This window comes from Lepisosteus oculatus, chromosome 15, assembly GCF_040954835.1.
Source record: "Lepisosteus oculatus isolate fLepOcu1 chromosome 15, fLepOcu1.hap2, whole genome shotgun sequence".
Taxonomy (NCBI): domain Eukaryota; kingdom Metazoa; phylum Chordata; class Actinopteri; order Semionotiformes; family Lepisosteidae; genus Lepisosteus; species Lepisosteus oculatus.
The window spans coordinates 3354982-3427070 of record NC_090710.1 but is presented as its reverse complement, the minus strand read 5'-3'; positions in this window follow the sequence as shown (position 1 = coordinate 3427070).

Genomic DNA, 72089 nt, shown 5'->3' with positions numbered 1-72089 from the left:
TATTTGTAAAATAACATTCCAGTTCAGCCTCTTCCCCCATGAGCATGTTGTACAGAGCGGACAGGTGCTCCGTCATGGGAAATTAGGGTAAGGAGGTTTTGGATGGGCACACAGGCGAACATTAAGCCTTGCCTTACAAGATACTTGTATGGGGGGAAATTCTCACCAGCAGAACCGTTTTGATAAACTTAACATGCAGATTCTGTTTGAGTCTTGTTTTAAGCATCTTGTACAACATTCTTCTAGCATTTGTAATATATTCAACATGACAATTACTAGCTGCTGTACACGTTATCATTCCACTCTGTCATTAAGACGATTTCTTTGTAAACAGCCTCCCACTCCCTTGTAGTTTGGCTTTGCACCTTACTTGGAAGGCAGAGAGAGGGATGGGGTTATCAAGGCACCAATAATCAAGCCAGACTAAGCAAGCTGGAGACCAAATCTAACATTTGACATTCAGCTCACAATCCGTAGCTTATTGTTGTCAAACTACTGAATGCTGAAGCGACAAATTCCACCGATTACCATTCCATTTATTTCGGACAAACCAGAGCAAAGCCGGGGTAATACCCAGAGGAGCTAATTTCTAAATAAGCAAAAAGAAAAGGCCAGTTGAGCTGGAATAGAGGCTAAGAAAAGCAAATGTGTGATTATATAAAAATTAGACAACCCTTGTCATTTACAATAATAATAAATTAAAAAAAATAAGCTGTGGGGAAAAACACAAAAGCAGCCCCCCCCCGCCCAATCAGGCCATTTCAAACAACGCTGAGATCTTTATTACCATTTCCTATGCATGTTCCAGCATTTCACTTAACGTGTGCTTTTTTTCCACCAAATAATACACCCCAGAAACCCTACAGTGTGGCAGTCTACTTAGTTTACCTGCAGTAGAGCAGCAGAAAAAAAACAACATTCACAATATAAGAAAATGGACAGGTTGTTTTCTGCAATAGAATTCACATTCCCATAAAATTCCAAGGTCTTGACAAGAGAATAAGAAGTTCACCCACTCCGGTTTAAAAACTCTTTGTGGCGCTTGGAAAAGAAACATCCAGATTTCTGCAGGTTTCTCACTGTTATAAGATAAGTCAGGGTACAATGAAGGGAATTCGCAGTCGCATAAAAACAGCAATTTTCTTCACCACTAATTGCATAACTCCACTGAGAATGTCTACTTTCTGTTGGTGTCGGTGCAGTAGAGATAACACTGTATATAGCAGTGTATCTATATCCGAGTATGCAACTCTCTAAACACACACGTAGGCATTTGTACAAGCACATCTGAAACGAGGAATAAAGAGAGAAAGATCGGGAAACAAACACAGTCATATGATACACCCACTCAACAAACAGAAACACAGAACTCTGCTCCGTCCGCAGTACAGGGCTCTCGCAGCCTGCGACAGGCACGTTCTCACCACAGCTAGCCTGTCATCTTACCAGAGCCTCCCTGCCTTTCCTGCTCGCTCCGCCCGTGGCACTGTACCTTTAAAAATGCTTGAAAACAGGATGAGAAGTAAATGCCTGTGCTGGCGAAAGAGACCCGACTGCTCTGCACCTCTTGAAGAATCAAACATTCCACCCATGTCCACTGTTTTCTTTTTTAAAAAGAAGAGCTCGGTGTTGTTATGAATCACAATCCTTAAGCAGTATGCTCTACACCCCCTTACTCCTCCCTCCATCCTACTCAGGTAGGACTGCCAATGTACCACTTCGCACGACAGACAGCATTTTAAACTTCAGATTGATGCTGCTGTGATTTGCACACAAAAACCACAGACCGTAGGAAGGAGCGCCTAATTGTTGGTCTTAACAGCTCCTACACATTCCCTGCCAACGTGTGTGAGCCTACACAGCATGAGTGTTCGGTTAATGATGTCATGGTGTTTTATTCTCAGGCTTGCTTTCTTAAAGAGGGGGTCACATGAGGGACCGGGGAGTGTATGAGCCTGTGCCTTCTAATCACAGCTGATCATTTCTTTGTGACTCACAGTCCGCCTTGGATGATTAAGTAGCGAGAACTTTGTAGCTTGTATTAAAACCAACCAATATGTTGCCATGTACACATAAAATCGTAAGCATCTGTATCGTCAAGTGTCGCGCCTCTCATGGAAAGCCACAGGCTCAGCAAGTAAGGCCTTTTCCTTTTTAACAAAAATGGTCAACAACATACATCACGGACAAAAACAGTGGAGAAGCAAATTTACTAACAAGTTCACAAGCTGGTTTTTAATAGGACAGCTACCAGTTATACATTTTAAAATATCTTTAATGTTCTTAACTAAAAGACTGAGGCTAAAGAGGTCCTTGCCAGCTTTAAATTTTTGGAACATTTCTGTAGGCTTTTTCAAAACATTTCGCACTATGCTACAGCAGCAAATATCAGAGACCGCAGGCGTTTTCGTTCAGAACATAAGAATGGTTTAAAACGAGGAGACCTTTCAACTCAACTAGCCTGTTTGGTATTTAGTAGCTAATCGACCCTTCTTGAAAGAGGACAGCGTATCGGCTAGATTGTTCCACGGTAGTTGGGCAGAATGGTCTTCTCTCATTTATAACCTTTCTTATTCTCTTAATTACAACAGCAGCAGCAGTAAGTGCTAAATCTCACCGCAATCCATGCTGTCCGTACTCAAAGCACACAATTCACTACTTTCTCCATTTCTTTGTCGTTTTTCTGGGTAAATGCGTGAAAGTGGGCTGGGTTTTGTGTATATAAAAACAAACCAAGGAGTTGTGCTGTTGTATATACCTCGTGTGCACTTTCCCATTGATCTGCATTGCTGGCAGCATGGTCAATATGCTCTTCAATTACTAGCCTCGAAACGGAATGGCACACGGTCAGGTCAGCCACCTGTCCACTAAACCAACGAGACAGCATTTTCAGACTGACAATCTTTTAGGCCAGAACTGAGATCTAAAACGATAATACTGTAACAGATTGGGATAAAATGGATAAAGGTTTAAAACCAAATTGTTAATCCAGACTACAGTTTCAAAAACAGCAAATATGATGCAATAACAGTCTTGTGTAACAAAGGATAGCTGAAGTGAGACCACCACTCATTACAAACATCATTCTCATTTGGCATGGAGCCTAATCCTTTTAATTGGTGGCAAACGTTGACCGTTTTAAATAGTAAACAAATACCCCCTATCCAACATTCGAACAGGATAATAGGATACAATCCTTTTGCAGGTCATGAGTCCTGAACTTCCATTATCATTTTCACAATGCTGCACAAACCACACACTGTTACCAGGATTAGGGTGAACAAAGCCCACCTGACCACAGGCTCACATACCTTCCCTTGGACATTGACTCCTAAAGGTACTTTATCAGATTCAGGCAAATAAGGAAATCGGAATATATCGTGACCCTGCTGTACTTTCAGCAGAGTGAAATTGAATGGTTTTATGATTCTGAAAGACCCACACAAGACAAATTCAGGCTTTTAAGACCAATATGTGGGTATCTGAGACAGGACATAGTTTGTCAAATACTTTGAAGCACAGTATAACCAGGAGTGGCCATCTTGGACGAACACTGGTCATGATCTCCATCAGGCTGGAGCAGATCTCCGTTAGCCTGTTGCTTCAACTTTTGCCTGTCAACTTCAAGAGGAGCCTCCATTATTTTCCACCAACATCTTTTTCAATTGACCGTATCTCTTGAAAACAGAGCTCAGACTCTTGCTTTCTGCTGGTCATCAGACACCTAGACTGTGTCTGAACCAGAGGCCAGGCCATGTTTCATTGTTTTTTGGCTCTTATGTCTTGAGAAAGATGAAGCAGCTATGTCCAGCATTTGACAACCGAGCAACGTCACGTCTTCAGCACTCAGGACAACCAAAACCTCCTCTCAGCAATAGTTAAAGAAAATAACAGCAGTATTTTTACACCAATCAAGTCTTACATTTTTATCATTTTAACCATTTAATCCAAAGCAGCTTACGTTTGTAACAGTTCTCCCAGCTGGGCATTTTACTGGAGTGATTTGGATGAAGGGCTTTGCTTAGGAGTACAACAGCAGTGGGGCACACTCAAGATTTGAACCCGCAACCCTCCTGTTATAAATCAAAATCCCTAATCACTGCTCTACATCGTCACCAAGATACTGCTGCCATCTGACAAAGATATGACCCACATCTTCACTTGTGAAAAACGGTTAAATGTTTTCTTCATGTGACCATTCAAGTCTTTATTCAGCACTGGTTTAAGAGCACAGATTTTGCTTTTCTCACCGAGCTGAAAATCACAGGATGGAAAATGAGATCTGAGGTCTTCAAAATCTGACACTTGTGGGGCCCCACTAGCCTAATGCATGACTGGTATTCAAAATCTCATCCTACACTGCGTGAAAAGAAACATAATATTCATGGAAACATACGGACAGAGAGGGAATTCTGTGGTGGCTGCCCCAAAATGTGCTTGCATAAATGAGAAGCTGATGAGGCAAAGCCACCACAAAACGTCTGGCACATGAGCCCTTTTCAAACAAGTGCAGAATTGCTGTACCGCTGTATCTCACTTCTGTAGTTGATCTCCTGTATAGCAGGCGCATTGAGAGCCTTTTGGATGCAAACGCAAGGAATTATTGTTAACTACTCCTGATATCCAAGGAAGAGGACTGAACTGACCATGCCCATTACCTGATCTGACTTCATGCAATCTTTGCTTGAAAGATCAAGCATTACAGCCTAAAACGTCAGAAATGTAAAAGGTACAGGTAGCAATTGAACAAGATATGTCACATTCATTTTCACCTCAGATGATTCAGACTGTAATGCGGGATCTGACTGCAGGCTAATGGAATGTGTTTGAACCTACTGAGTAGGAAGGGTAGGAATTTCCATCTTTGTACAATATATAGTAATCTGGACAGCACAATAGCAGTGAAAGCGGCTCCCTCTCAGGTCCAGCATTCTGAGTAATTTGCAGCCTCAGAGTAGTTCTTCCCACTTCGAGACACTATGGTTGGGTTTAACTGGCTGTTCAGATCTTCCCTCTTGATGTGGCCCTGGGACTGGTGAACAGGTCAAGGAAAGAGCAATCATGTGGTCTCAATCTCACCTTGCAACCCTATTCTCAGAGTAACCATGTTCACCAGCACATTTTGGACAGGATTTTGCAATGGATATTGATGCTTAATAATCATAAGCATCAACTTCATCAAGCTGATCAGCTATTCACTATCCCTGCCAACACCCAGACCCAGTCAACAGCACATCAATGTTGCTCGTTTGTTTGAGAGACTCATTGCAAAATAGCTTATATATTATCTTTTTATTCTTTAATCCTTATTTAACCAGATCAATTTACAGCAAAAACAGGGATCTGGAGACTCATTTACACAGCAGCAGTATGTAGTTGACCATACTGAGTGAAGTGCAACAGCATCCATCTGCTGGTGTACACACACAGCATAAATGTAATGCAATGAAACAAAAAACAAAGCCCCAAACCAATTTTCACCAAAAGTTAGGACTGAAACTTGTTTTACCTGCTTATGTGATGCCTCCTCTACAGGTGCATTGGCACTATACTGAATATCAGGAATGTTTCGCTCGACACAGCAAGGTGGAGGTCCATCTTTCACCTGAAGGGGGCAGCAAAGATAGGATACACTGTGAGACCTCTGCATGTGCATGCATGGCTAATAAAGTGCTCTCTCATCTTTACCCACTTCAATCACATCTGGCTCTTGCCCACTGCGTTCCTCAGTCGCATGCCCTCTGAAACGCAGCACAGCTCCTTGATATTTCTCTCCACGAGTCGCAGAAATGTGGTCAATATATATTCTATTCTTTACAAGAAAGTCACACACAAAACAAGGTGCTGCGACAATTAGTATTATTTTAGAGAAGACTTGTTGCCACATTGGTAGACTTTTGTCCCTTTGTAGTTCCAACTTCCTGCCCTACTTAAAGAACATAAGAATAGGTACAAACGAGAGCCAGTCTAGCTTGTCTGGTAGTGAGTCGTTAATTGATCCAGGATCAGCCAGGGTATCAGCTTCAACAACATGGCTATATACTGCAGCTTGTTCCATACTCCCACAACGCTTCAAGAAAAGACAAGTCTCCTGTTTCTAGTTTTAAATCCACTTCAAAGCAAATATATTGCTCTACAGTATGTAAAAAAATAATGGGTTTACAAAACATGCTCTGATCTTGATTAAAACCAGCTGACACAAAGTTATACAGCTCTCCAATCAAGGTGTGTTAACAATGAAACTGATCCCAAATTCACGATTGATCGGCAGACCAACTAACTTTATGTTGAGGGATTTGGTAATGTTGATTAAACCTTAAAACCTTTAAATGCATTTCAAGCTTCAAAAGCACAAATAATGCACCTCAGTTACACATTATAGCAGGTCTTTACTGATTTTGAAATCTAATGTTTTTATCCATTTCTGACTGCAAAATATCAAAACAATTTTTTCGAAACCCACGTACAGGTACTCATCATCATAATTGAAAACTGATCACAGTAAATAAAACCAACTCTCTCACTTGCACTAGACAAACTATGGCTGTTGACATTGGAAAAAAATGAGTATGTCACAATATATCCTGCAATAATCTTCAGTTATGTTACCGTCTTTAAATAGGTGTAAGAAAAAACATTGGACATAAGGTCAGAACTGCAATATCTCAATAAAGGAACTTGATTTTACTCCCTTGAATTTGAAAGTTTTATTTTTTATCCCTAGAGCACGATAGATCTTACTTAGAAATTAATCTTAATTATGAAAAATAACATTCTGCACAACTAAAGACCAATGCTGGTACTGCGAAAATTCATCAAGTGCATTTGAAATATGGCATATCTATTCATTTAGGTAACTATCTTTCAAGTAAAGTGTAGGTATTCTGTAGAACTAATCAGTATCACTTTACAAACATTTTTTTTTACAAATACAAAAGTATTTTTTTTAAAGGATCAAAGCACAGTGGTCAGAAAAAAATCAATTTTAAGAGGGTGAGGTACATTTTAAGATTTGAAAAGGAGCATGACTAGATATAAATATGATTACAGAGTCTAATCCTGATTTACACAATCACTTGAAAAGAACTATCCCATTAAATAATAAAAATTCAATCAGATTTGCACATGACATGGGATAAAGGAACTAACAAGGTTGCCTTTCTCAAAAGTATAACAATGTAATTGGACTTTGGTCATTCAGAAAGAAAATCCAATTTTATCACAGATATTCATATTTTGGATTCAGTAAAATGGTATAAAACGTATTCTTAGTATATAAAAAAATTGTGATTCTGCTTACAGGAACTCAACTATGCTGACTTAAGGTCATAGTTATACTTAAGGTCATAGTTATAGGAATTTATTCTAACACTAATAATAAAATAGTTTCATTTGGGGAAGGGCAATTAAAATATATATCATTATGCTATAAACAAACAGAATGATTAAGGTTAAACAGACAACAAATGTCCCTAATACAGTATTCATATATTCCTGGAAAAGTGACAAATTCCGAGATAACATTCCACTTCAGAGACAGCTTGCTCATTAAAATCATTTACATTTGTTTGAGTAGGCGATTACCTACAACCATCATGCTGTAAGTGCTCAAATAGCAATTTCCAAAGACTTTCACTGCTACTGGTGCCTCTGCTACTTCAAATGTTTGTGTTACATCTGTCCCTGTTTCTGTTACATGCGTGTGTGTGCGCATTTAACTGAACGTTTTCACGGATATTCTTCACTTAATTATTTGATGATTTCTGCAATGCCTTTTTTTTTTAAAGTGAGAATGTACTTACAGGCTTTATATAAGTATCAAATTATGGAATTGTAAAGAAAACAACAATTACAGTGAGTCTGTAATTGTTGATGGATTAAAAACAACAACAACTGAAGTGCCTTTTCAGGAATGAACTAGTAATGAACTTCATATCATAATGCTACAGTATGACTACACAATATCTTTAAAGAGTAAATCAGTCACTCTTTTAAGAATACATCCCAAAGACCTACTGTATATATAAATAAACATTTAGTTTACTGTTTACTATTACCATACGGGAAAAAAACATAGGTCCTTCAAAGCAAATTGATAACTAAACCATAGTGTAATGGATTTTTGTTAAACAGAAGTATACTTTTTATTAAAGGAGTTCACGATGCCATAAAGATCCACATTCATAAAGCTGACTTCTGATTACAAAACATCTTTTCGAAAGGTCTGTTGGCACAATCCTGCTTTATGAATATGCTTCAATCCTGTTCAGTTCTTTAAGGCAGTGGTTCTCAAACTGTGGTACGTGGAGCGCCCCCAGGCGGTACACCAGATGACCCTGGAAATTTGTTGTATGCCCTGAGAAATTGGCAATTAAAATGAAAAATGATGTAAAGTTTTCATCTGTAATTTACTTTAATCGGTTCCAGAAAGCTTGAGACGGGTTTTCATATTTTCTATTTTAACAAAATTAGTTTGTGTGTCAAATACACGGCCTACATACAGTGCGTGCGTGCGTGCGTGCTAATACTTGCATGCTCATACTCCTCTCAAGCTTTCAGAGACACAGCTTAGCGCCACCTTCGCCAACAGAACAAGTGATCGAAAAAATGAATACCTCGCAAAAATGGAATAGACGCCAAGAGTACCGACGCAAGCTCTGGTAGTTCACGCACACCCGTTGAGAACGAGGAGGATTCTACATCGGCCACCGATACTAGCTCCGATGCTGAACGCGACACAGACGGTACTGCTAGTGTTAGCAAGTGTCAGAAAACGGCTACAAGGCAGTACGACCCAAATTATCTCAGTGATGTTTGTGTTATACGTGCGTGTGTGAGTGTGTGCGTGCACTCTTATTGGTCATTGAGATTTTCTGTGGTTCCTATGAGAAGATGGCTTGTAGGTGGTACTTGGATGCTTTGGTTTGATCACAGGTGGTACGTGGTAAAGTTTGAGAATCACCGCTTTAAGGGACTGATTCATGTCAAACACAGCCTGCTCATTCTACCACTGGCTCCCCATCTGCATCTTCAGCCATCAGCTTCACATTTAACTCCTGGTATCTCATAGCTCAGAGCTCTGCTGAGGTAAAAGAACCCTGGTAAAAGAGGCTGATTGCCACTTGCAGAACAGAGCAGACACTGACTCTGTAACTTGTCCAACATGCAGGGCCTGATGCAGAAGGTTGATGCCTATGCTATGGCTGCAAAAGTGTGGAGGGAACACTGTAAAAAGTATCACTATGCTCAAGGGTGGTCAATACAACATACGGTAGCAGGGCTGTGTACTAGTACCTGGTGATCCTCTCCTCGTGGTGAGCGTGAAGCTGTACATGCTCGCTTATGCTTGGCATCACATTTCCTATTCATCGTCTACTACACCAGCAAAAGAACCACTGAGGGTGAACTAAATTATATCCGGGACCTCAATAGGAAATGTCCAGGCAATGAACTTGGTTGATGTAGTAAATGAGCATTTCAAATCGGGGATTCACCAAGGAAGACGTCGGCTACAATATATGCCTCAGGCAGCAGAAAAGGACAAGGCTTTGAATGAAATAGTATTAGGATAGAGGAGGCAGAAGTGTTTTAGGCTCTACAAGCACTCAAGATTAATGAATTCACAGAGCACAGTGGTATCTTACCAACTGTACCTCAGGAAACAAAAGATGTGTTCATAAGCTAATGATGAAACTCTTTCAACAGTCCCTGAAGACAGGGGTGGTACCCAGGGAATAGAGATTTCCTAATGCAGTGCCCATCCATAAAAAGGGGGACAAAACTACAATTAATTATAGACTGATATGTCTGCCTTCTATTATTATTAATGTTATGGAAAAAAATATCAGGATACAATTAAAAGGATGAATTACATAGAAATCAGATTTGAGGGAATATTCAACATGGATTTTATTAAAGGTAAGTCTTCCCTAACAAATCAAGAGTTTTCAAAACAAGGAGGAACATTAATGGATACATACAGAGCATATGACCGGGTACATCAACAGCCTTTCAGACGTTTCTTAAAGAAGAATCCTCATATAGGCAGTGAGCATTCAGGTTTGGATTGAGAAATGGTTAACATGAAACAGAGAACAGACAAGACAAGGTATCAATACTCAAACTGGAATGTAGTAGAGTTCCACAGGGATGTGAACTAGGACCACTGCTTCTTGATCTACTTCAACAATCAGAATTCTGGTACAACTGATAATCTAATCATGTTTGCAGATGGTACCAAATAAGGGACTAGCAAACATTATAGAAGATGCAAATGTAATCCAAAAAGATTTAGATACACTTCAAGACAAACTATAAACACTAATTAGACAACACTGTGTAAGAAGGGGCTACTTATGAAAGAGACGTAGGTGTTTGTTGACACTTCATTTACATCTTCTAGCCAAATGTGGGGAACCATTAAAAAAAGCAAACAAAATATTAGGATTTACAATTAAAAGCCAAGAATGTAAATTAAAATAGTGTTATTAGTACAAAATGCACTAGTAAAGCCTAATTTAAGAATGTTGTGTAAAACTTTGTCCACCACATTACAGAAAAGGTATTGGTGCTCTGGAATTAGTCCAGAAAAGAGCAACCAGATACATTCTGAGGCTCAAGGAAAATCCTTCACTGACAGGAACCAAACCCTTTCAGTCTTGAAAAGAGATGTTTCTGAAGGGATCTGGATCAAGTATTTAAAATCCTCAAAGGCACAGACCAAGTTAACCTAGTATATTGCCCCAGAAAAAAATGAAATAAAAGGGCACAAGAGGACTCTCTCTCAAAGTGCATTTAAAACTCAAGAAAAGGAGGGACTGCTTTACCCCTGGAGGGTGGGAGCATGGAACAAGCTACCAAGGCATATTTGTGATGCTTTTAACCAAACGTTTTAAAAAGTTACTGCTCTGATAAGATACTCAGATCAATTAACTACTAATCTACCAAATGGGGCAAATGTCCTCTCATTTGTAAAAAGAGATTAGAATTTTTCATTAGGTGCAGTAAACAATGATATGATTTCAAGTCAGAATATGCAACAGAGCTATTTATTAACTGAGAATTAGTATCTTTATGTTAAGTGTAATATATTTGGATTTGCAGATAAGAACTGTTCTCATTCTTATATTTCAAATGAAATTAAATGCAGGTCACCTCCCAAGTTAGTGTGGCGTTATTTAGTCTAAAAGTGTTCAAGGTGCAGCCTTGAAGAGTGCACATGCTGGCTAAAACACGGAAAATATGTGTCACCGTCAAAAAAGTTATTGTTGCCAAATTATCCAAACTGGGTGTTCATGAAAGCGAAGACCCATTAGAGAAGGGAAGTGTCTCACTGTCAGTAATGTGCTTAAACCCGAACACCTGTAGTTACATAAAACTCTAGTCCTCTTTCGATAATCATGCTAAATGCCATAGAAAAGAGCTCATGAAGTCGTCATATGAGTAACCCAACAGTTGATTTAGAAATACTATCAGCCTGCCTTTCTTCCCACATACAATGATTCACCAGTCTTGTATTTTTAGTTGGCTTATGAGTGCCCCCTTCTGGTACAGATGTTTTATGCTAATACTTTTATGAACTGGTGTCCAGACCCTGTAGATCTGCGTTTCCCAACCGTGGTTCCAGGGGACCCCAGTGGCGGCTGGTTTCCAGTCCACTTTTTTAGACTTTTTTAGTTTCTGCACTTGGTCCATTCAAAAGCACCGGGAGTTTTCTTTTGTCAACATACACATCGTCTTAGGAAATCCCTCCTCCGACGTTGTCGTTTGCAGCCTGATTTCTGACACTGATTCTGAACAGACAGGTGGGAATGACAATGTATTGGACACTCCCACAATGCCGTCCTGAAACCAGACAAGAGTTGATGCCAGTTACAAATCCTATGGAGCTTTTCCAGACCTTAAAGCAGAAGGCAGGGGGTACCACAGGACTAGGACCAGGGGCTCCTGCTGCAGATCAATCATAGAAACATACTGGCTAAGGAATGCAAACCACTGATTTATAGAGTATTCCCATCTCTTTATTACATGAACAGCTGAATTAGTTCCAAACATTTAGTAAGAAGTATAATGCATGTTGATGGTAACATGACACCGTAAAAGCTGAAAGCTACTACCATGAGTCTGAGACTTCTAGACCTTTGCACGGCTATAATTAATACAATATCCAAAGACATAATTAATACCTGAATGTCTCCATCTCTGCAACCTTAAAATTGCCAAAGCTTATCTTTTATTTCAGGAAAGGTTAGAAAGAGCTGCTCCCGTCACAGAATCAACTACTCTAAATTAAACTGAATTCACGTCCACTCATCATTGCGTTTGGCGAAATGATATTTTGCATTCTTACAGTATGCAAATTCCAACAGATTCTCTAACCGTGTCATGACCATTAAAGAAATAATAACACAAACCTACTCTTAAACATTCAATGTATTAGTAAAAATAAAATGCACCTTCTATTCCACACTGAAGCTGTACCCTAGAGCAAGTCGATATATCCAAACACTCCAGTAAAATAGCCGGTTACATAGATGGGCGAGTGCTGAGACCCTGGGTTGAATTGCACCCAGGTGCACCAGTTTCCTTCTAAAGACATACCGGAAGGTTAAAGGGGAGCTTCAACCCTACTCTGATATTTTGGGGTTGGAAAGAACGATCATTGATGGTCGCATTTCAAAACTGCAATAAAAATCAAACGTACACACTAACTTGGAAAACATCCAACTAACATCAGAAAATAGCTGAAATTTCCAGGTATATGTTGAGCCCTGTTCTGCAATTCAGAATGAGGCAACAAAACTTCCGGGGAAGTGTGCAGCCCCAAGACACTGTAAACAAACCGGCTTGTGAAGACATCTCTCTTAATCCAATAGAGATATTGCATTCGATTTTCAGGTCGGTTTGCTGACAAATATTACTTTCTTGTTAACTGTGCATGCAGATCACGTTGGAACATTTCTGCGGTGAAATGTCTGCTGCGCAACCTGTATTTATCCACTTGTTTGTCTCATTACATTAGTTCTTATGGAGACTACTGAGCAGGAAGGGCAGCATCACGTCACAGTTCGTGGGAACTCCATGTGAGTTTTTGTGACATGGCGACTTACAGTACATTCACAAAATTCAGGATTTTGTTCTTAATTCTAAACTTGTCAACTTTTTCTATAACATCAATGAATTCATATTGTTACTAAGTTAATAACTGGTCTGAGAAACTGGGATTGCAATTTCCTTTTAGTTGGCTTCTGGAAATATTGGCCCTGGTGTAAGTGTGCGTGTCTGTGTGTGTCCTGTGATGGATTGGCGTCCCGTCCAGGGGGTATCGTGACTTACAGTATGCACACTGCATGCTTGGGCTACAGCTACTTGCATGCTACAGCTCCCCTATAACCCCAAACAGGATGAATCAGATAGAAAATGGATGGAAGTCACTACAGATGAAAGTACCACCCAAACAAATAAATAATAATAATAATAATAATATTTTCATACTATTTCATGGGAGGGACAATTAGAGCATTAAGCTTAATGACCCCAGCAAGCCCATGAGGTGGCAATGTTAATTTAAATCATGGTCCTAACCTCTATTCTGTTCTCCTCCCCACTGATAGCTGATGTGTGGTGAGTGTACTATTGCACTTTGGCGGCAGTTGCATCATCCTGATGGGGACTAGTGGTGGTGAAGGAGAGTCCCCACTACCTGTAAAGAATGGAGTGTCCAGAAAAGTGCTATATACGCATAAGGAATTATTATTATAAAGAGATTTCTGTGTCTTGGACTCTACAAATATCAGTGGAATGGTTTCTTGCCTTGCAATTTAATAAATATACTGCAAGACTAGACATTCATCACTAAAGATCATTGCTAGAAATGCTGTTTTTACTGGATTAAATAACCCCACAACTACATCAATATATGCATTCATTATCATTGACACACCTCCACTGCCTATCCCTGATGTTCAGGGTACAAGATGGGATCACTCCCTGGTTATAAACCAATCCTTTGAAAGGGGCACGCTTACCCACATGAAGACAACTTAGGTACACTAGTTTACCTAGCCAGCAAGTTATGGAAAAGGAGGGGCAAGTCAGAGAGATGCTGGAAGAACATGCAGACTCCATGTAAAGCTCATCCCATGCAGGATATGAACCCAGGACTCAAGAGCTATGATGCAGTAGCATTCATCGCTATGCAGCGGTGACCCCCTTCTTCTCCAGCTATGAAATGTGCTAAACATACAAGACTTGGATGGTGAGACCATAGCAACCTTTAAAAAAAACTTTTTTTAAATCTTACTCACTGCGGTGGGAAACGCTTGATCACATTAAGAAAATAATAACAAAACAGAAAACCAGAGCACTATCATCACAAAACGCAAGTAATTTAATAGATAAATGACTATATGGGAGACAAGGTTCATTTTAAAAAAAAAGATCTAACTCAAACAAGAAGAAAGGAAGACAAAGTGAATCTGTGCTTGGAAACAATATAACAATAAAAAAACTCTTCCGTCCTAGGCAATCACAGGGTGCATCTCATCAGTGAAAGAGCCGCTTTACATTTCTAGTCATTCTTAGTCAACATCAGCTGATCACCAGTCAGAGGACCAGAGGCAGGACAGCTTCACAGCTCTGTGTGATATGAACAAAAATATCATAAGCTGTCATTCAAAACGAAAAAAAAAAATGAGAAAGGGGAAACAGGCCCCATTCGCCCCCCCTTCTCTTCTCCCTCTCCACCCCCTTCAATTTTTATTCCATCTCTCAGTTCTTTCTTTCCCGGCCAAACCAGTGAGGTCTCCCCGGGGTAATCGCATTCCAAAACACACACAAGAAATTCCTTCTCTTCAGTTCACGTATCAAACCCCTCCTCCCCTAGATAAAAAAAAAAACTTGTCTCATGTGCAGCCCGTCCTATTTACCACCGACTATCTTTCACGGGGTTACCCTTTTTCCTCGGTCTGTCGTTGATTTTTTTTTTTATCAAGTCACAGAGAAGGAAAGTACCGCATTCCAGCGGATTCAGCCAAGTTTGCCAGGCTCTGAGACATTTCCAGTCACAGAACATAAACTACATTAGTCAGAGCAAGTGAGACCACACACTTTGCGCCTCCACAGTTACGACCAGGCTCAAGTCAGCCCGAGAGGAGCTCATTCCTCCTGACAGGAGCGGGGTGGTCTCGGTAACAAAGGTATGCCGAAAGCCAGCTGTGGCTCCCATTTGCAAAAGCACACAAAAAACCCCACGGCTGTAGAGAAATGCAAGCCTTTGTCGATGACTCTGTAAATGCGCCTTTTAAAACTTCTCCGGCAAGACAAGTCGCTGCGCACCGCTTAAGACTCACCAGGCGCATCGTGTGCAGCACAAAAGCGAACCTCATACTGTCAAGACTAGCACAAGACTATTTAAATCACTACTTCGCTTCGTCCAATGGTTTGTCTATAGGAAATTACACGGCTCATAAAAAAAGAGAAAGTATTTTACGGTATGATTCAAATACTCCAAAACCACACCACTCTTTCGGTTCTAACCTGTGCGTCTCCCTTTTTTCTCAGACTGCCGAGACGTTTTCTTCTACCGCACTCCGACACCAGGGGTCTGCATTAACGCTCGGGTCTCACAGACGGCGACTGCCGCTAAGCCATCGCAGACGCAACAATGCTGCACTCGCAAAGGCAGAAGAAAAAGAAGGAAAAAAAATCCAGAAAGGAAAAAAAAAGCCGTTCAAGACATCATAAAAACGCCTCGACTGAAAACGCACTTAATGTTAATGATCTCATCATTCATTCATCTGCTTGTCATTTCCCCTCTTATCTGTTGCCTGAAGGCTTTTCACGGTGCGCATACCAAATCAGTAGGAAATACCGCTCGTTTTTATGCTTTCCGCGAGTGTCTCGGCATCTGGACGATGCAGCTCACACTAAACCACCGCCACCAGGCCTTCAGAAATCCCCGTTCAGGCAGGGGCTGTCCTCTGTGCGACCTAGGAGCTCTCTCGGTGATGTCAGAAGACAAGAGCTGTGCACACTTCGCACAGGAAATTTAGACAGGAAAGTCCTCACTAATAGACTTCGAAAATAAGCCGATATCGTATTAGATATCGCGGGGACTTAAAACTTTTCTCAGAAAACAATTCAAGCTCTCACTTTGTTTTGCCGAGTTCTCATTTTCTGAGAAAAAGTATTTAGACTATGTATAAATTTAGCATCCACCATCCTCATTTTTAATAAAATAGTTGTTGCCTATACAGTACGTTAGTTTTTTTTTCCTAATGTTTATTATTTCTGGATGTTGTACACATTGTTTAAAACAAAAATTAAATAATAACTTCGCAACTTTAACAGGTCCAACGGTACAGGGGGGTGAGATTAAACCTGATTAATATAGTTCATTAATTGTCAGAATTGTTTACTACCTGTTACCTGTATATCGCACAGGGTTAAATAAAGATCAATAAACGTGCTACAGCAGTACAACCAGCTTAGAAGTCTTTAGTGGGATGTGGAAATTCCACAAAGAAATGTATCTCTTTTTGGGTGTTTCCTTTATTACAGAATCAATAAACAAGAGAAAACGACTATATAACAGAGCGAAGAGTTGTTTTACAGATATGTGTTTTAACAATAGGAAAATCCACTGCTACTTTTCAGTTGTTCTCAGTTACATCCAACATTTGGTGATGAACAGCCCCTGCGGGAGACCGTTATGCTATCATCGTTATTTGATCAAACGATTTTATGCTGTGTGATTTGTTAAATGGATTTGGACGTTTAAGTTAAACTTTTCAGTGACAAAGTAATATTAACACGATAAACGCACGTGTTGTTAAAGAGGATACACCGAAACAACATTGGGATTTACTGTTTAATCAATCGCTTTAAATGCCGTGGTGTTACAGACCTCTGTCAGATACGGAACTCTGGCGACTTAATATCCTTTGCCAGACAGTTACGTAATGCACTTCTAAGAAATAACTCAAACCTCAAGCAACAGAGCAGGAAAACGAAACAAATTAGCGGGTAAAAATCCGAGGTGGTTTCTATTTTCATTTGGTAAATCACATTTGCCAGGTTTCAGAAGCAAAATAATCTATCGTTTCATCATTCTTGCACAGACAACACGTACTGCAGGAACACAACAGCTCCACTCTCCAATTCCCCGTAAGATACAAAACACTTGAAATAGTAAGTTTGGATGATAGAGTTCAGAATATGATTTTGCAGATCCCACACTTCATTTCTCAAAAACCAATCATCACATCCATTCTTATTTGCTGCTATGTAATTGGAAACATCAAATGCCTTTCAAACAATTAAGGGTAAAAAAAATTAAATATCCAATAGAAAATTAATTGCCTTAATATGGAATCATATACATATTATATTTTTGTGAAATGTATCTGAAAGAATGTTGACAGTGAACTTAATTATTGGACTCTTAAGCCTTGTTTTTCTACTGAAGGCTTGTTTTGACCTCGATCTTTAATTGTTCCAGTGGTGTTTATACATATCCATTTTGTAATAAGGATGTATTTAGGTTGTCTTTATACAGTACGTACTTGCTGAGAAGTGTTTCTTCTACTAGTCATTAAAATATTGAGCTCTTTCTTAGGTAATACTCACATACAAACTAGTACAATTACCCCTCCCATTCCCAGGAAATTATAACAGAAAATGCAATACAATTAAGGTTTGAACCTTACAAGGGCATTAACAGGAGAATAAAGATTATTTGCACATATCTAGCAAAGTCTGTTCTTGATTGATTTAACAGATACAAGCTTTGCTTGTCCACACTTAGTGGACAACCTAGTGTATTAATGTATTATTCTGTATATTTCTACATATGTAAAAGGACCCCACATGCATTGTAAAATGCAATTATTTCTTTCTTTAAATCACTTTACGGTGCATTTTCTATTTCTATGAGCAGTGTAAAAAATCAAATCAGATGTACTGTAGGTAGCTCAAGCTGTTGTCTCTTATCTTGCATAAAGTTATACGTACTGTAAATAATACACCATACACGACCTGGAAGAATAACATTTAATAATCTAGAAATTATATCAACACATTTGTTTGATAGAACTTGGTTAGGCTGTGCAAATAATTGGCTGGTTTGTAATTATTCAGTTTGAAATAAGAAAATGCTGTGAACAGTTTCCATAGTGTATTTGGATAACGTAATTCATATATCCAAAACATTGGGCAAACTGATATGTATTTAACCAAGGAACATTTCCTCTCCATAACTATAAACTGTAGTGATATACATTTGTTTGAGAGAGTTTCTTTTAAAGTAAATTTTGCAGTTCAATTATGATTTACAGCCTAAATAGTTTCTAAGTTTTGTGTCTCTCCCCCCAGAATGTTCAGATTTGGTGCAATGACAAGATCATTTCATGTTACATTTTCTAAAGCTTGGACAAAGTGCAGGGAAACTGAAGTCAAAAATAGCTGTCAGAGGGTTAATATGAAAAAAATAGCATCTTTGGATTAAAAAAAAAACGGGAGTTCTTACCTCAGAAGAACTTTAAAATATGCTTCCAATATTCTCTGTAAACTCCTCATGAAGTTAAAGTCCAGTTTGATTCCCAGAAGAAAATTAATGAAGTAACCCGTCACCGACCCATTTTTAAGCCCCTTGTAGTTTAATACCTGGAATTATGAATATGCAGTTCTACATTAATTTGACTCATTTCTTGAAGTTGTTTTGAACTTTATGTTCTTCTGCTCCCCTTTCTTAGGGGAAAAACAAAAAAAATCAGAAAAGTGGTATAGACATTACTTCTCCTCTGGTCCTATGAATCACGGTGTTTTTTACAGTAGACACTCTGGGTTTACCATTTCAATGTGAGAGGCAGGAAATGATTACAATGGGAGTTCACCTAGACAACCACAGCTTTCAGTGACTCTTCTTGACGAAACTGATCTCAGAGCCCATGCCCAGCTGAGTTGCCATTCTTGGGAAGAAGAGGGAAATTTAAGATTGTGGGAGGTGTTCACAAGCATTTACATAAATTTCCAAAATGCCAAAAAGGTACAAGCTGTGCTTTCCTTTTTTTTCTGTTTCCAAAATGAATGTTTGCTCTTTATCGTCACTATCAGTACTGTAAAGAAAATGACCAAGTGTGATTAATTGGAAGTTAAAAATTGAATTACATGTGTAATATGATGAGACGATTACCCATATTACATCAGTCATCTTATGATGAAAAATAGGTGCTTTTTATATTTTTGGTATCTTGTGCTTCACATCACTAGGCTAAATAATCTAGTGGTTGTGAATTTTCATTTGACATGTTTACCTCTTAATGACAGGCAGTAATAATAATTTTATTTCAAAAAGTTTTCAAAACAGACTCTATGCACTTAAGCAGTTCTTAACAAGGCTTTGATTTTCTAATAACTAAGAACAAAACATTTATAAACAATGCATGGGATTATTATGTCTTTAATTTAATTATTTACATATGCATATGGATAGACTGCAGGTTCATAAGTGATAACTCAAGCCATGGACACAACACTCGCACTTGACATGTCACATTAAATTTACCTACTCACTCAAAGTGCCTTTTAAACATAATGCAAATACTTAAAATGCTTCAATGCAGCAACATTGGTAATTGTTCCATGCAATTTGTGATAACTCATGTGGATGTTTGATTTCAATGCTTGCAAATGTACAAGTTTTCATCTTAATTATTTATACCTACACAATACATACTCAAAATGACATCGATACTGCAATGTTGCCCAGGTAGCATTGCCAGAGCTGTCACCATGGTATTTTATCATCAGGGATATGTCTCGTTAAGCAGAACTGTGCATCTGGAGCTTCTGAACAGTTTAAAGTTTTGACCTGATACTCTGCCATAAGGAATATTGATATACTGTACTGAATACTTGATGGCCCTCGGCTCCCGTCCTTCTCCATCTAATTTTAATGAGTTGTAGACTTTATTAGACTGCTTTCTGCATCAGGCAGTGCCTTTCTTCGGCAGACTAAGAACTCACCTCAGAGCTCACAAGTAGAAGTGTATTTACCTACTGTACATACACACATTTAAATGCAAGTACGTTTGGATAATTGTTAAGTATCAGGTTTTAAACTTCAATGGTAAAATACCAATAACCAGTCCCAATAACCACAATAAAAGGCTGTCATTATCTATTAGCAATGGCTGATGTTGAGCATTTGTTTAGATTCTGTATAGTACTGTATATATGGACAATTTAGAATAAAGCAAAATAACCATGTTGTTGGACATTCATCTGTTTGCAGCAGGGAATTTCTACATGTACAACCAAGAACAAATAAAGTTATTTTTTACTTTTATATTAGAAATCACAGAGCAATCCATTTTCTTTGGTAGTGCAATGGATATTGAGTGTCATTTGAATTGTCTTTTCTTAATTATCTGCGTTTTCTTTCCTAAGTATATATAGTATATCGACAATACTGATATTGGCTTGTGTCCAGGACTACTGAGAAGGAAAGTTGTAAACAATTCTAATGTTACTTAGATGTACTTCCAGTCATTTTACATTGTAGGAAAAGGGAGGAGTATCTTACATCAACAGTAGCAGTCATTTTCAGCCCTGCTAGTTTTCCATGGTCATCCAACACAGACAGAAGAATTCCCCCCAAATGCCAGTTCATGATTTTGAGTGACTGCTGCCCACTTCAGGGAACGGCTGAATTCAGTTTGTCATGGGAACAGCCTAAAGGGGTGTAAGGCATGTCCTTCAGGAAAATCTACTAGCAAAAAAAAACAAATTAACCCATTGTTTTGTCAGTGCTCTCAAAATATTTGCTTCTATTAGGTGTTCTGTTTTCTTAATGAGAAAATTGGCTTGTAGAATTTTACACCTTTTTTTAAGCAAAACCAAATCTTTGGAATGATAAAGGTTGTTTTTTTAAGTAGGTTAGCAGTGGCGGATTCACAGAATTCTCAGTGACATTTTGAAGCCTCTAGGTCTGCCACTGACAGGGTCTTGACTGATAAGCAGCTGGAGGTCTACAGTGGTTCACACAATTCTATGTGGAGATACTGATTAAACTGATGCATCTGCAGAACCACATAACGGCTCTCAAAAAGTTCTGTTTGTGTTATATCTTGAACAGGACAGGACTTAATACAAAACCAATTTAAAAACCCAGTTTGTTCGTGTTGAATGGTACATTTGGAGAGGGAGACAAGGAAGTCATCTTTTATCACAGTTTTGCATTACAAAACACACCCACAATTATTACCAGTTATTGCTAAAACAAATTACATCTCCATGGTGTTTTAATAATATAGTAATTTCAATTAACTTTTTGAGAAAAATGAATGAGCAAATCAGTTTGTGAAGTAACAATTTACAATAAAATGTAGGTGGCTAGGGGATTTTATTTAGATATAAGAGCATTACTTAGAAATGAGACTTCAGTTTGACAGATGATGCCATAAATGCAGGTCTGAAAGGAGGAATACTATAAATATTGCACATCAATCTCCATTTACTGTATAAACCTTTGCCAGTAAATGAAGTGGATTCTGCAGTTCTAACACATAAGCAAGGGGTTTATCTCCTAATGCTCCAACCGAGTTTTGCTTTCCAAATTATTTTATGCAAAGAAATAATACCCACAGTAAAAATCATTTCTGGAGAACTCTTCGCCATGAGGGATCCCAAAAAACTGTACACATACTATACAGGAGAAGTTCCAATGCCATCAACCACTGAAGTGAAGCACCTATGTGGATGAAATGTGGCAGCCATTCTGTGCCAGCAGCTCCACTATAAAGCCCAAAAACTGCTTCACTGGTGGAATTAAGGGGGAACTTTAGGTAGGATAAATTGTACATGCCAAGAGAGGAATTTAGCCAGGACACCCAGGTTTACACCCTAATCACACAAACATATTTTTAATGACATAGTAGACAGGACCCTAGTTTAATATGTCTCATTAGAAAGATGATTCCACCTGGAGCACAGTGACCCCAGTCACCATACTGGGGCAACAGGCTTGAAATTTCTGGTCTAGAGGAAAGAGCACCAACCACAGGTCCACCAGCACCACTTAGAGCAGCAAAATGGTTTTCCTTCAAGGTTTTCCATTCCAGTACCAACCAGGCCCAGAACTCCTGAGCTTCTGATGAGACCAGGCTAAAGGATGTTAATGCTGCTGTCATGCATTATTTTAATATGAGATATGAGAAGCCATCCCAGGGGGACCTGAATTTAGGATTGGGAGTTTTTTTGCTTTCAATTTATTTTTTTTAATTAATTATTAATTTCCCTTTAATGTATGCTGTAGCTCTAACTGAAGCTGCTTTAAAAAAAGAAAAAAACAACAATCCATCTTAGCTTGCTCTGCAGGATAGTTTCTCACACAGTGGTAGCAACATCATGGAATACAGAGAAGAGATGCAACCACCTGTCACCATGGGAAACAGCTCTAAGCTATGTAGTGCATAGTGTATCATTCTGATAGGACATTCATGGCAATAAATTAAGAAGGGAGAAAAGCAACCCCTGCAGGTCTACAACCCACTGAAGCTAAGCAGGTGTGAGACTGGTCTGTACCTGGATGCGAGACCTCCTGGGAAAAAACTAAGGTTGCTGCTGGAAGAGGTGTTAGTGGGGCCAGCAGGGGGCGCTCACCCTGCGGCTCATGTGGGTCCTACTGCCCCAGTGTAGTGACGGGGACACTATACTGTAAACAGGCGCCGTCCTTCGGATGAGACGTAAAACCGAGGTCCTGACTCTCTGTGGTCATTAAAAATCCCAGGGCGTTTCACGAAAAGAGTAGGGGTATAACCCTGGCGTCCTGGACAAATTTCCCATCGGCCTTTATCAATCATGGCCTCCTAACAATCCCCCTCTATGAATTGGCTTCATTACTCTGCTCTCCTCCCCACTGATCGCTGATGTGTGGTGAGCGTTCTGGCGCACTATGGCTGCCGTCGCATCATCCAGGTGGATGCTGCACATTGGTGGTGGTGGAGGAGAGCCCCCATTACCTGTTAATGGGGTGGAGTGTCCAGAAAAGTGCTATATAAGTGTAAGCAATTATTATTATTATTATTATTATTATTATTACTACAACAGGCATGCACAGAGGATATGCTGCAGAAATATCCCACCTTCTTTTAGTTTGCCAACTGAAAGTTATTATGATGGTTTTCTATTGATTGCCACCATGTATTGCTTCAGTAGTTTGGTCAAACTATAATTATGTTGAAAAAAGCCAACAAATATAAAGGGGTACTATGTTTACCATAATATTTCAGCATTAATTTGTCTGGCTGCGGAAATGACCTTCAGCCAGAGCTGTTATCTCTGTCACAACCCTACTCATGTACAAGGAATAAACCAGGGAGGCAGCTCCCAGGGTGGAGGGACATATGTAGAAAAGGTGTGTAAATGGGTGTATAGCAAGTGAGCATACATAAGAGAGAAGTGCAAGATTTTAACCCGATCTCCTCCCAAACTTCTGTTCATCACCATTTCAGTAGTTCTGTCAAATTCTAAGTTTGACGAAACAAGCCATTGAATAGAAAAGCTTACTTAAGACTTTAGTGGTTAGTATTAATTTGCTTATCTGAGAAAATGACAGCTCTGCCTGAAGGTCAGAGCTGTCACAACCCCCAGAAGGATCCTCAAAACATTAAAGAAGATTTCTTCGTATGGAGTGGTTCAGGTGGGTGGCTGCGTCAGCATGCATAGTCTGCAAAGGAACAAGTAAAAGGTTTATTCTATGCTGAAAAGAGAAGAGAGAAAACATGTTTCGGCTGTGGAGCCTTCTTCAGGTGTGAGCAATATAAAATCTTCATATGTCTAGCTGTAAAAAAGGAATCTTTGTTTGAGCGAGTCATTTTGGATGCATGTTTCACAGGAACCGATCAGAGAACATGTGTAGTAAAGAATGTAGATCCACCTAAGATGCAGGCAAGAGCTTTGTTTCATTGAGTCAGTTCTGTTATGCAATGTTTCAGAGGAACACTGATGGGACAATGAAGTGAATGAGAAGCATGTATGGTTTAGCTGATGGAACACAAGTTAGTGAACAGGTGGCAGTACGGCCACCAAACCATCCTTCGGACGAGACGTAAAACCGAGGTCCTGACTCTATGTGGTCATTAAAAATCCCAGGGCGTTTCTCGAAAAAGAGTAGGGGTGTAACCTCGGCGTCCTGGCCAAATTCCCCATTGGCCCTTACCAATCATGGCCTCCTAATAATCCCCCTCTATGAACTGGCTACATTACTCTGCTCTCCTCCCCACTGATAGCTGATGTGTGGTTAGCATTCTGGCGCACTATGGCTTCCGCCAGAACATCCAGGTGGATACTGCACATTGGTGGTGGTGTAGGGGATCCCCATTACCTGTAAAGCACTTTGAGTGGAGAGTCCAGAAAAGCGCTATATAAGTGTAAGCAATTATTATTATTATTATTATTAAACCTCAGATCACTTGAGATTGGAATTTTGTGGCAAGCACCAAAAGACAATGCAGCTACCAGGAAGGAGAAGCCCGAGATAAAGTGTACTGATGTGGAAGTAGGATAGGTACTGGTTGTATGCAAGGATGGATTCCAAGTTGAACACCCAAAAGAAGATTAAATATCAGCTACATTTGTGGGTGGAATCTTGAGGAGAGAGGAAAGGTTTAAGGGTCAACACTGCACCAGTTGGACACCAGCAGGGGGTGCAGTTAAAGATTGGGTTGTGTGGTTTGTAAAAGTTAAGAAAATCTGTTGCTATGAATGAAAAGCTCTGACCCAATGCATAGGGAAATGGCTGTTTGCTGTGGTAAGAGTGCACTTGAAAGTTGCCTGTTCAATAAGAGTTAAAAAGTGACCTCCATCCCAGCTTGAAGAAAGCAAACACTACAAAGTTAAGATCTATCAATGCTAGTAAGTGTGTAAGAGACAACTAGCTCAGACGAAACTGAAAATCTGAATTCTAGAAAAGATATGCACAGACTTGTGGACAGCAGGAGTAAGAAATTATATGTAAGAGAGTAGATGTGTGAGATTACAATTTGACCTCCTCCTTAGCTTTTATTTCACAACACCATTTATTAGACAAAATTCTGCAAATTATTTCTAAAGCCAGGCCAGAGCTCAGCAGCTGGAGTTGCAAGCACTCATATACAAGAGTTTAATTTTATTTTTTCTACCCTGAAGCCTTGCTTGATTAGCAGAATACATTTCTTTAAACCCGGATCCTTTCATTTGTTTTCAGTTTTTCTGCATACACATACTTACGTTTCTCTAAAAACATGGTGCCATCTCATTCACTGCCACGTGAGATACGTAATACTATATAGGCCCCAATCAAATTGATTAATGAGCACTTGCATTAAGGTGGCTACAATGGAAATTGCTGAGTGATTTATTTTCCAAGGTGGAGGAAACACACTTTTACCTTGAAACCTGGGACAGATCGTACAGTAACTTGAAAGATCATGAATATAATGGCAAAATGTCAATGAATCATCCCAAATATACTATTAATTAAAGAGATCTGATATTAGTCAAATTAAGCCATTTCAAAACTGATGATGCACTGTATGTGCTGAGACAGAAAGATAAGAATGAACTGCAAGACTCCTACCTGCGTCAATAAGTTTTCCCAATTGTGTGGTGGTTTCACTGGCTTAATAAGAGCAAAACATTTTATCCTTAGCATTAATTAAAAAGGGGAAAATTGTTAAAAAAATGTAACAATACAAAGGCACTAGGATTGCCACTTGCCCCATTAAGCATGATTTTCTCATAAACTGAATGAAATTGACACTTCACCTGGTCAAACTGCAGCTAAATGAACATTGTTGCCTAATTTATTACAAAATAAGAAACACTGAGAAAACACAAGTCAATCAATCTTGTTTACTTGACCGCTAGTAGTGTTTTAACCTCATCAATATCCTTGATTGTTATGTGGTTAAGGAGCTAGTCCCATCATGTCATGGGAAGCAGCATTCTCTCTTAACAGAACTCAGTGGTCTTACATGGATGGCCTTTTACTGCTTCTTTAGAGGACTCATTACAGTCTATACCAAATAAACACATCACATGGAAGTGCCTGTCAATCACTATGGTGCCTGTTGGTGCATGGTATTCTACAAGCACAACTGAGACAGATAATACCCAGTTGAGCTACCACATTTTGCATTTCTGTAGGCTCTCCTATGAGTCATCAGTGTCATATCTCCATCTTGTGGCTTGGAGGACCTTTTTTGAAGTGCCATTAACAAGGATGCTTTCTCTTTGCATGTTTCTAAGAAAATAAGACCCCCTATCCACAAAAAATGAAGCTACACAAAAGTTCATTCACGGGTTGAAAGTGAAATATGGAGTTATCCACCTTTCGTCATATGACCCTCATATTACTGGAATATGTGGGAGGCACACTTCACTTGCCCATTTCCTCTTCATTCTTAATCCCCAAAGCCATCTCTGTCTGGCTTTCAGCTAAATTGCTCCTGTGGAATCCTAATTGCCAAGTACTCATAGAACTTTGCTTGGTGCTAAACAAATAGGAGGAGCCCACAGAGTTCAAAGGTCATAACCCTGTGTTGTTTTTGGAATGCGGAAATCACAGAACATTAGGTACTTACAGTTCAACTTTATATTCTTGAATGGCATTGGGGGAAAAAGAAAAAAGGTGCACAAATCTTTTTTTTGGTGACAACAAAAAAAAAAACAGAAAAGAAGCTGAGGAAAGGAGCACACAAGAAGAGAATATAACTCCCACACAAATAAAATTACCTTTGTGTTTTCTGCAAGTTTACTTCCTAAATTAAAGCAGCTTTGTTTTCCAAGAAAACTTGGGACATAAAATAAAATCTTGGAAAAAAAGACTACCCCTTCCCCTCCAGCATCACAGAAATTGCACAAGCATGTTATAGCTTTTAACTTAAGTTAAAATACCAATATTCTTATCCTAAAGCAGCAAGGCAATTCACAGCTCTGAGCTGGTCACATGAGGACACAACTATGTATGATCATTCTGCTACTACTTTAAAAGCAACGAACTGGCACACACTTAATGGTAAATTGTACTATAAATACATCCCCTAGTGTTAAGATGAATATGCTGAATTAAAAATCATTGAGTTCTAAGAAGCAAATTCAGTAATTGACTAAACGTGTGTATTAGCATAATAAGTGCAAAGGGATTTTTCTCCTTTACTTGAAAAATTGCAGTATTTTTAATATCAGAGCTGGGTCTGTCTACCCAGCTGGGAAACCCCCTCAGCAAAAGTCTCTGGTACAACCTGAAATACAAGCCTGCTCAGTGGATTTTCCCTGTAAAAAAAAAAGGATTGATTCCCAGGGATACGTTTGAGCTAACCCTCTTAACAATCTTTTAGCTTTTGTCCTGGCAGTTCAAATGAAATTCTCTGCATTCATTTCGCTATTCAGTGGTGTGTTTTTTTTTTTTTTAGCACAGAGGAATGCTCTGGATTTGACAAGTCTCATGCCTTTGTGCAAGAGTTGAGTACTAGAAGATATTACCACTCGAGACAAAAAAATGCCTCTCTCAGTCTCTCTCCAAATAGATATTAGGTTGAACTGGAAAGCTTCCTGAATTCAATTAGATTTCACCCCTTCCTCTTTCCCCTATTGAATAGGGAAAATACTCTACCACTTTTGTAGACTATTTCGTCTATCACATATCTGTACCCCATTATCATGCAAAGTTTCAGTGGTTTTCACAAAAGAAAAAAAAAGGTGGGCAGTATTTACTTCAACTACCATGCAGCTGCAGAGAACAAAGAGAATTGGGTTTTCTGTTCCACACACTCCTAAAATGCATTTACAAAACATAACATAAGAAATGGCTATACTTAACAACCAGTATCAGAAATAAAACCTACTTTTTCCACATGCATTGGAAAAGACTACAGATTAAACATGCACATACACAGATTACATATGTTATATGGACGAGTAAATCAGTAAACTCTAGAAATTCTGAAATTATTTCTTGACAGTGGTGTTTATCCTAAAAACAGCGAGTATTCTTTTTAACATAATAGAAAGCAAATGAATAAATCGACAGCAAATTCCAGAACAAATTACCAGCAGTATATTTTCTCCCCCACATGCATTCAATAGCAACAGAGTAGGCTGAACAGCTATATATCACAAAGCTTCAACACCGGACAGAAATCAAACTGCCACACAGTGTAAACCCCACTCGAGTCTGAGCCCAGCTCTCTACAGCAGTCCAAGCAGCAGGAGGACTAGAAAGAAAAACGCTGTGCTTCACACTGTACGATCCTACCTGTGCGCATGGCTTTGTCGTCAGTTCTCCCAGGCTCCCAGTGCAGCGTGCTTTGTCTCGGCACTAGCGTAAATTAGACTGCTGCTGGCTGGTTTATCCCACAAAGCTCACTTGTTTCCTCCGTCTCGCCTTTTCTGCGCCACAACATGGTTTGTCTTACTGTGTCATAGTGCAAATGATCAATTCACTGCAAACTCGGCTTAACTATACAGCATCTCTCCACCCCCTTGTCATATGGCGAGAGTGCGGAGGCTTCCTGCCTACACTGAAGCACGGCGATATCTGCCCCCACACAGAACCTACCTAACAAAATACCGTCACCTGACCAGACTCAACCCCACGCATACATTCTCCCGTGCGCACATTCTCACTCACGCACATATCCATGCAGGAGCCATTCCAGTACTGTACCTGTTTGTGTTTTCTCTGTTGAAAGGATAAAGGCTGAATTACCTTCCACTCAGCAGACTGTTAAATATGTACACAGATGTACCTTGAATTAAAACAAATAAAAAACAGTTTTATTTTCGCAGCAAATCGTTTTCTTGGATTGAATTATTCTATTTTCAAGTTTCAATCTATTGTGTAGAAAGACAATAGCTGCCTGTGGGTTTTTATACACGCAGCTCCTTTTCACAAGCAAAGTTCACAGATCGTAAGATTTGGCAGTATCTTGAGTGCATGCTGAGAAACGCTTCTTAATTGTCGCTTAGTATTATGTGGCTGATACAGTACCAGGACATAAGAAAAAAAAACCCAAAGTTGGCATATTTGGCAGTGAAGAACAGATCTAAATTTCAAAAGTCTAGGAGCTACTGGTGATCTGGGTGTTCTCAGCCCTGGCTGCTTTTGAAATCTATTGTATAAAATCCATTAAGGCAATAAGGCAGTTCACATAGAAAGAATGAACCGTGAAAAAAATGTTTTCAAGTGTTCCTACTTACAAGGAATTCTATTCATGCAAGCTGTTTTTATCATTAAAATTCTTTTATTTCGTCCATAAAATTAGCTTTTTCCCCCTGGTGCTCTGCCCCTATATTAGAACCATAGGGATCCAGGTTTAAGAAACCCTGCAGAGGCTGTCTTCTTGATTACACCCTGTCTCTTTGTTTCAGGTTCTGTACTCTATGGACTGTAATTTATTTCAGTCATTGACTAAATCCCATGGTGCTGTAGGCTTGGAATGGCTTTTATTTTATTTTTTAAAATTCCCCCTTTCTTCTCGCTAACGGACTTTATTACTGAGCTTCGTTACTGAGGGCAACATAAGATAGTGAAATTCTGTTGTTCAGCTCTGTGAATTTACTCTGTGTCTCTTAAACAGGTGTCAGAAGGCAAAAGAACAAATATGAATTGGTCTCATCAAGAATTACAGATTTCAGAAAATCAAAACACTGAAATGTGATTTTGCAAATCACATCCATTCAGTGTTTTATTATTTTGATAGATGAACCAGGTGGATCACATCCATGATACTCTTTGCTCAATGTTTTAATCAGTGTAAGGATGATGTTTATCAACAGCTGAATGAGCTGAATGTTAAGTGAAAGGTACCCTATGGAAACATTCTTCACTGGAGTAAAGAATCCATTCCTTTACTCCAAAGAAACCACAGCACAGTGATTGTGCCTGAGATCTGTGATTATGATGACACCACACTTGAACTTGTAAGATGTCTCTACCTTGTGAACAGCCTGGAGAGAAACCATACATTATTACAGAAATGAAAACACCAACCTTGTTAAGGACTACAGTTTAGCTTGATCTTTCAGTCAGATACAGTATATGGAACTTTTCAAATCCTTGAATTGATTTATAGAGCTGTCAAAAACATTTTGTGGACCACACTGGGGATGTGTTGTGTTGAAAGTGCCGAGATCATTACTCCAGACAAGTCAGAAGTCAACTAACACAAAACAAATTGGGTTAGATTTTGGAACTCTTTCATCTGAAAGCTGCTGTGAAACGACTGCTTTTTTATCTTAACTTCCTCTGCAAGAGAACCAAGCTAGGTAGGGATAGGTAAGGTGCTTCAGAATTACTCACTCCACGTTTGGTTAATAGAAAGAAAATATAGTTTTTAATTCTCTATTAAGCATAGGGAGCTTATCTTTTCATTAAAAAAATGAACTGCAGGTGCACAGTGTTTATCTCACGGGTTTGTGTTATGATTGCCCAAGACAACTCTTTAATTTGCTTCACAAAAGCACAAACAGGACAGACACATCCCTCTCAGCTTCTTTTGAAGTGGAAGAAAAATAAGAAGCAATACTGTACATATTTGTAATTCAGCTGAAATGTTTTCATGGCAATAGTGCGTGTGTTTTTGAGCTTATTGAGATAATCAAGTCCAAAGTCTACCCAGCTGGCCCAGAAAAAAAATGCTTATTTTGCTTTCCAATGCCACCTGCTCACTAGATTACTCTTCGTTAAACAGTGAAATGATTATAACAAATGTTTTGACATTTGGAAAAGAAAAACACAATTTAAAGGACATGTATGAGGCACATGCAAATACCTTGATATCAGTTTAAAATGTATGAAAAGGCTGTGTATATGCTATAGTCTGTATTGGCATGAATAACAGCTTTGCACTTTTTGGGGCGTCATTTCTTCTTCCTTACAATCTGTTTGATTCCTGATTTCTTGACGTTTTAATGATTTTTAACTGTGTGCCTTTTTCTGCTACCATTTTAAACTGATGTAAGGTGAGTCAAAGTCTGTATTGAAACTAAAGTGATGTGTGGCGTTTCGTTATCCTATTATGACTCTCAGCACTCTCCCCTTTTTGATGATGTCCCAGGATTTCACAAAAGGCCAGAAGACTTGGGGGTATTTTAACATTTTAACAAGACGAATATTTTGAGTCAGTGAAAATGAGTTCTGACTCATTCTTGGTTCACCACTCTGTATTGTTTAACTTCCTTTGCACTAAAACTGACTGTGGCATGGGCAGAAATCACAAGCTCGAGACTACGGACTCCTTCTACACAGCCAAAAACTGCTTGGCAGAAGGTAGGGGCTGAGCTTCCAAGTATTAACCTTGCTCCTACTTTATCAAGTCTCTATCTACAGTATAGTTGACCGTGTTTCTCAATACAGGTGAGGATGAATTAGTGGATGGATAGATAGTTTACAGAACAAAATTAAGGTTTAACACTAGACAAGGTCGTGATCCAAGGATCTTTTCTTGAAGAGAGCCAGGCTATTGGCTTCAACAGTGGGGTTCACACTACTCTTCCATGGTCCACCACATTGAAGGTGTATCAAGTATTCCAGCAGTTGTGAACTTGTGACCATCCATCCATTTTCTAACCACTTTTGTTTCTATCATAGAGCCGTGGGGGAGGCAGAGCCTATCTCAGCAAGCAATGGGTGCAAGGCAGGGTTCAGCCTGGATGGGTCATTCAGTCCATCACAGACACACACTGAGACCTAGGGACAAGTTTTCCAGAAGTCAGCTAACCTAACAGTATGTTTTTGAACTGTGGGAGGAAACTGGAGCACCCAGAGGGAACCCACACAAACATGGGGAGAACATACTACAAACTCCAAGCAGATAACACCCCTAAGAATTTAACCCAGAGCCCCATTGCTAATTGCTGCTCCACCATTCCTCCCTGTGTGCTAGCGTGTTAAATATTAGAAGATATCTTTGTTCATTTAAACTATTCCTCACACCGGTAAAAGGCTTTGCAGCCAAAATTGTGTGTTTTCTACACTATTCATTGTGGAATGAACCCCTGCTTGTTTCTATTTTAAATCTTAATTTTAGTTTAGAGTTTTTAAGATAACGAGAAAATGGGATTTCCCAAGTCAAACATGTTCACATTGAATACATTTGTGAAAATAACAATCTCTAATATACCCTTAGAGTTAGGACCAGCAGCTAATAAATATCTAGCTATCACACAGATTGGGATGAATATTCTTTATAACTTATAAAAGCTCAATGACTTATGTAAATAAGTAACTAAAATGAATTACATATTCATAATGCATAGTTATTTCAAGCTCAATTGATGATACCAGGAAGGAGAGTTTTAGCAGGTGCGCTGTATAAATTGTACGTTTTTTACAGGAAAAATCATTGTAAACTGCATTTTAGTCATTTAATTTCAGGGGTGTTCTAGTAAGGGATTTCATATTTTATTCTATGTGTAAAGCAAATACAGACTAAGGATTGAAAATATGTCCCTATGATTACTGGAACAGCCAGAATTTCTTCCCAGTTCATTTTAAGGCATTTTTCTTTGCAATGATATTCAGAAATAGGAAATAACCCAGTGAGTTTTGGCTTTTCATAATGTTTAAATAATTGACCATATTGAACCAGCTGTTCACTAAAGCAACCTGACAGTGGCAGATAATATGATCACAAATGTAGAAAAGGGGCATTATACAGTCCAGCAACTCCTATTAGCGAGAAAATGAAGCCACATGAGTCCAGACTGAAGAGAGCTAGTTAGATGTCAGTGTTGGAAAGCAACAAAGCCATCTGAACCACCAGATATTTCATCCAGCACCACACTTCTCACCCCCCGTCTGAGAGCACCCCCAGATTGAACACCATGATCTTTGTTTATGAGTGTCCTCTAGGCGGAATGACTGTCAATGCTATTATGTGGTTAAGGGAGGCACAATTAACGCACACTCAAATGTTTGTGAACGATGCAACCAAAATTTCCCGCCCTGATCTTGAAAAACGGATGAAGATTGTCCGATTCTTACAACTGAGCTGAGTGTTCAAATGAGTACTCCTGAATGAAATGCATTTTGTGAACCAGATTTCTGGTTCAAGTTAATTTAAATTTGAAACTCTTTGAATTGCAGTGCCAAAGATTTACTTTTTTCTTTCCAAACTTGATTTCTGCTTTTCCTAGGCAGGGTCATTCCTGTGAGCTTTTTGGCTGAAAAATAAAGAAAAAAAGTCACCACTCCTTAAGATCTAGAATGCAACAACAATAGTTATCTTTGAGATCTGAGATCATTGTTAAAGACTTATGGGGGGGAGGAATCTATCAATTGAGGAAATAATTTAAGGAAGTGATGAAGTGAAATATCCAGAAGGCTTGAAACTGTTTAGTGTAGGTCAAGTCAGTGAAAGTGATAATAATAAAAATAGCGAGTAACCAAGCTAAAAGAGAGTTGTGTGATTTATGTCACTTCTGATTGTAATAAGAGATAAAATAATTCAACCAAACAGACTCAGAATGTGAACCCTTGAGGCATATGCTACAGGATGTAATGTCCTGTAGGGTCTACAAATGGATCTAGCACTCCTGAAGTCCATAAGATAAACCCCCCACTAATTAAATGTATATTACAAGAGCTGGGGAATCTTACAGTGTTTTAACATGTTCATGATGCAAAGCTCTGTTAAGGAGATTTGAAACATTTTATAAAGGTTCTGTTTTCATGAAAAGATGCTGTATTACAACAGCACTAAATTAAACAGCCTTATTCACCTCGGACATGCCTTGTTCTGCTGAAAGCACAGTTTGCTCTGTGCATAAGCTTTAGAAGAATACGTATGCTTTTTACTTTGAAAAATAACCCTGTATTCCTGGTTACATTAAATTTAACTGTTAAATGTCAAATAAACTTGTTGCCTAGTCGGTTTAAAAAATGTAATAAACAGCAAGAAATAATAAGAGGACGGATGATGTTCGAAATAAAAACAGAACCCCTGAATGGGCTTTTAACATTGAAAATGAAAAAAAATGAATCACGTTGCTCTTTCACTTCTGTAGAAAGAAACCTTGGTTTTGTTGAAGTATTCCACACATCATAATGCTAAGGTTTTCTTTTGAAGATGGCATTTAAACTGCAGTTCTTTACCTTAGCTCTGAATCACTAAGGCTGAAGACTAATTGCAGAATATGTGTTGCTGTTAATATTGGAGCTTTTTTCAGACACAATAAATATGTAAGACAAAAAGCATATTCATTGACATTCAGATAATGTATTGATTGCTAAAAGGCTAAAATCGTGTGTAGGTGGATAATGGTTTCAGTTCTGGGAAATTGTATACACTCTTTGCAGGTATGCAATTTGAATGCACTTTCTTTGGAAGTTATCAAGGGTTTTGTGGCTTATACAAAATCTTTCAAAATGACAAACTAGAATCCGTTATTGCAGGGAAACCTAAGGGCTTCAGTTAGGGGATAGGTTCTGAAAGGGGAGGGTTCTATGACTGGTTAGAGCATACTACAGCAGGGCACAGAGTGAAATGACAAACCACTGCTGCTGCAATTAAGCATCTGCAGTGTCACAGTTAGAGTACCACACCCATCAAGACACCACCTCCAATCCCCACCCTGTGCCCCTGTGAGTTCACACCAAAATCCCATGGTTTCCTAACCATGTTTATTTGGCCATCTGTTGGACAACCTGGCAAGGGCACAGGTGGAAAATACAAGTAAGTGGAACTGCATTTAAAACTGAGAACAGTGAGAACAGGAGGCCCGTTTTTACACAAAGAGTTGTGGGGGTGTGGAACAAGCTACACAGCCACGTGTTTAAAGCCAATATACTGGCTTTTTTCAAGAAACAGCTGAATGAAATCCTCACATCAATTAACTACTGACTACCAAACAGTCTAGATGGGCTAATTGGTCCCCTTTTGCTCATATCCGCTCTTATGCTTTTAACTCTTAGTGGTGAAAGTTTCAGACATTAAACTCATCAGAGCAATGCCCTCCAGCCGCCACAACACTCAGCAGTTTTCTAGAATTTGTCACACATGAGTTCTGAAACTTCAGTAGCGCTTCTGTGCAGACAAGGACGCTCACGGCTCTCTCAGTGATCGTCTTGCAGGTGTTCTTCCGAGTTCGTTCTTTCGTGAACTTATCGTAAACGAGGGGGGCATTCCAATGAGAATTTCGCAAAGCTGTGACAATTGCCCCTTCAAACTGCAACAGGGTTGACATCTTTCATTATTCCATTTACCACACTGGCAAAGGTATGGATTTCAGACATACAATGGTTGACAAGCAAAAGAGAAATTCTTGTGTGTGATTGGAGCCGGAACTAAGTGTCTTTTCTTGCAGTTGTATTCTGGAGACTGATTACTTTGCTGAGAGATGACCCTTCTAATAATGAGATCTGTAGGAGAGATACTTTCACTATTCCAGCTCTGCGAAAGTGTCATGTGTCCTGAAGACTGATAGCGAAGTGGCAGTGTAAATGCAACTTGGACAAACAGAGCAAGGAACAGGAAATTATACTGTGCTTACATTACTGTGGAGTGTCTTTTAAGTTCAGAATCAATAATTATTTCCCCTCTTGCACCCACCAGTTGGGAATAGCCAATGACAAAGATTTCAGTAGTTTGGCTAGATCCTAATGAATGAACAGAGGGACTGAATGTGGAGAGGGTATTTGGCTTGACTCTCATAGCTGATGGAATGGCAATCTAGCTGTAAGCCTAGCCCTTCACTATTGTGAGGAATGAGCCAGGGAGCTGCCGTTAGGGTGAAGATGGGGTGGCAGGAAGGGTGCAAGAGAAATATAGAAAGAAAAGTCCTGGGCGTGACATATTTATATACATTACATAGGAGAGTGGAAGTGGGAAAAATTAGGATCAAACCTTTCTCTGAAACTTTTGTTACAACCTCCATGAAGACAATATCCACACTCATCCTCTGGAAATGTCAGATCTTGCTCTTATTTGAAAGTAGAGGTTATTACTAGATGGGTCTCAGGTCCTTCAATGCGATTTCATTTTTCACACAATTAAAGGTGCATCCTAAACAGAGTTTTACAACTTTGGGCTTTAAGATATCCTGAAGAGCACAAGAGGATCATTTAGACATACATTGCTTTTCATCAGAAGTATTGGTAATATTTCTGACCACTTGTGGAACAAAAAAGCCTTTCCAATGTATTTTTAATTACCACCAAAGGAGGAAAGGAAAAAGCGCAAGTTAAGATGGATTTTGGATGATTAAACAGATTTCTCTCTCTAGTCTACTGAGTGAAAAATCGATGGCTTCATCAAAATTAAACCAAGATGACATTTAGTTTAAAAAAAGAAGCACTCTAATTTTCTGAGAAAACACTGCATCTTTAACATGAAACAGTTGCTCATGAAGCGAAAGGCAAACCTCTTAACCATCAAAGGGTGCTTTTTGACCAGTCATTCTGAGGCTAGTTAAGGTCTGATATGCATAGATTTCTGCAATTTGGAGATTGTCTACTGGAAATAAAGAAGAGATATGTTGCTAATAATGATTGTTCTGTCTTATTTGGATTTTTTAAGCTTCTGACAACCATCTACATGTGAGCTTCAGGGAACATATAACAAAATCAGGAAGGATTTTGAAAGGCTAAAAAGAGACATCCATATCTATATTTAAAACTACAGAAGTACTTTTCAGAAATGCTGCATCTTTCTAACATATTGGCTGACGTGAAATGAAATCTTGCAGTGTTGTGCACAGATGTGTCAGGCTGGGTTTATTCCAGCTTCTTCCAAACTATGGGTAACATTTTAAATTGCTTCTTTCAGCTCTACAATGAACATTATCATCCTTGTATGCTGCCTTTTTAAATTAAAACAAAGCGAGCATTAGCACAGCATTTGTTAATGCTGCTATTTTAAGCATTAGATATCAACACATTGTAAGCACCTTGAGTTAAATGGTTGTAGACTCTCTGAAGTGTGATCCATCACAGCTACAGTACATCTTTGTAATCTATACTTGGCAGAGTGTGCCCGTGGCTTACCCTAAAACCTAATGAATTCATTGTCACTTCCTCTTCCTAGGGTGTTTGCAATCACATGCAAACAAAATCTACAAATAGTTTAACAGTTACAAATGGGCAACTGTGGCGCTTTTGCGAAGAGTAACTTTCCTCTCTTTAGGAGAGGGGCTCTCCCTCTGTGTTGTAGAGAACAGCAAATGTGTAAACCATAATGGAACTTTACAGAAGGTACAATCCCTCTTTGGCATGGAAAATATTCAAATTGCCTTTTCTCTGTGTTTTACAGAATTATATTTAAACAACAGAAAATTTAATGTAGCCCAGAAATCAGAACCATGATATTGCTAAAGCTGGGAAATTAAAATATATATATATTTTTTCACATTAGCAAAAGGAAAATCAGTTCTTAAGAGAGTTTAAGCTGATCATTCTCTTTACACTGTGCAAATGCAGGTTCCTTGGGGATTTATTTTGGTTTGGTGTTTTATTCAACATTATTTTAGGACTTGATCAAGACAAAGGTGTTAGGTCAAGCTTCTGAAACATTGTCAAGCAAGGGTTTAGTTACAATACTTGCATTTTCATGTGAATGTTTCAATTCCAGAGCTATCCCTTTAGACAAGGAAATATATTTTATATGGATTTCTGTGCTCTTTCCCTTCACCTGTAATTCCAGAGTGCTTACAGTGATTTTTTATTGGAGATCCAGGTCTTTAAACTTAGTGTTTTAGAGGGCTGCTTAAACAAAGTCAAAAGATCATTCAGAGTTGCTTTAAATTGTAGACATTTCAAAATTAGTAGGATATTAAGATATCTTTCATATTGAAACTGGAATACATGAGAATTCAAAGGAAGTCATTCTGAGGTGTTCCTATATGACTCTGCTATACTTGTCAAATAGTAACAAGTCATTTCTACATAAACATATTTAATATATAAAGGCATCAGAGATATCTTGAAATGAAAATGAATGAATTCTTCATGTTAAAATATCACACATGTTAAATTAAACTCTAATATAAATTTAAAGATACAGGAATATTGTACCTAATTGTTTTTAAAAAGATTGCTGCTCTTTTTTCAGGTACAAAGCTCAGCCTTGAAACGAAGGCATTTTTGTCATATTGTATGTCGCTCATGTTAGAGACATCACAAAGAAATTTTTTTCCATCTGTGTAACATTGAAGGATCAAGACCTTTGTTTGCTGAAGCACTGATACTGCGGTTATGTTTTACTTACTGGGGTATCTTTAAAAGTAATAAATAGGCTTCAGCTTGCCCAGAAGCTGGTCTGCTAACGTAAATTATGATGTTTCAGCACCTAACCTGTAAATTATGCGTAATTAGTTAAATTTAAAGTTAACTTTTAGGTCCTCCTGCAGTCCTCAAGCACAAACATCATCCAGGTGGATGCAGCACATTGGTGGTGGTGGAAGGGAGCCCCCATTACCTGTAAAACACTTTGTGTGAAGTGTCCAGAAAAGCGCTATACTGCATAAGCGTAAGTAATTATTATTATTATTATTATTATTAATTATTATTACATAAGGCTCTAAATGATTTGAATGGTTCTGACCTTCTCACTCTGCTGAAGACCACCGAGTTATGGATCGTTCTTAATACAGGACTGGGGGCATCTGTAGGACTCACTGCCCCAGTCCTTTAGAGTTTCAGAGATGTCAAAATTGTTCAACCTCATTTTATGGCTAGATTTAGAATTGCTCTGGTTTTTCTGTTGCTGTTCAGTGTTTTTCTTTTTCTTCTAATTTCTATTTTGTGTATTATAAGTGTGCTATTATACAGCTCTTCGAGTTTTTCGAAAAGTGGGGATTACTGAAATTAAATTACCACGATACGAATTTGACACTTATTCGAAGTGAACCACGTCTTAAAAATGAAATACAGTCAAAAGATTTGGATATATCTTTCTGCCTTCCAATTTATCTATGAAGTTGTTCAAGGTGTCGTTGTATAACCCTAACCTGTTCAAAGAGACGAAGCAAACCCACGAACACGTAGTGGGAGAAACAAGCCATGGAAAAGTTACTTGCAAAAATTTAGAAACTATTTCAAGCTGACAAAATTGAAATAAAAAAATAACACTTAAACGTGAAACTTGTCTTATGTATTATATATAAAAACAATACTAACCGTGGGAAATATGCCGTCCATGTGCCCCTTCTATTTTTGTTAATTGATTGAAACCTGTGCAGAGCAGAACATCTGCTTCTAGGCCATAAATCATGTTTAACTTCCCCTTTTACTGCCTGTAAGGAACATTGTACCGAACAGGGGGGAGGCCCTGAGAAAGACAATATCTTACTAGAGGTACCAGTGTAAAACTGGTGCTTGTGAGGCATAAAGTGATATGGTGGCTTTCTCTTTACTGGGATTCCCAGTAGTTGGGTGGTTGGGTGGGATTTGTCAGAGCTCTGTTGGCACCTACTAGCTAGCCGTGATGTCAGAGATCCAAACTTAAGAAAGGTTACAAATGAGAGGAGTCCCATACATCAGTCATCATTGAATCAGTCAAATGATCTAATTTTCTGAAAGAAGATGGTTCCTGCAACATGGCTAGGTACCGTAGCTTGTTCCATACCCCAACAACCCTTTGTGTAAAGAAGTGCCTCCAGGTCTCAGTTTTACATGCCCATCCATGTAGCTTCCAATTGTGTCCCTTGACTCTTGTTGTAAGAACACAACAGACTTCCCATTTCTCCATTTCTACTGCCCCTGCAGCATCAGTGCAGGGCTTGTAGATGAGTGAATGATGATGATCATGTCATTGAAGGGGTGGGTCACTGGACCTTGTCTGCTCTCCCTCATTCTCCCCATGTGGGTGCAGAGATCACCGCCGTTAACCGAGACAGAAAGACAGCATTGGCAATTCCACATTGCGGAGATATGCAATAAAAATATTATATATATATTAAAAACATAAGTATACCCAATATTTTTTAATCACCAGATCAATTATGACCAACTGTAAAATATTGTCTGATCAGGAAAGTTGGGTTTCTATTTTACTGCCTCGAGGAGCTGGCTTGTTTTTTATTCTGCTGTATAAAACAGCATAAAATTTATTGTGACATGTTATATAATATACACTCTCTATACCTATTTGTGTTAGTATATATTTATGTGCACCATACAGTATACATGCAAAGATGAATGAGAAACTGAATAAAATATATCTGTCATAAAAAAGAGTCTGTCATTGTAAAAAGGTTACAGTTTGGCCTGAAATTGTACCCAATGAGTGACTAAAAATGAAAGTATTAATAAAGTAATGATAGAAATTTAGTTCCCAGTCTTCCTAAACCAGCTTTGGGTCACAGTATCTATTAATCAGTATTTTATTTACAGATGCAAATATTTAATTTGCTAATGGATACTGAACACACAAGGAATTTGATCTGATGCTACTGACAACAATTCAATGTTACACTCAAATACAAGCATTATATTGTGCTAGAAATACAGTGGCATTGCTCAAATATACAGACTACTATAAATAGAATTGCATTCATTATAACATAACAAAGTTCATGGTGATGTGGGATAAAAATGGTTCCTACAGGTAAGTGCGTTGTAGATCTAGATTTGCAGATAAGCAAATTTTGTATTTAATTTTGAGACTTTCACAAATCTGTCAAGATAATATTTCTGTTACCCTTACAAATGTTACCTTGTAGTGAAAAGAAATCTCTCCTTCAATTTTTATTAAGGCTGCAGGGAACGGACTGTTGAATGTTCTCCCCTCATTTATAATTCATCACTTGGCAGGCACACAAATGTTAAAAACAGTCTATTCTCCCAATCATGAGGTATTGTAAACCTCAGCAGTTAATTACAAACTTTCTCTTTTTTTTTCTTTCCTCAACATGTTGTGCTTATTGTAATCAGAGCTGATGAGCTGCTTTTTTCCATACAAGATTATAAAGAGGTCATGTGAATAATGGCAAGATGGAGCAGTTTAAAAAAGCAGGACGAAATTAATTTTCAGAGCTCAAGGAAGCCATCCTGAAAACATCAGAGCATAAGAAAGTTTACAAAAAGAAGACAATCCATCGTCTAATCCATTTGTTATTAAGTAGATAATTGATCCAAGGATCTCATGCAGCTGTTTTTTGAAAGAATCCTGGGTATCGACTTCAACATCAGCAGCTTGTTCCACACTCCTACAACCCTTTGGGTGAAGAAGCACCTCCTGTTCTCAGTTTTCAAGTACTTCTATGTAGTTTCCATTTGTGTCTGGTTCATTTTTCACTGCTTACTCTAAAGACAGGTCTTTTGCTTTGACTACAAAAATATCTTTTGGGAATCTCTTCAGCATCTCTTATGTGGCACTCTACACATAGGAGGAGAGGAAACACATGGACCTGCCACGCACAGGTTTTAGGAAAATGCTTGAAGGGTCAAAGGAATACATTAGCAGAGTGAATATTTCTCAAGTGGCAATTTTCCCCGTAATGAAGCCTCAGGAGTCTTTAAATCTTCCGTGAGCCCCAGCACACCTGCAAGAGATGTGTTTCCAACAATGTCCATCTAGAAAGCCACTCTGCAAGCAATCAATCCAGGCAACCCCCTCAATCTGCAATGTAAATCTTTCCACACATGTCTAGCAAGGCCCTAGAAATTCCCACATCATTATCACTCAGTTTCAGATTGATACTGTCTCACAGACACTACACACAAAGGGACTAAACAGGAAAAAAATGCAAATGGTACTGGCTATCCTCCGCAGTCAGCCCCTGCGTGATAGACACTAAGTGATTAAGCCTGCTTAATCAGACTTCTGCTTTTCCGTATTTTTAAGCGACAGCAGAAACTGTGACACGTGACAGGAGTGGCAGGTACTTTTTGGAGGCACGAGGATGATTCCACGACAGCCCTGTTTCAGCAACTTATCCCTGAAATGCTCCTCTACACTTGGACCGACAGGAAAGATATTCGATAAAAGAATCAACAAAGCAAAGCTCTAGTGAGTGCAACAACAGGCACAGATTCCCGCTGCAGGTAAGGCTGTGTCCTGCAAACGGCTGTTTTTTCCCGCCAAACAGGCCCGGATTCTTCTGCCAGGTTAGAGTCCTCCCACACAATAGTAAGAAACTGCGATCCAGAGAATAAAAGCCTCTGGTCTGTTGACAGCTGAGGTAAATGCTAAAACCACTAGGAAGCTTCTTCAGGGCTTAAAGGACATATAGCCAAGTAATTAAAATAAAGCAGTGTAGGAATTTGAGAATTTGAGAGGGAATAGCCCCCAGCAAAGCAATATCTTCACAGTACCAATTATCTGCATACCTGAAAGGTGAATTCTCCTATCCACATGGGAATCAAATCTGATTTCACTACCTTGGCTACGCTTGTTAAAACAAGTAAAGCACAAAGGGCAATCTACTTCTTTCCAAGAGAATCTTTTCTTTGTTCCTCATTCAGCTTCAGCTTATGCTGGAAATGCTGAAAGTTTAGTGCATTTCAATCAGGATAATGAAAACAACAACAACACTCACTTCATGTTTTTCATTTCTTCATTTCAGGAATTTACACTGAGCTACTAGACAAAGAAAAACTGTGTTTCACTGGAGCAGTTCAGGTGAAGTACCCCCACTTAAAGGTACAACGGCAGTGTCTCAGTTGGGATTCCCAGCCTTCCGGCTCCCATCAAAGAACACTATTCCACGATTATCTTTGTCAGCATGTCCTTAGAAGTCCTTAGAAGGGAAATTTGCACTCAGCAAAAGCCCATGTCAACATCAAGCGAACATGCAAACTCCTGTTTCAAGTTCAAAGTGCCCACAGCTACAAAGCGTTATCTTTAGGCTATCATTTAAAACACCATGATTAAAACATGATTTCCAGGAAGAAATGGCATTTAGTTTTTTAGAGGTTATTTATAATACACAGTTTGGGAGGGAAACATGAACCAATACACTTATTTAATTAGAATGAAGAGGAGACTAACAGGGAAATGGCCAGTACAGATAGAACAAGTACTGAAACTTTAAATCTTATGCAGCTTTTATCAACAGCTCGCCTATGAGCCTCTTTAGTGCCACTATCACTGATGTGCTTTTTTCTATAATGGGAGGAGCAATGCTCTCCACTGTCTGCCTCATTGACCAACCCAGGAATTTGGAAAGGGCTGTGCACATCTTGAAAATGGCAGTTTCATTTCAATTAAAAAAGCCTCACTGCATGTTTTTAACTGTTTTTTTTGCAAGGAAACCAAGATCTGCAGATGTTCTAATTGTTTTGTGTGAGAGAGATAATCCTGCATTTTGATCTGCACACAGACCAGTACACAGTCTCCACACAATGCCCTTTGCACAAAGACAGCACTATTTCAATGTTCCAAACTTTAAACCGGCTTGAATAGATATATTAGAATAGTGTGTTCTAGACATGCTATATCAATGCTACTGTATTTCTTCTAATCTGTTGAACCTGATGATGGTAAGGTGTTAAATTTGTATTTTAAATAAACAAAACACCCCAGGCAATAGTATTGCTGTATTAAATTGGTCAGCTCTGTTGATGTAGAGAAATTCCTTACCTTTTGAACCTGTGAGTGGGTCAAATGGTAAAACTGAATAAAAAAGAACAGAATCTGACACAACAGTAGCATCTTCTTGTGTGTCACACAAAACTTGATGCAGGAATGGATGGAGGAGCCTAACAATTCTAATACACCAGTCAAAGCACTTTCAGAAGAGCAGACATGTCCAATGCACGGAGGTGATCATTTTAAAATGGCAGGGCTCTGTAGTTGGTCAGACAAATACGAACCAAGTCTCACAGATTCACAATTCATCATCCTCTAGTGGGATGTCTTGTGTGGGAAAACTCCCCTGTGTGGATCGTGTACTGCCTTTCAGAGACAAATAGCAATGACTGTGGTTATATGGAGTAGGATTTTATTTAATTGACATGGTTTAAACCTTTCTCCTTTTTCCATTTTCCCTGGGCTTCTGCTGTAGCAGGTTGTGTTTATTATCATTCATGAGAGAGAGAGAACACTCAGAGGGTCTGTGCCTGTTTTTATTCGTGATTTATGTGGGGTTCCCTCTTTATGTACCGATTGTGAAATCCCACTTTGTTGCCCTGAGACTCCTCTCCCAGATGGGTGGATAACGCCCCCTCAGTATCGCGTTGGCTTGGTGAATCACAGGAGGTAAAGCTTTCTTCAGTCATGACTCACTCTGAGAGCTCCGCACATGCTCAGTAGAGCCTAGACTCGAGGCAAGTAACCCCCTCCCCCCAGGAATCCCAACTGAGAGGTGCCACTCCACATCCAGAAGTACAACAGTCTTATCTTCCTGCCTGAGAGCAGTTCTCTTCTCAGATTTTGAATGCCTTTTCTGTTTTTTAACCTTATGTATTCTTTTGCAAAGATATTTAGAAGAACAGCATGCAGTGCCCTAAGGGCAGAAACGGTCAATAGCATACACTAGGGGATTTTTATTCCGTGTTTATTACTAGACTTAGCAGTCACTTCTAAAACCAGGACCTCGCTCTGGTGTCCTCATTGTCATTCAGATGTTTAATATGGATATGTGGAATGGAGGGGAAAATATTAAATACAACAACTGATTGAGGGCAGCATGGTGGTGCAGTGGTTAGTCTTTGCAGCCTTGCAGCACTGGGGCCCTTGGTTCAATGACTGGGCTGCTGTCTGTGTGGAGTTTGTGTATTCTCCCTGTGTTCATGTGGGTCCAAAACATCCTGGTATTTTAATTTGCTCCTACGAAAATAGGTGCCGATGTGAGTATGTGTGTGTTTGTGTCTGTGTGTGCCCTGGGATGGACTGGCGTCCAGTCCAGGCTGTATCCAGCCTGTTGCTTGTTTGACTCCCCTGCAACCCTGTATGGGAGGTAGTTGGAAAATGGATTGGTGGATGAAATTATAACACCTTGATTGTGTAAGAGCTGCCTTTGGCCTTTTGTCTGTGTTTTGGACTTTCTTTGCTTGCCAAACCTTCTTTCTGTGCTTCGTCTGTCTAACTGAGTCTCAGGGCAAGCAGACTGCAGTTTTGTGTTTGTTTCGTTATAAAGTATCTACAATAAAGCAGATATAAAGTATCTACTGGCTGCATTTGGTGGCGAATGTTTAATTTATTACTGAGGATTGAAGGTTGGCTAAACTATGTTTGGGAAAAAATAAATAAATAAGGAAAATAAATAAGGTAAAAAATAAACTGGTGAGAAAGTCTACTCTTTCTTTCTCAGTAACAGAATGGCATTTTGTTAATTACCTGCAAATTAAGAATTAGTAACTTAACACTCAATGAACAGAGTGCTATAAAACCTGTCCTCTGCAGAACGACCAGATTGCTCAGAGCACACTGGAACAGAAGGATAGTGTCTGGGGATATGACTTTCCAGTGGTAGGTGGTAGGACAGATGAATCAGCTTGCATGTTTGAAAACACTAACAGAATGACTCCCGTCTCTGAAATGTCCTCTAATCGCATTTTCTTCTATATAAACACTGTACATTGACGTGCTGCTAATGCCATCAAATCTACACCTACATTTCACTATCATCCTTACTCAAACTCCTGCTACTTCTTTCTCAACCATAATGAGAGATGCCAGCTTCTGTCTCAGAGGGCCATTGGCTTAGCACTCTGCTTATTGAGATCTCCATTGGAGAAAGAAAGTATGCTTTGCTGATATATTTAAAATATTCCTAGCCATAGAGGCATCGCAAATAAGGAGTTATTGCACGTGTTTCACAGCTCACACAGGTTTATCAGATTAGTCTCACGCTGTGATTTAGTGAGGCATTCCAATGTTTTGACAATACTACTGATACAGTATTAACGTGGCAATAAAACTAATAATTGTTTCATCCAGCGCTTCTTTTTGCTTATCAGCTTATTGATCCTTGCACCTCATGAAGTCAGGCTTTGAGGGATGCCAACAGAATCAATATTTGTAAGTCAATACTCGATCAGGCTGTGAGGATAGCCCACAATTTCTCTTCAGCTACATGTCGCTAATTCCCATTTCAGTCTAAAGGCTCTGTCTGTAACGGGAACCGGTCCAGGCTCCCGTGAAGCATAGTTCTGAACCCTATGAAGACGGTATAATCTTGAAGTAAGTGGAAAAGGACGATGGGGAGGAGACGACGAGAATCAGGAGGGGATGACAGACAGGGAGGGATGATGATAGTGAACTGGTGCTCGGGGGGCGTAGCCAGGGGGAACAAGTCCAGGGAGTCCAGGGGAAAGTCTGGGGCGAAGTTCAAAAGTCCAAAACCGGGTGATCCAACCGAGACGGGACAAGACAGAGTTAAAAACCGGAACGGGATCCTCTACAAGGACGGGGAATAAAAAGAGGATGACGAAGACAGGTGAACTGAACCCCAGACTCAGCTGGGTCAGGAGGCCGATAGGAGGCCTATGCCCTCAAGCCGAGGATGTAGGGCAACTTGACGGTAGGCGGGCCTCCGGGCATACATCTTCCATCACAGAGCCAGGAGTAGCGAGAGCTTCTGGCTTAAGTAAGGAGGGGCAGGATAGGGGCAGGTGCACGTAATTAGCAAAATAAGAAAGAGCCGGAAGGAGGGATTACGATCATGACACTGTCTGAGCTTCAGTTCTTTTTCTGAACTTGTCATGGCCCTTTTAGGAATTTGAATGTCTCAGTGAATCTAAAGAAGAGGTTTGAGTATTTCATTTCTGACATTGTTGAAGCAGCATTATCACCATGCAGTCTGATCCAAGGTTACTGTTAGAAGGAGTAGGGATGTTATCTCCAGTATCCTGGCTAATTTCCAGTCTGGTCTTGTACAATCAAGTCTCCCTAGAATCCCCCCTTAAATCAGCTGAGGAAGTGATTTTCACTCCTCCACCTGATCTCCTGTGAAGAATGGCTTCTGTATGTCAGGCAGGTGGGTGCTGCACTTATGTGGTCTGTGTCGTAGGACCCAAAGTATAAAGTTCTTTGAGACCCTTTTGGAAAGGCACTATATATTTTTTTTCTATTGGTAGCCACAGTTTAACACTCTCGATCCTGTTCATAGGTTGCCAATGTGTCACGTTCTGGTGCCGAGCACTAGGAACTGAGGTTAGTCTACTGCTGTACAGGGCTGCAGAAAGAGACATGAAGCAGGACTGTGTGTGACTTTTAAAGTTTCTTTTGTAATGACTACATGGGTGACTTAGTGTTGACCCTGGACTTTCTGTCCTTGTGATGAAGCAGTGGTCTGGTTCAGCTGCCAAAATGTCCTAGTGAAAAAAAATGCTAATGATAAATGAAAGTCATTTAGTCGCTAGACCCCTAAACCCCTAAACAAAAATGAAACAGCAGTGGTCACACAGTGATATAATACTGTTGGAGTGTTCTGAATTGATACTGAACCCTGCCTTCTTAAAAACAACAGTCAGCAAAACAGTGGTTTCCCTTATAAATACCAATACTCTCAACATAGAAAAAGCCGAAAGAAGTAAAACTGCAAAACAACTCCAAAATAGAGCAGAGCACCTATACAGTTGGTGTAGCACCTTGGGCTTGTGAGCCAAATTTGTTTGTCACGTGAAACAAATGATATTTATACCAGGGGTGTAGAACTGAGCAAGCGATAGGACTATTCCTCAATTGTAGATAGTGCGCATTGTAATGTAGCGGCGCTCTGAAAATGCTCTCCGAATACCACAAAGCCTCTGTTTTCCAAAAAGCCACTTTTCTGGCTCGGTTGTGTGCGCCAAGCCCATATGTTGCAAACCAAACACACTCACATGTCACGAAACATTGCAGATGCTTTTTTTAAGTGTACCTTCAGGAGCACAAGGAGCAGAGGACTGCTGTTCTGCAGAAGAGTTTTGAGTTTAGCCTGAACTTCTGCAGCTCTTCTGCTGATTCTGAACATGTGCTGTTGTTTTGTCAAGAAAGTGAACTGCAGGTAACCTTTGTGTGTGTGTGTGTGTGTGAGGGGTGAGAGTGGGATGCAGAACATGAGTAAGAAGAGGGTGGAGGGGGCAGAGGGAGAGAGAGAGAGAGCGCATGAGAGAGAGCATGAGAGACAGAAAAGAGAGAGAGTAGGCTGCAGGAGGAGACTGTGGGCGTTTGTGTGTGCTTGTGTGAGTGGGCTGAAAAAGCAGGCACGCTGCGTTGTGGGTGTTTTTTTGGCATTTGCTTGAAGCCTACTGCCCACCATCTAGCTAGAAAAACATGCAGTTATATTACAATCTTGGGACCCTGGTAGCTCATGTAAGGGGACTGAAAGATACGCTTGCCAATCGGGCTGTTTTTTTATCTCTTCAGGAGACAGACCACTTGCAGAAACTAATTCAGGCAGAGAGAGATCTGTAGTGAATCAGGGGTAAAAAAAGAAAAGGTAACTATTATCATTTAAACAATCCTTGCTTACATGTTACATGTACTATTTTTTAGTTCTCTGCCACTCTGCTGTTGTTTCTTCTTCGATTTTTAGTTGTCAGTTTAACTTTCTATTGAAGTGATAATCGCTTCACAAAACAGTGCTGCAGACTCTGACACAGAAAATGGCCTCTAGAATTGGAAGCAGAAGCATGGCTTTCATCTCAATAAGGGTAGTACAAGGCAAATTGTTAGATGTACAGTAACTTTCAGATTTACCATTCAATAACACCGTGGTACAATACATGTAAGATGATAAATTTACCTTTAACAATAAATCTTTCCACTTAATTTTATTTCTTAATTAAATTAAGAATAGCAATGGCACTGCAGTAGTTCTATTTCAGCACTCCCATTATAACACAGTGTTAAAACACAGTGACACAATGTTTAAGCCATCTTGGAACTTTTAAGTACTATACCACAGAGATCCAGCAGTTTTAATTCAATGTGGCTGTGTGATGCACAGAGGCAAGTTTAGTTGCAAATATATGTTAATTAATGTACTGTATGGCACTCCATAATTAATATAATCATATTTTTGGGGTAGGGGTTTTTGTGACTTGTTTTGTGACAGTTTTTTTGTATTATTTCCCCGAATATCGAGCTGCTATCCTAGTCTTCTGTGAATTAAAGCTATTTCTATAATCCTAATAACTACAAAATAAACTGGTCTAAATGGCCTCCTCCTGTTTGTCACCTTTCTTTTAATCTTAGATCTGAAAGCTACGATAGATAGATAGTTTTTCTCTGAAATTAAATGAATTATCAAAATAAAATATGTTGTTCAGGTATATTTCAAACCGCTTTTAATTCAGTGGAGCTAAATCCACTTGTTACACCAGGCAGAGGATTAACTTATTTGAACACAAACTCCGAGCAGATCATTCTGCTCAGTTCTTTATGGGGTGAAGTGTAATATCCTCTGTCACTCTGCATTTACATGCAGTTTTCAAAATCTTAAAGACAATCCATGCACGAGGAAATAATAGATTATGACATACAGTACTGTAAGAATGCGCAGGGCTCTGTGATAAAATGATATTGTGATTGTTACTGTTTTCACTGATGTATAGAAAATTAACATTGCCTTTTAGACTAATTCAAGTCTGCATTCCTGTGTATTGGTCTTGTGTCATTTTGTTAGCAAGGAAAACTTATAAACTAAAGTATCTTTCTAGGCTGATTAATTAACATGAAAAAAAACAAGACATTTCTAAGAGTAATTTTGTAGATAGTGAATATAAACTTCTCATCTGATCCACAAAAGGCATATTTTATGCTGTGCTATGACCTTGATCAACTCAGACACACACACAATTATTTCCAAAACCATAGCAACCGGAGGAAGTGTCAATGGTGAAATGCAGTGTCAATGAATTGCATCTAAAATGGATCAATTTTCTTAAGAATTGCCCCTGAAATCATCCAGGGAGCGAGTATCGTTAAAATCGATAATAAATAGAGTAATGTTTATTAAACATTGGTGGAAGATTATAGAATAGTTCAGACAAAAAAGCAGGGAACGTAAGCATTACATTAGATTTTTGCAACTGTCTTTATTTTGGAATCCAGGGGTGATAGATTTTTTACTTGTTGTTAATCAGTTTATTATTTTCTTTTGTAGAACCAATAAAAAAAATAATGGTGCTATTTAACAGAGGTTCAGGAGGAGGTCAAATTCTATTCTCTCACTTCTCCTCTCTTATGTATAAATACAGTACTTGTCTGCTGCCCACCGGGCACGCGACTGCATGCATGTTTCCTACACCCCTCCCTCCACCATTACTACACCCTTGCTACGGCTCCCTGATTCATTCCTCCGCCAACACTGTCATTTCCTCAGCCAGGTGAGTACAGTAAATGCCAAAGTATTAAGCACACTATTCCTTTATATTCATTTGCTTGTTTCATTGTTATTAGAATTGGACTGAACTACTGGACTTATAATTTGCAATTTGTGAGTATGTGTATGTGATTGGCAGTTCTCCCTAGAAATAAAAGGCATTTAATGATGTTTTTGTCAACCAATGAAAAATATAGAACATTGGGAGAGAAAGCCATTCAGGCCGTCTAGTGTTAATCTGGTACCTAATTAATCCAAGGAGTTTATCCAGACATTTTCCGTAAGAAGAGATAGTATCGGTTTCACCATCATGGCTAGGTCTCTTGTTCCACACTCCCACAACCCTTTGGGTAAAGGAAATGTCTGTTGTTCTCTGTTTTAAATGCATTTCCACATATTTTCCACCTGTGTCCTTCCCTGTCTTCTTTAGCTTACCTTTTCTAAACCTGTGTTGGATGTTGTTGCCTCTTCTTGAAAGCATGCTTCCCATGTTGTCCCACAAAGACATAACTAAGGAATTCCTTCTTCTGACTGCCTTTTTAATAAACCAGGAGTGGCTTGCATGGGGTTCAAAAATAGTTTTTCAAGTTCATGTAGAATACTTGTGGCTCCACAAAACTGTGGCTAATGTCAACAGTGAGCTGCAGAGCTTTGAAGGCTGTTCCTGTGAGAACCATCGTGGCACTTTTCCCAGCCAAGCTGCGTGGTAAAGAAGACAACAATCGAAGGGTTAGGAACTTGGAGGATTGCCTGGTAGGGGGATCGTTTTTTTTTACAAAGTTCCCTCTTCCTATATGTATCGTGAATTATGCCGAGATCAAGCTCCAAGGTGGTATGGCAGTGTGCCAAATTGTTATTAAGAGATGCAAAAATGAGCACATCTAGAGATTGTAGGAATTACACACAGTGTTAAAAGCTAATAGTGCTCCTCTAGATGTTAAACATCGGCTTGAGACTGTGAGCTCTTTGTTGCTCTAGGGGAGTCTTTACTTTATGGTTCAGAGCCACATTTTTACTGTGTGGTTTTTCTGCGTGCCCCACCCAGCGAATTTAATAATAAAAATTACAGAGGGCTAAAGCTGAAATATGCCTCTTTTTCCTGTTGGAAAAAGATGTCAGCCCCGGCGTTTTAAAGCGACAAAGTCTAAGCAGTTCAAAAAAAGCTCCAGAAGCAACTTCTAGGGGCTGTGGGAAATTCTCTACAAGGGCCTACAGTATCTCAGCTATCTTTTTACCAGAAATGTGAGAGATGCAGCAAATGTTACTGGAAAACTTCTGAAAGTGAGTAAATCAAACTTTATGTGTGCAAGCCAACGTGACACCCACATGCAGCCTGCAAACCGCGACACATCAACAGAAAAATGGTTAATGGGAGGAAATGGAAAAGTGATATGGTAGCAGAAAGAAAGTAGGGATGGCTTTTATTTACAGGCACAAGAGTCCTAGATGTCAGCATTTTGAGTTATTTTTACAAGGAGGCTGCTGTTCCTGTGGGAAACACAGCAAGGTACAGATGGCTCACAAACGAGAGGCTAGGAAATGATTGCGAGAGGGCCACACATCACCTTGTACAGATTGCTAGCCATTCCTGGCTGTGATTCTGTAAGAGCATTGGAAGGCAGAGAATGCAGATATAATTTGTTTAATCTAAACATAATCTGAAGGAGATAAAACTATTTTTGGGCACACATAGTGGTTTCTTAAAATAGGCCACTGAAAAACCACTAATTGTATTATTTTTGCGTTGAAAAAGATGGAAATGCAAATGAATGGCAAAGTAGTATGTGAGCTTCTCTACAGCTCTTGGATCCTGGGCTGAGGTCTGCCCTAGAGCATATTCTGTGTGGAGTTTGCATGTTCTCCCATGTTGTCAGAATCACAAGTTGTTACGCAAAACTGCTCGGCACTGTAGATCTTGTACCAGGGAAATGATTAACACACACTTCTCCCGGATATTTGGATGGTTGAGCTGTTCAGAATTTTGCAAGGCTGTACAAGACACCTATCAAATTGTAGTGCAGGCAAGAGCTTTCACTGAGAGTCCATATTGTCTATCAGCCGAGTTAACATTTCATTTTTTTTCACCTTCATTTTTTCTATGTCATTTTTAGTTTTGTTTTGTATTCATTGATACATTTTTCTTTATCTTATGCTTTTGTAACAGAGTTTATTTTCCGCCAAGTTGGCTTATTAAAAATGGCTCTAGGTATAAGCACCCATCAAGCCAACTTTCTGTGACCAGAGATATTACCAAAGATATTGCTTCTGTCTTTAGTGTCTCAGCAACCTGCAAATCTTGGCCAAAACCAATAGAAAATGAGCATGTGGTGAGCTCTTTTTAGTGGTGCAATGCTGTGCTTAAATAAAATAAAAAAGGGAAATTACCATCCGTGAGGTTTCGAGCCGCCTTAAAAGATTTATTCTAAGATTGCAAAACTGTGACTGAGTGACCCCACTCATCATTCAGTTTCATGAAATGGTACATTATCATAGCATTTAGGTGGCTTGACTTAATGGAATGTAATTCAGGAAAATGAGTCAAAGCGTCTGTCTAATGTATCTGTGATATGCCTCATTGTATTTGCAATGAAGAATTAAATAAAGTGAAAATACTTTGTTTTGGTAAGTTAAGGACTATTCTGGTTGCCAAGCAACATTACAAGTCTGTAACATCCCTGAAGAAGCAGAGTTATGTTAGGGGCTCATCTTAGGGGACTGTTTGTGGAAGTCTTTGATTTTCAGTATTCTTTATTGCTTTGGCTACCTCACTATCTTTTTCCTGCTTTACTGCACTTACCAATCTTTACAACATAAATAAGACAGATCAATCTTAGGATTTCATTTTGTATGTGGATATTAATTAAGTATGCTGCTTGTTACAAAACTGCAGTATAATATCTAACAGGCTAGTCCAGTAATTCAGTGGAATTCTAATTGTGAAACGATAGGATAACCAATTTAAAGGGATAGCATACAGGGGGTTCACACAAGCCTAAGCTAAGTATAATCTTGCTTGCTATACTTTGCTTTGCACTAACCGTACGTTGCCGATGAATGAAGGAACAACATCAAAATGTTCTCACACTTTTTAAGTTTTTAAGTCCCAAATTGGCGAGGAGCGATGGCTCTGTGGTTAAGGATCTGTGCCTGTGGTTGGAAGGTTGCCGGTTTGTATTCTGTGGCTGGCAGAGGAATCCTACTCCATTGAGCCCCTGACTAAGGCTCTTAACCCCAACCCCTCCCAGGGTGCTGTATAAATTGCTGACCCTGCACTCTAACCCCAAACTTCTCTCCTTGTCACTGCTTAAGAAATGAAAACAGATCACTTGAGAAAGCTAAAATGATGGTTCTGAGGACAGGAGTCTGGATTACTTGACCTGACTCCGCAGGTGGAAGCTTGTGAGGGAGGGGGGAGGGATAAGTTGAGGGCCATCTCCGCATCAGTTGGATGCCAGTGGAATCCCGCCATATCAGCTGCTCAAGCTGTTACTGGAATGAATAAGGAAGACTGGACCTGGAGCAGACAGACACCATCAAAGATTTGACATCAAGATGTGGTACTCTGGAGTTCATTCTGGAGCTACTGTATATCTCACATACTGGGACAAAGCCCTAGATAGGATGCATGTCCCTCCTTGTTGTTCAGAAGGCAAAATATGTAAATGCTTGGTTTAGTTTGATTCCCCAGAATTTGTTTCTCAAATGCTTCTGCTCTTCCTTTATTTGTGCAAAGAATAAAAATCCATACTATTTATTAATTTCTTATATAGCGCTTTTTTGGACACTCCACTCAAAGCGCTTCACAGGTAATGGGGACTCCCCTCCACCACCACCAATGTGCAGCACCCAACTGGATGATGTGACGGCAGCCATAGTGTGCACAGTAAGCCGCAGCTACCAGTGTGGAGGAGAACAGTGATGAAGCTAGTTCTGGGATGGGCATAATTGGGAGGCCATGATTGATAAAGGCCAATGGGAACTTTGACCAGGACACTGGGGTAATAATCCTACTGTTTTTGATAAATGCCCTCGGACTTTTAACGACCACAGAGAGTCAGGACCTTGGTTTAACATCTCATCTGAAAGATGGCAACTTTTCCCTGTCACTATACTGGGGCATTAGGACCCACACAGATCGCAGGGTGAGCGCCCCCTACTGACCCAGCTAACTCCTCTTCGAGCAGCAACCTTAACTTTCCCAGGAGGTCTCCTATCCAGGTACTGGCCATCCAGGTACTGGCCAAGTCACACCTGCTTAGCTTCTGTGGGTTGCCAGTTGTGAGATGCAGGGTGATATAGCTACTGGCAATTATTGGTTTCCACTGTTTTTGAGGGCAACTTCCTAATGGAAAAGGGTGGATTCTGGACTTGTACTGATGATGCATGTGTTGAATGTGTTTCTCCCTTGTAGAAGGAAATTTCCAGGCACTGGTGTGTGCTTATTCTTTTGCAACCATTTACCTGCTATTATTATTTTTATTGTTGCAACCATTAGCTACATTTTTTGCTTTTTCAAAATCTTAGATTGTGTTTGTCAGGATTGTGAAGAAGGTATGGGTAGCCATTTGAAGCAGGAAGCAATGACACATTTACCTTAACTTTCATGACAAAGAGATTTGTGAAAAGTCTGAAGTTTTGTATTTGTTAGTTTATGTTTAGACAACAGTGCATCAACAGCACATAGTCCCTCTTGTTATGTAATTTAGCAGGTGTGTTTTCAAAGCGCTGTAGGCTGGTTAGGTAAGATCTTTCATTTCCAAATCAATATTTACAATTATATGGCCCAGATATAAAAAATCCTCCAGCTTTTCACTGAATATTAATTTTGTAGCTCTGGGACTAATCACCAGTGTCAGCTTTATCCCAGATCTCACATGCAGGATTTGCACTTGAGGTTTGCCAGTCCTCTGCTATGAACTCTTCTTTTTGAAAATCTCTAAAATCCAGTAGAAATGGCTTCTGTATTACCCAGTGTCTATGGGTAAGTATTATAAAGCCCAAGCTACAGCGATGTCTGAGGTCTTCCATATTTGTGCTGGGGTCATCCATCCACATTGGTATTCAGGAATATACCAAGAAGATTCATACACTATCTCTTTTTCATCTTGAATTTTCACTTTTTATTCATTACTATTTTATGTGTCTATGTCCTTTTTCATCTTAGTTCTTTACTTTTTAGACATAATTCAACCCCAGTTTGACAGGGTGAATTTTCCCCAGATGATCTTGTATATCTGTTGGCATATTGTTAAAACCGATAGCCTGGCTTCTTTCAAGAAATGGTTGAATGAGATCCTTGGATCAATTACAGTAGGTATTAGCAGCTAAACATGCTAAATTTGTAACCTCTCTGTGTTTTTACATGTGACTTCCTCCCTTTTGGTAGCACAAAACACAGCCAACAGAAGAATACTTGGACGTTGTCTTGCAAAACAAATACAGACACTTATGCAAAGACTGTTTGTACTGTTGCCACAGAGGTTTTGCTACAAAACTGAAACTATTCTACAAAGGACAAAGTGAACCCAGAATTCTGTAGTGCAAACTAAATGGAAGTGGATTTAAAACTGTTCTACAGAAACACCTACCCAGCCTTGTTATTGAAGCTAATACCCTGACTTCTGTCAAGAAATGGACAGATAAGATATGCACATCAATTGGCAGACAGCAATTGAATGATTTATGCATATACAGTATCCGATATCTTCCTCTATACATGAATCTGATATCTGCTGATATTGAAAAATCCCTGATATTTTGACCTCTGATAGCAGGTCTTCACATAACATTTTCCTTTTTTTATGGTTCCTCTTGCATTCCTGATAGTACCTAATAATATACAATAATATGTTTCTAATATGTTTCTAGTGGTGCAATATATTTCAGCTTGGAGATCTATGAACAAAGCACAATTTTTAAGAAATGCTGATAGTTTTAGTATGAAACACAGCAGATTGTCAAAATGAAAACATTTCAAACTTATTATTATTCCTTGCATTCAAGCAAAACTTTATACTCCAAAGGATCACAAAACACTTTCATAGTATTTTATTATGCCCACTATGAAAGTATAGCCCCCACCTGGGTGACACACAGCAGAAATTATGCAACAGCACCCTCACTACAAAATATGCAGGACCATATTGTCCAACAGACACAGCAGACACTGTACCTGGGGCCTACAAAAACTAATGGGACTATGAAAAAGAAATATAACCATGTTTTTTATTTGTATGATAGGAACTGTAATAAAGATCTCTTCATGAATAAATATATATTTAAAGGCTATCCGAAAAAAAATCAAGATGATTTTTATCACTCTATCAATAGAAATCAATACACCCTTACAAATGCTTCTGTCAAAGAGCCTATACAGAAATGCCCAGGGCCTGTAGGGCTCGTACTCCTTTTCAGACAGACCATGATTAAATCTATTGATTTAGAGGAGAGCTGTATGGAGGCTGGAATGTGCAGGTCCCAAATGCAAGACAGGATATCAGCATTCACATTCCAGCTCTTTGATGACAGTTGAAGTCAGTATTAGGTATCATCTCCCTAGACATGAATATAACACTAATAGCAATGATGCATATGCCAGACCTGCCTCCAGAAAGGCATTTTGGATGTTCTGCTCTTATTCTTGACCAGCTGCACAGCCAGATTGCAGTGGTTGGCTAATGGTTGTCTCCTGCTGATGGCCTTGGTCAGTTAGTCCCACATTTTTCTCCTCTGACATTGACCCTTTTGTTCTGATTAGCTTGCTGGCACAGAAAAACAAGAGCTTTGTCGATACCTCACTAAGTAGAAATTCTGCCTTCAATCTGCACCTGAGGCATGCTTCTGTTAAAGGTTATTTACCCTCACATCATCGCACTCCCTAGTGGGTTGAGCAGAACTCACTGGGATGTCTCCACACATGTTCAATAAGGGTCTTCTGTCTGTCTTCTGTCAAGGGCAAAACAGTTGTGAAGAAAACACTTCACCACTCTCTCAACCAACAAGTTAGAAGATTTCTGGCCCACAGAAGATGCCGATTTCATCTCTCGGCTGTCAGTGTGTTAATGTTGAACACAGCATACAGTCCATTTTCAAGGAGACACTATACAGATACCCATCTTTCGGATGTTAAACCAAGGTCCTGACTCTCAGTGGTCATTAAAGATCCCCGGGCATTTCTCGATTAGAGTAGGAAGTTATCCTGGTGTCTGGGCCAAATTTTCCCCCTTGGCCTTTACCGTTGCCTCCAAATTTGGTATCTGGGAATTTAATCTGCATTGAAATTTAACATGATTAAAGAATTGTACACGGCAAGGTTATTAAGGAATTTATTAAGTTCCGTGTAGCATTATGAAGTATTGAGACTCAATTAGAAGTGAGACTCACAATAATCAGCCAGATGTGGTGGTGTGGCAGACAGAATGCCCTAGAATGTCTTGTATTGTAGCCATTGTCACCTGAACACAGTCATTCATATGAATCCAATGGACATTCAATAACATGGCCTGTTCTTCACAGAACTAGCCTCCTGGTTTCTCTGTAACTAGTTGAATTTTGAAGTGGAACATCTCATTTTCCACACAACGGCTCTCACAGACAACTCTATGAAACCACATTTAGGACTAAGACCAGGAGGCACATTTTTACTTAAAGGGTCATGGAGTCTGAACCATCTACCCACCCACAACTGGTTAAGTCAAAACCCTGGCTTCTTTGAAGAAACTGCTGAATGAAAGATCCTGGGATCAACTAACTACTAGCTGCTAAACAAGCTAAATGGGCCAAATAGTCTCCGTTCATTTACAACCTCTCTTATGGTTTATGATCTTCTCCTACATTCCTTTCTCATCACAACAGAATTTGAAACGCATTCCTGAAAACATCTGTAACACTTATTGTTACAATACAGTCCCCTTAAGGATGGAAATATCAAATTTGAACATGAATTTTGAAGTGCTGACACAACCCCTGATTGCACTACTCAGTGCAAAGAAATCAGCAGCAGAGCATGGTAGACTGATAGTCACAGTAAAATACGAAGAAAAGAGATCAAATGCAAAGTTTAAAGAACCTGGCTGAATTGACGTGGGGTTTGTGTTTCAAAGCGTCAGTATTTAAGAAGTGTGTTTTGTTTTGCAGGAACAGGAGCTATTTAGCAGGGGTATCTGATAATGGCTTGATCTGTATCACTATTGTATGTATAATAACCTGTGTGGCTAAACCTGACCTTTAGAAGGTTTGTTTTTTTTCTCAACTTCCTATAAAGCGTGTTGCCTCTTGCTTGGCTGCATCTGCCCACATGTTGTTGTTGTGATTTGCGCTTCGTGTTGTGCCGTAAATAAACCAAGTACACGATTCAAAATACCTCTTATTTTTCCACACTTAAGATTCAGGTAAGCAAGGGCACACACTTAAACGCTGTACAAAAATTGTACAGAAACCACATTAACCTCATTGAAATAGGTTGGACTCGACAGCAGAAAGATAAAGGACAATCGTAGGAACATAAGCACAGTACATCACAGACTAGAGGAGGCCCATCTGGCTTGTTTGCTAGTCAGTAGTTAATTGATCTGGGGATCTTATCCAGCTGTTTCTTGAAAGAAGACAGTGTGTTGGCATCAATGGCGGCTTGGTAGCCTGTTCCATGCTCTTCAAGCCCTTTGAGTAAAGAGTACTCTCAGTATACTAAATACATTTCCATGTAGTTCCCACTTTCGCCCTCTGCTTCACATTTTACTGTTCATTTTGAAGAAATCGGCTGGGTTACCTTTGTGACTCTGGAGTTGTGTTCTTTAATACATCACAATGCCATAATGATCATTCAGTCTCACCAATTAGCACTTTTCACAAAACGCAAATGGCAGAAATTGAGCGCAATATAAATAATTCTCTCTGCAATCTAACACACGTAAAGCACACAAAAAGAAAAAGGAAGGGCACAAGACAGCATAGTCAATTGAGCCAATAAAACCAAAAGTAAAACTAAACAATGTATTAGATGAAGACGAAAGAGAATGTATTAGATGAAGAGAAAAGATCTTTTTGGACTGTCTACTAAAATACGAGACAGGCTTCAGTAGGTCTAGAATTGGGCAGCACGGTGGTAGTATCAGTGCTTTGCAGCAACTGGCACTATGGGGTCAATTCCAGACCTGGGGTGCTGTCTGAATGGAGTTTGTATGTTCTCCCCATGTTCACATAGGTTTCCTCTGGGTGCTCTGGTTCCTCCCACATACAGTATAGTTGAAACACATACTGGTAGGTTTACTGGCCTCTGGGAGAACTGACTTTGATGTGAGTGTGTATGTGTTTGTGTCTGTCTGCCCTGCAATGAACTGGTGTCCCATCCAGGGTGTACCCTGCCTTGCTCCCATTGCTTGCCACGATCCTGGCACCCCGTAACCCTGAAGTGGATCACATTGTTTGAAAATGGATGGATGTCGAGAATTCTGTGGCTTGTGTGCTGACTAAATGTACTCTGTATCAGCTTTCAAATCCTGTGCTCTATTACAGTACCCTACTCTAGGTTAAATAAAGGCATGTATCAATATTTCAGCATCAGGTAGGCAGAGCGATGGGCTTAAGCATACAATGTTACGTAGATGGAAAAACGAAGCCTTTGTGACGTTTCTAACATTAGCAACAAAATGCCATTGTTTAAAGACTGAGCTTGAAGGCTAATTGTGCCTAAAAGGCACCACAACGTGGAATATTTACTTTCTCCCAAACCTAATCTTCTACTTTATAAGCAGTGTCCAATATCACACTGCAAAAAAAATGTATGTGTAATCTGTTGCTTTTCACATGTTAAACATAGAACCTGAACTCTAAAATCACACTGAGAGGTGCTTGAGAAGTGAGGCATCAGTTTTAGGCTGACTGCCAGGACTTTCTACACAATGATGGTCACATTAAAGTCGAGTGTAGTGTTTAAATCCAAATACAGGATTACATTCCCAAGCCATATATCTGTGCCCTAGGCACATTTTAATCCCATAAGAGCAGAGCATTGTTCAGTTCCTCATCTGTCAGCTAAGTTTCCCAAATCCTTGCAAAAAATACACAGGAAAAAAATCAAACATTGGGTTTGTTGTATTATTTTGCTAAAACCGCTTACAGTGGATGTGAATGGCAAAGACAGTGCTTCAGGTGAGGTTGCTTGAAAAATTAATTTTGGTATGAAACTACTGTGGGTGTCAGTGCCTAGATTTGCTCAACAGAACTGCACACTGCACACGTATCTGAATAATTTCCAGCTTGTCCATGTTCTGTCTGTTGGACATTTCAAGCAGTAAGCATTTTCAATGTGTGTCTCTTCTGCAAATATCTGAGTGAATGAAGCACATGTGTATGGAGACTGGCAGCCCTTACTGTATGTACCAGAAGCTCCAATACACAGCAGATCAGGAGGAGTGAGACAAGCTTCACCAGAGGAATTCAGGGGAAACGTTATAGAGGCCTGACTGCAGAAGAAAATAGAGCAATGTAGTCAGAGCACTGACTTCTACTCCTGCAGACAGTGCCTTGGAATCTGCAATCTTGTAATTAAGTCAGGATCTCAGTTAAATTTCTGCTTAAGTGGTCAACATCTCCAACAATGCAATGTCCCCCAGTCACTCTACCAGAACATACAAGCTGAGAGAGTATATTAGTCAGGAGACTGGGATTAACACTCCTACTCTTAAATACAGTGCCATGGGATCTCCAAGTAATAATAATAATAATAATAATAATAATAATAATAATAATAATAATAATAATAATAATACAAATTACACTACACTACACAATTATACACTTATATAGCGCTTTTCTTGACACTCCACTCAAAGCGCTTTACAGGTAATGGGGATCCCCTCCACCACCACCAATGTGCAGCATCCACAGTAAGAACCATCAGTTTACTGTGTTATCTGAATTACCTCACCTACAGCAGTATCCACAAGGGAATTGGTTTGCTAATTGTAGTCCAGAGAGATTTGTAACCTGCTTTATATTTGAGTCTTCTGGTGAGGAAAGCCTTAACTAAGATTAATTAGGTGGACCCTGTGCATGGCTGGATGGCTGGTTGAAACTAAGGATCCGAAGGAGGTGAAGGTATCCAAATTGTCAATCAAGAGAGGAGTCTAGGACGTGAAACAAAAGGTTGTTATCGGAAGGTCGAGAGACAACTAGAAGTTGAGATCTAAGAGGAGGGTAGCTCTTGCTGAGAAAGTCTCATTGGTGAACGAGGATGGATTGAGGAGAGAGGGTTAAAATAGAAAGGAGCGTGGTGTCTGTTTGTGCATGAGCGGTGCAGAGTGCGCGTGGGTATGTGATGCTGCCTGCGTGCTTGCGTGCAATTTGTGACACTTCTAATAATACACTTACACTTATATAGTGCTTTTCTGGGCACTCCACTCAAAGCGCTTTACAGGTAATGGGGACTCCCCTCCACCACCAACAATGTGCAGTATCCTCCTTGATGATGTGATGGCAGCCATAGTGCGCCAGAACACTCACCACACATCAGCTATCAGTGGGGAGGAGAACAGAGTGATGAATCCAATTCATAGATGGGGATTATTAGGAGGCCATGACTGATGAGGGCCAATGGGAATTTGTCCAGGATGCCGGTGTAACACCCCTACTCTTTTCGAGAAACGCCCTGGGATTTTTAATGACCACAGGGAGTCAGGACCTCGGTTTTACGTCTCATCTGAAGGATGGCACCTTATTTTACAGTATAGCGTCCCTATCATTATACTGGGGCATTAGGACCCTCAGAGACCGCAGGGTGAGCGCCCCCTGCTGGCCCCACTAACACCTCTTCCAGCAGCAACCTTAGTTTTTCCCAGTTGGTCTCCCATCCACGTACTGACCAGGCTCACACCTGCTGAGCTTCAGTGGTGCTGCCAGCTGTGAGTTGCAGGGTGATATGGCTACTGGCCCAATACTTCCTTAGCTTCTAATAAGATCAGGCAAGAAGTTGACTGTGCTATTCTGCCATAAACAGAACAAAAAGGTGTCATTTACTTTTTGCTTGTGGGGAATCTCAAAGAAAAAGTTTACAGCATAACAATAGAAGCCTCACACATCTCTCATTTTTTGCTGGGTCTAGTAAAGTAACAGTAACACACCTCGTGGAATTACATTTTGTGTTGATCACTGTAAAGAGAGTTGACATCCTTTGGAAACTTTCCACTATAATTCTCTCCTCATGCTGGATGAATTCATTGTTTTCTATTTTTTGGTAGTTTTGCACAGCATATATTTGTTTGATTTAATTTTTTTTTCTGTAGATAAACAGTAATATGATGACATTTGCTGCCACCAGGCATGATGCAAATGAATCATGACATTTGTCCATAGTTAAAAGAAGAAAGAAACAAATTTTTGGAGGTGACCCATTCTGTTTATTCAGTGTTGTGGAAAATGCTGTGTTCATGTCTCTATAATGATCTCAGTGTTGTTGCAGAAAAAGGCTGTTGGATCAGCTCATCTATGAGCATGGTCAGCATGCACCAAGTGAGAAGAAGAAATAGTTTATATTCTTAAAAAACATATTTTATTAACACTGCTCAGCCCAGCATTTTAGAAACCTACAATGAACTCCAAAACTGACATCATTTTAGAACAGGTCCTCTCAGGATCGATTCAAACAATAACCTGAGACTTCAAACGGTTTTAATTGTGAAGAGCTGAAAAGGGTTTTAACCTGGGGAGTGTGGAAGTTTTCTTTCTCAATCCCCAGACACTTGGTGAACCTAAAGGATTTGCTCCCAACACCTACAGCAGACTAATGGTCTGGCAGAAGACTTTCATGTGACATGAATAAGACGGTTGAGCACATTAAATGCGTGCAAATCTATACGTTCAGTGTTAGGTTTCACTGAATTCTTCACCTACTGTAGCTCCTTGTCGAAAGTATGTGTGTTCGGGATCAAAGTAGTTTTTTCGTAATTGGGTAATTGACAAGAGGTGGGTACAGTACATCTCTGATCCCATAGCTCACAGATTGTGGGTTTGAGTCCAAGCTTCAGACACTCCTGCTGTACCTTGAGTGAGGTGCTTCATTTTCATTAGAGATATGTTTTTCTTAAAAAACTCAAACATAACAATAATTCAGAAGTAACTTTGAAAGATTTATTATGCTATTAATGCTCACTTTGGTTTTTTTTTTCAACCAATGTCCTAAATGGCATATGCTCTTGGCAGCTTACACTAAATCAGCTCTTATCTAAAACCATTTCTCAAAGCAAACTTTTAGGTGCAATTGCCTTCACCTTTCAACAGTATCTGCTTTAAGATACTGGCCGCTGAGATTTACAGCTTACTACCGAGAACCAGTTTTAGTGTATAATAATATTCCTTAAAATAGAATTGCAGATACTATAATTAAATTACAGAAGCATTTCAGCTATTAGCTCTTGGGTCGTTAATTTTAATGGGGCATTTTAAACTGTGCCTAATATTTGGTGCAAATCTAAGTCAATAGCTTTTGTTTTATCTTCCCCGAAAGCAGACAACAGATTTTGAGTTGCGGCACCAGAGAAAATAGAAAGGCTCTTGCTTGATCCATACTGTAGCTATGAGGCTCCTTTAAAAGCTCAGCAGACTCTCTCTCACTCCCTCATTGGCAGAGCAGCCATTGAATCTGTTATGTAACAAGTTGCAAGTGGTAGTCAGGCAACTCCTACAGCTGTTTCATGTTAGAGTCACGACTCGATTGTGTGGGATTTTTTGTCTTTTTTTACCTCCACCACTCTGGCATCTTGCTGCTACGCACTGGGCGGTGAACCCCAACTTTAAAGAGAAGCAGAAATGTAGGTGATGTGAAAATTGGTGCTTGGGGGGAGGTAGGAGAGGCACGAGTCGAGGATGAGGGTGGACGAAGTGATCCTTACACCTCTCCCCACGCCTCTTAGTGTACCCCCACGATACGGCTTTTTTCAGTTTCTGTGTGCTGGCTTGCAGAATAGAACAGAAAGGACCATAAATGTGTAGTACACAATAAATACAGCGAGAACAAAGTCAAGAGAACAGGAGGAATTAACACTATGAAAATGGTATGGTACTATGAAGAAAAATTAACTGAACATTTCAAGAATGCTGTGCTGTGGGTCTTTCTCTCTGTCTGACATTACCAGCGTGCTTTTTGAAAATAAGAACCTGGAAGCAAAAGGATTTTTAAAACATGATTTGAGTCACTCAGTACCTGGCTCTCAAGGGGTTTATACAAAATGCGTTTAATGGGTTTTGTATCCACTCGTTGAACATTTGAAACATGCATGCATTGTAATAGACCAATGTGCACACATTTCAATATTTAAATTGTGCACATTTTCATTAAAAAATGCTTCTAAGGGCTTTTTGGTCTAAAGCTCTAAAGTCTCAGAATCAGGGGGTTGATTGGCTGTGGAGTAAAAATACTTTCTGGCAAGCCTAGACAAAACGCACAGATTGAAAACAAAACTTTCAGATTGTAGTATTTCTATTGTTTTTGAACAAAAGTGGAATTAAAACCTGATAAATGATCGATGCCCATGTGCTGAAGGAAAATAGTAACCGGTTACAAAGCATGTTTGTTTTAGAATACAAATATTGATGCCTGAGTGGCTCAAACAGTCAAAGTTCTTGCTGAAACTGCAGGTAGAGCCATGTGAAGCAGCTCCAGGTCTTGGATTCAAGCCCAGGCCTTGTAATTAGATGACCAGGACCAGCTTTCTCCTAGCTCCTGTGCACAGCTGGCCAAGCAGTGGGTAATGGGTGCACTACAGTTGGCAAGGAAGGCACTGAGTTCCCTTTGCTTTTGGTGCAACAGCAGTGCTTGAATCGGGCTGGTTCTGTCTGCCACCACCACATTAGAAGTCTCACTTCTAATTGAGGCTCAGTTCTTCATAATGCTCCACGGAACTTACTAAATTCCCTAATAACCTTGCCATGTACAATTCTTCAATCATGTTACGTTACAATGCAGATTAAAATCCCTGATACCAAACACTGGAATATGTCATGTCATGTCATTTGCCAAGCAGCTTTATACCATACGGTGTCACAGGAAGTCGGAGCAACGAGCGCGAGGCAGGGTACACCCTGGAGGGGACGCCAGTCCATGGCAGGGCAGGTGCGAGCCAATCATACATGGGGATAATCTGGAGGCCACGTTAAAGGCCGAGGGGGGAAATGTGGTCCAGACACTGGGATAACTCCCTACTCTTATTGAGAAATGCCCGGGTATCTTTAATGACCACTGAGAGTCAGGACCTCGGTTTAACGTCTCATCTGAAAGACGGCACCCACTACAGTATAGTGTCTCTGTCACTATACTGGGGCATTAGGACCCACACAGACCACAGTGTGAGCGCCCCCTGCTGGCCTCACTAATACCTCTTCCAGCAGCAACCTTGGTTTTTCCCAGGATGTCTCCCATCCAGGTACTGACCAGGCTCAACTCTGTTTAGCTTCAGTAGCCAGCTGAGAGCTGCAGGGTGATATAGCTGTTCGCCACTGGAATATGGGTGTGCTTTATTATCCTTGTACATTAATACTTTGAGTTGAGATAAAAAATCCTGAGTTTGTTTCCTATTATTCTGACAATCCCAAGGAGAATGTGGAGCCCTTCTCTGACTGAATAAGGGGATCAGTTTGTTCCCAAGTTAACAAGATAAATTCACAACAAAATGGGCAAGTATCTTTACAGTCTGTTGGCAGAGACAGGGATCTTGTCATTTTCACCTATCGTAAAACTAATAAACAGGCCTATTAGCTTCCTGTTTCCATCAAATATCTCACCAACATTACAATTTTTTAGATAGGGGAAGCAGGCACCTAATTTTTTTCCACTTCAAGCACTGGCTTGCAGTGACATTAATTAAAGATAGCCAACCCATCTAATCACTGCTGACTCTTTTGTATAGAACATTTTAATGTTGAGTGATGAATGCTGAGAATCTCGGATCACAGGTTCTTATTCTCTCCGTGTGGTCTTGAGTTTTTAACACAAGTTGATTAACTTATTAACTCTTTCAGATGAGACATTAAGCCCAATTCCATGGCACTCTGTGTAAGAATAGGGATCTTAACATTGGTGTCCTGATTAAATTCCACTCTGGATGTGTAAAATCTGGCCTCTATAAAGTTCTCCTTTAATTCAACTGGTGAAGCAAATTCCTCACTTCTCCATGTGATCAATGTGTAGTGGGGCAGCACTGTAGTGGCGGATGAAGTGGGTCTCCTCCTGTGCGTAAACTCGACTGTACCAATACAAGGAATTAGATTATTATTTACATTTGGTAATTAAATATGTTTTTAAGAATTAGGATTGAATAAAGCATGAGATAATAGCCTTTTTTAAAAAAGGGAACACATAAAATTTCTATACAACGTGACTGTCAGTGCATTTCATTTACAATATATACATCATGGCCTGAAGCACTGTGACTATGATCCAAGGCAAGACCCCTGGGTTGTTTCTCATTTTTGGGGATCAACTGGGACCTTAAGAGTATGCAGATGACTATAAAGGAAGGATCCTTTTCTTGAGTCATCAAAACTTCTGTTGTTCCTTATTACTGAAAAAGAAAAGAACTCCTCTCTATTTGTTAGCTCTCGCCCCATATCACTAATAAATTCAGATTGTAAACTATATGCCAAAGTGCTTGCGCACAGATTTGAACAACACGTGACATGACTAAATTGATTCATCATGATCAAACAGAATTAATCAGAAACCATGCATAGCATATTGAATGTTACATTGAAAAGAACAACAGGACTGGAACAACAAGACCTACTCCTCATCTAAGTGACCTGGGTTATCTGGGTCATACTGTACCACTGGTATGAAGACACATTACAAGATTGGGTTTGAAATAATTTCATGCTCACTTATTAAAACCTTGACCATCCTATCATAAATCTATGGACTGGGTAATGTGTCTTGCTTAAAAAAATTAAACAAAATAAATGTCTATCTTAATAACATTGTATTGAGCAAAATCCTATTAGTGATCAATAATGTGTTTATTTCATTTCACTCATGGGGTCATTCCTGGGATCCTCTAAGAGTTACTGGTGGGGAGGATTTCAGGGATGAATAAGAAGAACATTTGATTTTTCTGTGTAATATCTCTTTGCTTAGTTTATTTTTTTCCCCAAACTATGATAAAAATGAATCACACACAAATTAAACTATGCATGATATGTAATACATAATGTAAGACACATATATGAAATAAAATGAAGAACTTTTCATTTTGATAATTTGTATTGCTTTAATTTCTCCCTATAGAATTAGTACCAACAAAACCAGTAACGAGCCTCACATGAACTGCAGGAAGTGAAAAAAATCAGAGAAAAAAAAACTAACAGCAGGATCTGCCTCATTTGATTAGAGACGCTGTCTTGCTTTGTGAGTCTTAACCAGACAAATTTCTGTCTGTAACCTCTGTTTTGTTAAGCAGAAGGACTACAAAGTGCTTTTATTTCACTCTGGGGAGCAGGGAAATGAAAAGGGGGACATTTCAGGTGTTGAACCTAGTGGCTCATGACAATAACACTTGTTTGCAGAGCCAGGGGTCAAAGCAGGCACCCACAGGAGGAGGGATATAGCAATCCCATCTGCTACCAAGTCCCTAGCCTTTGTCACACTTTTGTTTTTGCGGTAATAAGGTTTTACTTTGCAATGATTTAATGCGAAGCAGGAATTCACTTCTAATGGAATTTCTGCAGATTCATAGTTACAATACTATGTAACTTGTTAGTACCTCCAGCTGCGCAGACATATAATCTAACCACTGTAATTCGGCTAAAGAGCTAAAGATATAATGAGAAGGCATGGGACTTTTAAGAAATTTTATGGAATTAGTTTGACAGACAGAATTATTCATCATCATAAGTGCTATACAGCATTCCACTCCATCATGTTCCATCTGCGAAAAATATGTTTGGGAAGATTATCATGTTCCATAAAGACAAGGAGCCTGAGCTCATGTCCAAGAAAAGCCGAGAAGGGCTTTAAACTGGTTTTCAAGATAAACTGGAAAAAATCCAGAACTAATATGCAGTCAGCAGAATATTCTATTTTGATATTTCCGAAATATTTTCTTGACTAATTTAACACTTATTTTGTACACTGAATTGTAATTAAGCACTATATAATATACAATATAGTGCTTACATATTACATATTTACTGTATGTAACACAATAGAAATATTATATACCACAAGAGAACATGGAAGAGATGGGATAAACTAAAAGAACAGGTGAATTTTAATCAATTTTGCCAGAAAACGTCACATTCTAGATCTCACGTTGCAAATATACCTTCATATAGCGCTGAGAATTAGAAATGGTATTTGAAAAGGTTGAAAAAAATCAGTAGCCTGACACAGAGCAAAATAGTTTGCTCTCTTCTAGTAACTATTCAGACCCAGTCTCTATCTATAAGAGCCTTTTTGTTTCTTTAAATGCAATCATAGAGTTTAAAATAGCTAGGATTTAATAATTAAATAAATGCTTTTCTGTGTAGCTGTTTTTATTCATATTTGAACTATGAAAAAAATGTGAACATTTCATTTACCTTGAAAGGAGCAGTTCTGTTAAAATTTATACTAATTCCATTTAACAAGTTCTTATTACACAACTTTTTTATTTGTGTTATATATATAATATAGTCATGATAAACTTATCGGGTAAAATGACCTATACAACAACAACCACAATAATAATAATAATAAATGATAAAATGGGATTAGAGCAAAGTCTGCACTACAATTTTTATGGGTAAGTGGTGTGGAAGAAAGGAACCAAATTGTGATCCGCAGCAAATAGTGCCGAAAGTCACCCTGCTAGCGGACCAAGTTCATACACGTTTTCCGTTACCCTCGTTTTCACAGCAGTTGCGTTTTCCGTAAGAGGAAAAAAAAAACTACCGCAAACTTTCAAAACCAAAAAAGAAGAGATTGAACTGCAATCTGAGACTCTTAAATTAGCATTCTGAAAAGACTGTCATGACATTCTACATTTACATTGTGTTGCTTTTTTTTCCCTAGGAGTACGGAAGTACATCATGTCTCTGCAACACTCTCGGCTCACTGACTCATATTACAGAAATCCAAAGAATCGTGGAGTCACTCACATCTCTCTACATTTCGGACGAAGAGCCATCCTCAACCACATGGTCCTTATGGGCTAGGTCTTGCTCCACCTGGTTTGTTCGTTTGAAACCTTGCAAAGAAGGTCTCCATAGATGGGCCAATGACCACAAGGTTCAGCATGCAGTGCTGCAGTGGCTCACCCAGCAACATGCTCTGTGAATTGCCATTACTTTCCTGAAGGCCTTATCATAATCCTGCAACGCAGGATCAACCCTGTCTATTCCTTTCAATGGGCTGTTAACGTTAATCCCATGACAGTACTGTATATCACAAAGCCACCTGGACTCAGCTGAAGGCTTCTCCTGAAGTAAAATATGACTATTCCTCCCTGGTTTTGAGTACTTTTTCAGCTTTATAAAGTAACCAAAACAAATAGTCTTGCTAGTCGGCCACTTCTACTATTGTCAAGGTTGCAGTTTCAATGGAATAGTTATTCTAAGGACTCAGAAATTAACAGTCAGTTTCAAAAGTTATCATTTGGCATTTTGTTTTCTAATTTTTAGCAAATTGCTGTTTACCCATTGATGACTTATTTACTGTATAGTTCTAAATTTTGTTGGATGCTAAATATCATTTTTTATGTTTTAAAAATTACTTGGAATATAATTGAAATTGCTCCTGAGCACAGACTGTGGGATATGAACCCTTGAGGTTTTATTCCCTGAAGGATGAATTCTCAGGTAATTCAATAAATAAAAAGTGCAGTAAATATGTTATGGTGTTATTCCATAAAAAAGCATTGCTATGCTTAATTCTTTGATTGTTGCTTCATTTTTATTTGTTTTGATGCCTTAGTTACACCTTTTGTTTCTTATCAGAGAAAGGATGTAGTAGGCACCACATTCTTAAAGAATTAATCTTTACCTTTCATAAGATGAGCCCGTTGGAACAGGGGAAATTTGGTGGAATTGTAGCACTAATGGACCTGTCGTCTCACATGTCATGGCAAAGCTTGGAATGCGTGAGAGTAAAAAGTGAGTAAAAAGGTAGGTATGAGGTGACCTGATTGAACTAGCTCGCATGGTTAATGGCTTGGTCATACCAAGCTTTGTGGCTTTGTGCGTGGAAAAAATACAGGATACATGTACTCCATAGCTTTTCCACTTGCAACAAAGACACTACATTCTAATGGAAAGCTGGGATTCCCACTTTGAAACATTCAAAACTATCTGAAAACCCCACCTTGGCCTTGTTCCTCTGAAAACATCCAGAAAAGTAAAAGGCAATGAACACAGGACATGTAGTGTATTTACATATACCTAGGGTTACTTAACAACTAAAAAGGTACATACTCGGTATGTCTGCAGGAGCAGATGTGCATCAAGTCTTCTGCATGCAACAGGATGCACAGTAGCATGCACGCTTCATTGTGATGTTACAGATTTGTCTATATTATATGATGCTCCACATGCACAAAATATATTTATTTCCCTCTGAAACCAAGTTGGATCTTATTACAAATGCATTGTGAATGAACTTTTAAGTACACTTAAAGTTGAATTTAAATTTGTTTTATTTTTAAACTTAAAACACAGCTTCTATGTTTCGTGGACAAGATTTGGGTTTTGGTCTTCTTCTTTCTCAGCTAAAATGCTCCTGGGTTTCTGCCTGATTTACGATTTATTCTAGTTTGTGACAGTGTCTGACACCAAACTACTTCATTATTTCATGTCTTTTAATATTTTATTCTTAATGATTTTTTATTGAAATAGAAATCTATTATAATGTTGTTGTGTCATTTTAAAGACTAGACTGATCTATTGATGATATACACGTTTATTGCCATGTCTATATACAGTACAGTTCTACAGTTTTGCACATTTTACCTAGGTGTTCTTTTCAACATAGTTACCATGTTTTTGACATTTTACTGTCAACATACTGTACACTGTTGCTTCTCAGTCGCTAGGTTCTTGGTTTAAGCCCAGACTGGGGTACCATCTGAATATAGATTTTTTCCCCGTGTTTGTGAAGATTTACTCTGGGTACGCCAGTTCCCCCAACCCACCTTCCAGGACACACAAGTTAGGTTTGATTGGCAATGGATTTCAGGATAGGCTCCCAGTTAACATATTGTATACTGTAAGAACATATGAAAGAATACAAGTGTGAGAAGGCCATTTGGTTAATTCTTTCTTTTTCTATAGAAGATCTGTATGGAAGGTCATGAGGGATAAAGACAGACAAGGTCAATCTCTTCCAGCTGTTTTAAATCACAATCATTACCGACCTTCACCATGGTTATTACTCTTGCGCACATTTTTTTTTTGCCTCTTCTCACATTTTTTGTCACATTCTTCCTTACTCCTCCCCATCTCCACCTTTGTAACTACCACTTGGTTAACTCCTCGCTCTGAATGAGGTCAAGCTTCCTTGTCCTGTGGCCAGGAGGCTATTTTGCAACTAAATAGGTTAAATCTAAGCATATTATATTTAAATATCCAATAGACATTCACAAGCGACCTGATTCTTTGATATCATTATTCTTAAAAGCTGTCCAAACTATCGAATGAGCAGATAGGCAATAGGGTCAATTTGAGTTACATCGAAGAAAAATAAATCCTTAAAAGAAACAGAAATACTGAACATAACTTGGCTAAATGGCAAACCTTTTCACCTCAAGGGATATCAAGGGACATGGAAAAATAGGGCTTTTTAATCTTCAGCGTATTAGCCGGACACTGACATTAATTTAAACTGACAAGTCCACAAG